Here is a 72,089-nt window from a genome sequence, read left to right as displayed (position 1 = left end):
TCCAGGGTGTGTCCAGCCCGTCTCACCCAGTCCCGATCGGCCAGACCCCAGCAGCAAGCTAACCTACCAGTCGGAGCGTCTGCCCCTTGGTGGTCAGTGTGCATCATAGCAACTGGTCGAACGGCTGAACAATCAGACACTTAGCATATTAGGCTTTTATTATATAGGACAGGCAGTGGGTCATAGTTTGTACCCTGATTTAGACTATAAAGATGGGAAGAATAATTTTAGAGATACAAGAGACAAACCTGCCGATATACTGGAGATGAGGGATAAAGGAAAGAGCAAAATAAAAAATGATGCTATTAAATTTAAGCAATTAGAAGATGATAGCGCCACTTAATGAGATGGAAGAAAACTAGGCAAAGAGGTTTAAGGCTCCAAAGATGAAAACCAAAAGCTACCTCCTGAATATATGAAATCATCAAAGGGTACAGGTGAAAGGTGTTGAGAGAGAAATGTAGATATCATCAGGATAGGTGTGGTTTTAAAAGCCATGGGATACTAACAAACTTTGTAGAAAGAATGATGGAATTAGATCACATCTGTCAACAGAGAACACTGCTGAGGTTATTGCCTACATTCATTATGGAAGAAACTGAACTTATCAAATTCAGTTCAAAGTTTAAGAAAATATAAACAGGAATGATGCAGTAGAGAAGAGAAAATAATTCAGAAAAAGAGAAGGGCAAACTGAAGGAGCCAGTGCTTGACAAGGAGACAGGAACTAGCCATTGACAGACACAGGAACTCCTCTTCACTGTAAAGAACAGAAGTAGGAAGGCTGGGTCCAGACCTGGGTCTGGTGGTGAGAACTTGCAGCAGCTCTTCTCTGGCTTTTTTCTGTTTTCAACGAGAGGCAGAGAGAGAAGTTTGGAGAAAGAGATTGTAAAAAAACAGAGAGCTGGAAAGGGAATTTCTAAGTCAATAAAATAGGATTTTTGAGCATGAATGTTTATTTGAAGCTTGTGATCATGAATTTAAAGTAACACATTAGCTTAGATGTGTCATGTTTTCCAGCAATATTCAGATGTGCAGAAACAAAGAAGGTGGGTGTCAGATCCAACCAGTGTTGAGGCTTTGTTAGGCAAGTGCAATGGAGGGAGAGGGAAGGAAGGATATGATGGACCATGCGGATAAGGAGGGAAGTCAAGACAGGAGAGTGGAATAGGAGAGTGGAAGGATATTGATAGTGAAAACGCAATGGAGGTCAACAGATTGCTGAAATAAGGTACTGGAGTAAGTGAATGAGAAGAACAGGAGGTAGTGCTCTCAACAAGAAATGTTGGGACTGGGTGATAAGACCCATGATGCTACCAAGGGAGTAGATGGCTAAAGGGAGGTAGAGGCAAGGACTACTGACCACCTGATCAAGAAACAGTAAGACAGAGCATTTGCTGGTCATCCTTGTGGATGCAGAATTCACCCAGAATGAGGAGAGAGGTAGGAGGGGAAAGACAATGAGCCAAAGCCAAAGTTGTCAGTGAATGTTATGCCCAGGAAATCAGCAGAAAGAGGGGTGGCAGAACTGGGTGACAGTCCTGAAAAAAAAACTGTAGCTCCTGAGAAAAGAGAATTCAAGTGGTTTGAAAGTGGCATGGGGAAGCAAGGATACCTACTACTGCCGGGCTGAAGGTATAAAAAGAGAGCTGGGAAAAACCACCTCTGTTTGATGCTTCAGGGAGAACATTAACAAGGAGTCACCTGGTTCCGTTTCATAAAAGGAAGTCAATACACTTCTGACAAAGCTACCAAGAGAAAAGGGTCTGGCATTTACAAAGTGTTACTGGAAGGATTTGATAAGGAAGAGAAGTGAAGGTCTATATCAGATTTAGAATACCAACAACAGCATGAAGATAAGAATCCTGGTACTAATAATGGCCTGGGGGTCCTGATCCATCTGTGACTAAAATATTCTGACTATAAAACAATAAGAAGAGACACACTCTAATTTGGCTGTTTCTCTCCTTTTATGAAAATAAAACCATCAGGCTAGAAACTATACTACATCCATGTGAGTCTGGTTAAAGTAATTCCTTCAAAAGAATTTTGTGCTTATTCCAATATAGTGTTCTAACTACATTTGGGACTTCTATTTTATAATGGCTTTTAGAATCAAGTATGAGCCAAAAGAAAAAAAAAATTATTTTACATACCCAAATTGTGTTACCCAGTTGGTTTACCCACTATGTTAAGCAGTTTGGGCTCCAAAACTTTTTAGTATTTCCAAAAATCAAAATAACCAATAGAAATTATAATACAGCACTACTGAAGCAATTAAAAAACAACATATCAAAAACAGCTCCAGAGACAGAGAAGCATCAATCAGACCTTCAAACCTCAGAGGGAAGGTAGGGGAGGGTGGAGGTAAGGGGAGAGATCAACCAAAGGACTTGTATGCATGCACATAGCAGTCCTAGGCGCCCCCCACCCCAGGGGTTAGCGGGCATTGTTGTTTTTTTGTGTGGGGGGGGGGGGGGGGGACAATGGCAATGGGGGATATGTAATACCTTAATCAATAAAGAAAAAGAAAAAAAAAAAACATAGCATGAGTTCCAAAGGCCTCCCAGGAAGACCGCACTGAGAGGAAGTGAATTTATTCGAAGTCTATGTTCTAGTATTTTTGGTAAAAAAAATCTCCTTCCTCACCTTACTCAATAATTTTACATTCACCCTGGAAAAGAATACAATTTAGGAAAATAATTACAGTAAAAGGAGTTATTGACCTTACCAGCAGCAGATGCTTAATAATGCTGATAAAAACCAAAGGTTTTCCAAACACTGTTCGGGAAATGAATGGAGGAAGTAAAACCACTCTTGTATGCTCTAATATCAGACATGCACTCATTAGATATTTAATGGTCACTTCCCCCTGATGAAGAAGAGGAATCATGCTATGCACCAAGGGCATGGAATGAGACACAGTCCCTTTCCTCAGAGTGCTCAGCGGCCTATCACACCAGCAAGTTAGCCATCATGATAGTACATAATAGACTTTTTTTTCTCCCATGAGAAATAGAGAAACCATCTCTAATTATAAAACAAACACCAATAGGAAAAGGGAGTTTTTCATTACAGGATTACTAAAATACAGCTACTTTTTAAAGTACTACACCATACCACTTGTCTCACTGAAAGGTAACAGGAAAGCATTCCCCACCGATTTTAGATAAGTCACATAGAATAAATTATGCATAACTATGTCATATTATGCTATTAACTATGGATAAGTAGTCAATTCATAGAATAAACTATGAGTAAGCTCTACTCATAAAATCAGGAGATTGAGAGGCTTCATTAGGGCCAATAAAGTAGTGTCTCCTCTCCTGTTCAGTTCATGGTTAACTAGGTTTGGGGGGGAAAGGCACAATAAAAGTTTCAAAAACTTGCCCTGGCTGTGGTTAGAGCATCGACCCAGGGACAGAAGGGTGACGAGTTCAATTCCTGGTCAAGGACACATACTTCAGTTGCAGGTTCCCTAGCCCCAGTAGAGGCCCAATCAATGTGTCTCTCTCACATTAATTTTTTTTTTTCTCTCTCTCTCTCCCCCTCCTTCCTCCCTTTCACTCTCTCTAGAAATCGATGGGAAAAATATCCGTGGGTAAGGATTAAAAAATAAATAAATAAATAAATAAATAATAAAAAACTGTAAGCTTAAGAAACCAGGAAAACTAGTGGTATAATTTTTTTTAAATATATTTTATTGATTTTTTACAGATAGGAAGGGAGAGGGATAGAGAGTTAGAAACATCGATGAGAAACACCGATCAGCTGCCTCCTGCACACCCCCCACGGGGGATGTGCCCGCAACCAAGGTACATGCCCTTGACCGGAATCGAACCTGGGACCCTTCAGTCCGCAGACCGACGCTCTATCCACTGAGCCAAACTGGTTAGGGCGGTATAATTTTTTTTAACTTTAAAAAAAAAAAAAAAACTTTTTTAAAACTAGAAGGCTGCATGTGATATACTGGAAATCTGAGATTCTGTATCAGAGAGCAAGCACAAAAAGGTAATTCTCAACCAAATCCACATTTTCAAGTTCTAAAGATAAGTCACAGATAATCTTACCATTGCGGAAAACTTTATTGAAATCAAATCCTTGGCTTGCTAAAAAGTCAATGCTTGAGCTCTGAAACAAGAGTAAACAAGACATACATTTCAGTATTTTAATGTCAGGTATGTAAACAGAAGTGGAGAAGTAACTCAGGTGAGTAAACATAGGCAACCAGGCAAGGAAACAACATGTCAAGTCAGAAGACAAGGGATTTCTACTCCCAGGCTGCCAAATAATCCATTAATTGACTTAAACTATCCAGGCTCTGCTCCTTTATAACTTACTAGTGGCCCGGTGCACAGATTCATGCACATTGAAAGGAAATTAATTAGAAGAAATATTTTAATATCACTATTCACCCTTTCTCTATAATAGAAGTCACCACAGCTCAGCATTAAACCAGATTCAGGGCCATCAGTGCCCCAGCAACAACATAACCCATGGCCAAAGGTAGAATCGCACGACCCCACAAGGAATCGGGCTCCCTCCTCTCTGGTTCCGGTGTGTCACCAGAGAACCATTGTTGCTAAGTCACCACAGTTCGACAGCTCCTGCATTGAGCACCTGCTCCCTGGTGGTCAGTGTGTGTCATATGTACCGGCCGGTTGGACGCTCGGACAGTCACTTAGCCTTTTATAAAAAACAAATATATAAAACAAATATTCCTTGTTTCACAATATTTAAGAAAACTACTTGGTGAACATATATACACGCCAATAGGCAGAAAACTCCTGATCACTGTACTGACTAGGAGACTATAAGTAGAAATAAAATATATTTATACTATCTCACCCCAGGTTCAACTTTAAGGTAGCTCAAATGTGCAGGTTATAAGACATCACTATCCACTTCAAATTACCATTGGGATTCTGAAAACCCAAAATCTTGATTGGATGTTCTTTACATTCAAGATCAAAATAGATAAAAATTCCCAGTAACAAGATATTCAACAAACATCTGAAACCTAGGGTGAGTTGAAATATTAAATAAAAACATTAAATAATATTACACAATGTACATAAGAATGGCAGAAATCACAAAGTTCTTACTCAAACTGATTGAAGAGTAGGAATCATTACTGTAGCTACTCTTATTTTACTCTTGTCTCAAGTCTGAATTGAAAGGGCAATGCAATTGAATCATTTTAATCTGATCCCTCACAGAACTACCTTTCCTGAACTATACTTTGACATTATACCATCAGTCCAGACTGTCTTACTGTCCCATTAAACGCATTACAGTATTTACTTGAGTGATATGGTTAAAGACTAGGTTTTCTACACTAATGATTTCTTTATGATAATGGAAGAAGAAATGTTCTGAGGTCTCTAGTTTGAGAAAAGCCAAAATTCTCTTGATTCTGGTTTGTTTAGATCCTATGGCCATAAATTGTGTGTTTCCCCTTTTCTTAGCTGGTAGGAAGCTCAGAGACAAAGAGTGGAAACATTCTTTGTCACAAATTCTGTGTCCTAATCATACCATAGTAATCATATCTGCATTTTTCTTTTCTTCCAATTTTTCACTTACTTTTTTTAAATCTTGTTAAAATGTAAAGAATACATGTATCTTTATCAGCCAACACAAATTCTTTTTCAAATTTGGTAGATTATAAAAAGACAATCTTACCTACCCGCCCCCCAACACACACACTTAGGTACATGTACATCATTTTCCATCATGTGCAAGTTTTCTATGGTTTAAAACAAGCAATCTCTCTCTCTCTCTCTCTCTCTCTCACACACACACACACACACACACACACACACAAGCAATCTTTCCCCTGACATTTTCCTGTTCTGAACCAAGACCCAATGATTTCTGACTTGGGCCACAAGCCTCCTTCTGTCTCCCATGCCTGTATAGTCTTGTAATTCTGTCCACCTATATATTCCATCACCGACAGAAACACCAAAAGATGGACTATGAAAAGGCATTCTTGTCCCTCATCACTAGACTCTAAAAGATCTTAACTTCCTTCTCTTTAAAAATCCTGAGTTACCTCGCACCGGGGAGGCAGGATAGGAACGGCCCACAGAGCTACCACCACCCTTCGTGCCTTCTTCCCTGACATCATGCTCCAGTTCCTGGTTGGATTTCCTTTTGGTAAAGTGGTTGAAACATACTAGATATGGCTCAGAATTATGACATGCCAAACCTGGATAAAAAACTTGATTAAAAAGGACATGGATGCCAAGAAGAAACCCCCTAGTTCATGAGACCAACTCCAGTACTGACTCCAGGAAATCCTGACTCTACTCTTCTCCAGGGCCTCCTTTACATCTGAACCAAAGCTTCTGTCTCCAGTCTCAGCCTTTGCTTCGAGCACAAATGGGGCCACAAGTTAAGAACTGTCCTTACTTTCCCAACATCCTCACCTCTTCCCTTCCTCCTTTAGCAGCCTGGGAGGTCCTAAGATTAGAATTATGGTACTAGATTAGTAAATATGACCTTTACTTAAAAAAAATTCCAGCCCTAACCTGTTTGGCTCAGTGGATAGAGGGTCAGCCTGCGGACTGAAGGGTCCCAGGTTCGATTCTGGTCAAGGGCATGTACCTGGGTTGCGGGCACATCCTTAGCAGGGAGTGTGCAGGAGGCAGCTGATCAATGTTTCTCTCTCATCGATGTTTCTAACTCTCTATCCCTCTCCCTTCCTCTCTATAAAAAATCAATAAAATATATTTTTAAAAAATTCCAGAGTCACCCTGGCCAGTGTGGCTCAGTTGTTTGGAGAGTTGTCCCGTACACCAATGCTTCTCTCTCTTCTCTCTCTCTCACTCTCTCCCTCCCTTCCTCTAAGAATATTTTTTTTTTAAAAAGATGCAGTCAAAGATGCACCTATTCCATTTCTGAAGCTATATATTTTCCACCCAAACAACACCCTTTAAGTTGCACAATGATGTAAATGTACCTAATGCCACTATATTTAAAACCACTTAAAATGGACCTGGCTGGCGTGGCTCAGTGGTTGAGTGTCAACCTATGAACCAGGAGGTCAACAGTTCTATTCCCAGTCACATACCTGGGGTTTCAGGCTTGATCCCCAGTGGGGGCCTGCAGGAGGCATCAGATCAATGATTCTCTCTCATCATTGATGTTTCTCTCTCTCTCTCTCTCCCTCTCCCTTCCTCTTTGAAATCAATAAAAATATATTATAAAAAAAAACCACTATGGTTTATTTGATAATTTAACAAAACAGATTACAAGCCCTAGCCAGTATGGCTCAGCTGATTTAGTGTCATCCCTGTGCACCAAAAGGTTGCTGGTCCAATTCCTGGTCAGGGCACATGCCTGGGTTTCAGGCTCATCCACGTTAGGGGGCGTGCAGGAGGCAGGCAATCAATGTTTTGCTCTCACATTAATGTTTCTCTTTCCCTCTCCCTTACTCTCTCACTAAAAATCAATTTTCAAAAAAATTTTCTAATCTTCACCCCAGGATATTTTTCCATTGATTTTTTAAAGAGAGTGGAAGAGAGAGGGAAAGACAGAAATATCCATGTGAGAGAAACACATCCACTGGTTGCCTCCTGCATGCGCCTCATGGGCCCAAGCCAGGGAGGAGCATACAACTGAGGTACATGCCCTTGACCAGAATCAAACCTGGGACCCTTCGGTCCACAGGCTGGGGCTCTATCCACTGAGCCAAACCAGCTAGGGCTTAAAAAAAATTTTTTTAAACCGGTTACACAACTAAAATTACCTTCACCTTTTCTCTTCATCCCCAGGCATACCTGAGATTAACTCTCAATTTTACTTGCTTATATCCTGCCTTATTATAGAAAGAATTTGACATGACTCAGTCACTCAGAAGCCTACCCTTCAGGCTTTCTTAATGCATTACTACTTACACACAGGAGAAAGGAAAGTTGAGAAGACACAAATGAACTTACGTTGCTACTGGAAGAGAAGCCAGGGCACAGGATTGTAAAGGGGAAAAGATTAACACTTATCTTTAATCACATATTTACACACTATCCCACTTATTCACATTCTCCTTATCCATTATAACAGATTAAGAGGAAAGAAAAAGGAAACTGATATTTAGTAAGTGTCTACCAGCTCAGCTACCACAACCATAAAAGGGATGTTCTAAGGGAGAATCTCCCATATGCTTACCTTGGCTCATAAGTAAGCCCTCTCCTCCTCAGGAGGAAACAATGGTTTTTTCCACCCTCCCTTTCTAATTGATGAACTTGGAAAAAGGAACTAAGGGTCTCTAGTTTAGCTCCTTCTGGCCCCTCCTTCCAGAAAATAAAACTCTACCCTTGGAGATGGGTGCAAAAAGAATGAGGTGGGTAAGTTCAATTCAGGTGTAAGATATCAAAAATCCCAAAAAGAGCCACATTATAAAGGCAAGTTCTCAAACCCATTATCTGGCTACACTTGGAACACTTCATGCAGTTCTCAAAGTTTTGAGAACTTTATGTAATTCTCAACGTCTTACTAATAATAAAGGTCATGTTCTGATTTCCATCTGCCTGTCACTTGCATCTTACTCCTTAATTCATTCCAAAGTAAAGGGTAAGACAGCAGTATAATTAATTTGGAACCCTAAAATTGAAGGTCAAATACAGTGTACAGATGATATCTTGTGGAACTGTGCACCTGAAACCTGTGTATAATTTTGTTAACCAATGTCACACCAATCTATATATATATAAAGCCAGTGACTGGAAAACCATAAAGACCAGAACGACCAGTCACTATGACACCCACTGCAGCCAGCTAACTGGCCCAATCTGGGGGTGGGGCTGGCCAGCCAACTTCCCACAGCCCCTCCCCCCAGCCAGCGCTGCCCCTGATCGGCCCCCCCACCCCAATAGGGGGCGGGGCCAGCCAGCCAACCTCCTGCAGCCCCTCCCCTGGCCAGCCTCGCCCCGATGGGCCCCCACCACCTTGATCAGCCCATAGCCCCTCCCCCTGGCCAGCCCCACCCCTGATCGCTCCCACAACCCCAATAGGGGACGGGGCCAGCCGCCCAACCACCTGCGGCCTTTCCCCCAGGCCAGCCCCACCCCTGATGGGTCCCCACCACCCCGATCGGCCCATGGCCCCTCCCTCCAACCAGCTCCACCCCCCGATGACACCCCACAGCAATTAGGGATGGGGCTGGACGGCCAACCTCCCACCGCCCCTCCCCTGGCTGCTGACCCCTGATCGCCCCCCCCACCCCATTCGGGGGCAAGGCTGGCTGGCCCCCAATAGGCCCCCTCACCCCAATCGTGGGTGGGGCCTGCCAGCCAATCACCCGCAGCCCCTCCCCCTAGCTGGCCCGGCCGTGATCCACCCCGACTGGGGCCGGGCTGGCAGACACCACCCATGCTTGAATTTGTGCACTGGGCCTCTAGTAAATTCAATAAAAAGGAAAAATTAAAACATTAAATAAATAAATAAAACTGAAGGTCAGAGATGAAATAGTTTGCCTAAAGCCAAAGTTAGTGGCAGAACCAAATTTTAAAAAGAATTCTGATTCCACATATTCCCACAGACTCATCAGCAATTCATAACAGAAAAAAAAACCTCAATTATGTTACTAACCTGACAAACAAATTTGACATCTGGTGAGGATCTATTGAAGGGTTTCGGGAAAACATAGAAGTTAAATGACTTTATTATATACCTGGGAAAACAAGATATACAAGGAGATTTAGGGGGTTACATTATGCCAAAACAAAAGCATTCCCACCACTTGTTAAAAAAACCTACTTTGAATGTATGCAGTCATACTTAAAAGCGCAAAGGCCAAATTGAAACAGCAAAAAGTCCATGGAATGCTGGAAAAGGGAAATAAAACATCTGTCAAAACAATGCTGTATATTTTATGTAAGCAACAATATTCTCAATCAGGTGGGCTTTCTAATTATTCAATTTGACTTTGGCAGAATACTTCGGATTAGAACAGATTACAGATTATGTATTAGAAGCATTATTAATTTATATACATCTCTTAATGTTCTTCCCAATTAGGTACCTATCCACCATCCAGAGCATCATATTAGGCCTATTTCCAAATTACTAAAATCACCACATCATACTTCCTATAAATCAAATTAACACTGAAAATACTAAACCTTCTCCCAACATGTTTTCCAGCAAACAATTATTTTTGCTGTTGTTTTAAACAACACTAAAGTATCGTTTCATAGCTCGGGTTGAGAAGTCAATGTGCAAGTTTAATGATTGTATTTCTCTGTAATTCAATGTAAGGAGGACCAACATGGGGGAGGGGCGTTTCTAGCACATCCACTTACCTTTTTGAGCTTCTGGTACCTCTCTTCCGGAGTGTCAAAACCATTTGTTAATGTGGTGACTGAAGGTCCATCACTGATTCCTAGATTTTAAGAAATAAAAGCTTTTAACTTATTAGTAAATACTAATGTAAAAATGTCAGTCAACTATTCAATGGCTCTGTAATTTTATATTCTCATGTATTACAAAGTGCTCCTTACTTCACTTTTTCAAAATTAGCATTCATTTCACTGGCCACCAAGCTAAACTCTATAACACATTTAGAAATGTGAATATTTCTATTTCAGAATCGGCAGTTCCGGTGTCTAAAATAGGTTTCAAAACACAGGAATGATTTAAGAAAACAATATCTATGATTAAGTTTTGCTGCTTTCAAAAGTTTAATGCATAATCAGATATCAACAAATTCTGATGTCTATTATTGTTAGAGTCCCAGTCTTGGCCAACAGTTTGAAGTAACATCTATACAACAAAGGTATTTTCCAAGTCAAGAGAAAATTATTTCTAGTGAAAACTCTTAGCTTCCCAGAGAATTGAGTCCAACTAGAAAAGGCATGTATGTATAATTAAAGCCAAGGATCTACAGGATGTCCCCCAAAAATGTATAGACACTTTGAGATTACAAAGTCAGTATTTATTAGCATACAGTTCATTTTCAAAATTTCAAAGAATCAATAGAAATGAATGTGTATACATTTTGGGGGGACACCCTGTATTTACTCCCAGCATGGATTCCTTTAGAAAGAGCTGAAGAGTTTTTTAAACATGTAAAATCAGAGTGAAAATGGATATCTGAAACAAAGAAAGTCTGCTGTTCATATTAACTTTAACAATTTAAAAATTTATCTCTAAAAAAAAAAATTAATCTCTGATCCAAAAAGAAAAAATCCTTGCAAGTGTACGTGTTGGTAAAGTATTATACACATACACACCCACGCCAAGGTAGACAATGAACACTTCCACAAATGCTTAAAGCCTGACCCAGAAGTCAGTCACAGAGGACAAACATTGTATGATTCCATTTATAGGCAGTGCCCCGAGTAGTCAAATTCATAGAGACAGAAACAGTGGTTGCCAGAGCAGGGGAGGAGGGAGGACGTGGGAGTTGTTCAAAGGGTATAGCAGTCCAGTTTGGGAAGGTGAAAAAGTTCAGGAGATGGTTGCACAAAAATGTGAATGGACTTAATGCCACTGAACTATTTTTAAATGGCTAAAATGGTCAATTTTATGTATGTATTTACCTAAAACACACACCCACACACAAAAAAAGAGCCTGACCCTAACCCTGAAGCAGCACCAAAACCATATTCTACCCCCAACCCTCAGAGCCCCAACCATCAAAAACCCGCTCCCCTGCCTTTGAAACGCGTAAGAGGAAATGCTGAGGCTCGTGGAACTTCTCCAAGGCGACTAACAGGGGGAAGGGCCGGAGGGCAGAAGGCAGGGCAGGGTGTCAGGAGGAGCCCCGGCCCCGCGCTGCAGGTGGCTGGCCGCGAGCCTGCAAGGAGGGATACCTGAAAACTCCCCATCGATGGCAAAGAAGTCCGCCTCCTCTATGGCCTGGTACACTTTGTGAAGATGACTCTTAAAATCTGCGGAGAAACCGAGAAACTCAGAACCGGGGGCTTGGCTTTCTGCCCACACACGCCTAAGGGGAGAGGGGAGGAGGGCCCAGGAGCTCCTAAGGCCTGGGGCCCGAGGACCAGTGTACTGGGCGGGGTGGGGGGGGCGGGGATGCAGGGAACCTAGAGCGTCCAGGCCCTAAGGGGTGCATGGGCACTGAGGGTGTACGGACCAGGGAGGAGCAAGGGCCTGAGGGGGGCACGGGCCAGGGAGGGACAAGCGCCCGAAAGGCACGCAGGCTTAGGGGGGGCACACTCGGGCGAGGCTGCCTCAACCCCAGGCCCCACCAAGCAGATTGGCGGGCCGTGATCCCGGCCTAGAAGGCCGAATGAGGGGGGACCGTGGGGGACGCGGGGGAGGTTCACGGCCGACACCGCACTGCTCCTGATTATCTCCATTCCGTAGGGTGGCCGGAAGCCGGGCCGCCCGGGCCGCCTCGGCCGTTCTACTCGCGGAGTTCCGCAGCGACGGCAGCGGGCGGCTGAGGTACCAGCTACAGAGATCTCAGCGGCGATTTCCGGGAACAGCGCGCGGCGGCGCGCAGTCACGTGCGCCAGCGTCACGGTAGGGGCGGGGCCAAGGCGGGGCTTCCCTCACTCCTTCCAGGGACAGAGGAGGGGCGTGGCTATCGAAGTCCCTAGCCATAGGCGATCTAACTTAGGAGGCCAGGTCGTGGGGCGTTCTGTTTGGAAGAAATATGCATGCCCTGACATCCAATCAAGGAACAAGTATTTCCTGGGTTCCTATTATATTCCAGGCACTCTGGAAGGAATGCGGATACAGTGATGAACAGAAGACAAGGTCGCTGGCCCCACTGGAGCTTAACTTGGGGGAAGAGGGGAAAGTCAAGCAGGAATCAAACTTGCCACTTGGAAGCATGATAATCTTTTGAAGAGAAAGAGCAGGATGATATAATAATAATAATAATAATAATAATAATAATAATAATGTGAGAGTGTTATTTAAAAAGGTAATGAGGGCCCAGCCAGTGTTGCTCAGTGATTGAGTTTGGACGTATGAACAGAAGTTCCCGGTTCTATTCCAGTGAGGGCACATGCCTGGGTTGTGGTCTGGATCCCCAGGAGAAGGCCTGCAGGGGGCAGCAGATCAGTGATTCTTTCTCATCACTGATGTTTCCATCTCTCTCTCCCTTCCTTTCTGAAATCAATAGAAATACATTTTTAGCGGCCTGGGAACTGAAGGGCCTGGGACTGGAGGGTCCCGGGTGCCATTCCAGTCAAGGGCACATGCCCGGGTTGGGGGCTCAATCCCCAGTAAAGGGCCTGGGGGAGGCAGCTGATCTATAATACTTTCTCAACATCGATGTTTCTATCTCTTCCTCTCCCTTCCTCTCTGAAACCAATAAAAATCTATTTTAGAAATATATACATATTTTTTTAAATTAAAAACATTTGTGTATCAAAGGACACTATCCAACAAGGTGAAATGGCAACCCATGCATGGAATGGGAGAAAATATTTGCAAATCATATATCTAATAAAGGGTTAATATCCGTAACATATAAAGAATTCCTACAACTCAGCAACTCAAAAACAAACAATCCTATTACAAAATGTACAAAGGACTTGAATAAATATTTATCCAAAGAAGATATACAAATGGCCAACAAGCACATGAAAAGATGATCAATGTCACTAATGCAAATCAAAATCACAATGAATTGCCCTAGCCATTTTGGCTCAGTGGATAAAGCGTCGGCCTGTGGACTGGGGGGTCCCGGGTTCGATTCCGGCCAAGGGCACATGCCTGGGTTGCGGGCTTGATCCCTAGTAGGGGGCATGCAGGAGGCGGCTGGTCGATGATTCTCTCTCATCATTGATGTTTCTATCTCTCTATCCCTCTCTCTTCATCTCTGAAATCAATAAAAATATGTTTTTAAAAAAAATCACAATGAGTTACCATTTCATATCCATTTTTTGAGAAATTAGAACTTCCTGCACTGCTGGTGGGAATGTAAAATAGTGCAGCCACTATGGTCGTTCTTAAAAAATTAAAAATAGAATTATATGATGCAGCAATTCCACTTCTGGGTATACACCAACAGAATTGAAAGCAGAGGTTTTTGAACTTCGCAAAAAAATACCCTATGTAAAGTACACTGCGGACTTGTAATATTATTCTAATTTCTGTGTAAATCTAATTTGCTCCAGACTCAGAAACAGCAGCCAGGCTGGAGGGAACACACATACAGGAACCTCAGCCTCGGGGTGTTACGCACTGTCCCTTCGGGGTCCCTGAAGAGGAAGGGGCGGGGCCGATGTTGCTACGCATGCGTCGAGCTCCTCGGCGGGGAGTGGCCGCTCTAGGCAGCGGGGAGGTCGCAGGGTGGGGGAGCTGGGAAACAAGTGCGACCTTTCCTCTATGGTCGGAGCCCCGGGCACCTTCCCTGGCGCCTTAGGTTACTTCCGGAAGTGAAGCTGCCACCTCCTCTACTTCCGCGGGGTCCAGCCTGGGGCAGCGGACGGGTGGGCCCCGGCTTGAGCGCAGTGGTAAGCAGCCGCGCGGCGGGTGATAGCGAGAGGGCGACCCAGGCTCGAATTCGGGGCGGGGTGTACAGAACGGGCGTGAGGTTCGAGGTCCGAGGAGGCGCGCGGGGCTTTCTTGATCCAGGCCCGAGTTCTGAGCAACCTCAGCCCTGGCCTTGAGGTGTAAACCCCCCTCTTGGCCAACTTCCCCCATCCCTTCCCGGGAGCCCTACGTCGGCACGGCGGGTCGGCGGGCCTCGCTGGTGTCCCCTCGAGGGTCAGCACAGCCTGTCGCTCCGGCATCTCCCCAGGGCGAGAAGGAGGGGGTGTCGCTTCCACGATGAAAGGGGACGACTGGCGTCCCCGAGGAGCACCTGCCGCAGCCTGCGACAATGCGATCAGAATTTATTAGGCTCCTGATAAATGCCAGGCTGGGCTTCAGGTCTAATTGGCGAGGCACTACCTGCCACAAAACGGAACGATTGCTCCCGTTTTAAAACGGGATAACGGGCGCGCAGAAAGGCGAAAGTGAAATCGCACATTCACACTGGGGATGGGCTAGACTAGAACCAGCTCTGTGGTTCCGTACTTACGGGCAGAAATCTGAACTTGTGCAAAAGGGAATTTTATTTTTTTAAAAAATAGGCAAATGAGATTCAGGCTGTGTGTCTAACGGAATCTTTGGCAGGCAGGGCCTGTCAGTGCCCCAGGCGGCTGCCCTCCTACTTTGGTGAAGAGAAGTGAGTCAATAGCTGTTGTGCCCTCAAATGTCGCCGTTGGGTCCTCCTCACCGAAGCCCATTGGTTAGTCCATTGGGGGTTGCCTTTATGTCACACTCTGAAAGGCCAATAGGAAGGAGGTTTACTCCCCCTTCCAGCCCCCCAAGGCACACCCGAGTCCTTTCCGAGCGCACGTGCGTAGTGAATTGTTTGGTTTGTTTATGTTATGGCTGTTTTGTTTCCTGCCTATCTCCATAAACTTGATAAAATACTGTTTCTCCAGTTCTATATTCTTTCTTTCCTCTTTTTTTTTTTTAAAAAAAGCTCTAGTGCTTGGTGCTGGCACTACTTATATAGCTGGCACTCAGTAAGGACAACTATTAATTTTAATACCTATAGACCATACAGTAGTTTCTATGGTTAGAAGTTATCACTTAAGCCTCCTTCAGAGTATATATATATATTTTTAAATATATTTATTTTATTTCAGAGAGGCAGGGAAAGGGAGAGAGATAGAAACATCAATGATGAGAGAATCATTGATTGGCTGCCTCCTGCACATCCCCCACGGGGGATCTAGCCCGCAACCTGGGCACGTGCCCTTGACTGGAATCGAACTCGGGACCCCTCAGTTCGCAGGCTGACACTCTATCCATTGAGCCAAACAAGCCAGGGCCGGAGTATATATTATTATCCTGAACTTATAAATGGGAACTTAGAGGCTCAGGGAGAATAAATGAGACCTGCTTTGAAACCCAGGTCTCTCATTCTGGAGACTATACTGACTGAACTATACCAGCTTCTCCAGGGAAATTACAGTCTTTGAGATGAGGAAACATGCACAGATAAAAGTTACTGGTATATTAATGCACAGAGGCAGGAAGGGTTAATGGGGGAGGGGGGAATATAGTCATTAAAGACGTTCAAATAAAAAGTTAATTTGGGTCTTGTCAGCTGGACACTTGGCTTAGATGGTGTGGAGCTGTGTTACAGATGGAGGGAACAGTATGATATGGAAAAATGAGCAAGGAGCAGAAATTAATATGTGGGACTAGAGTATGAATAGGTGCATAGTAGGGGATAATCACAATAATAATAATAGTTAACACTTAAATTGCACTATGGGCCAGGCACTATTCTCAGAGCTGTGTACATGCTAATTCATTTAATCAACAACCCTATCAGGAAGATACTAGAATATCCCCATTTTACAGATGAGGAAACAGGAACAAAGGCTAAGCGATTTGCCTGAGGTCACACAACAAATAATTGGTGGAACTGGCTTGAGGAAAGGAAGGGCTTGGTCAGAATTGTGTTTCAGGAGGATGGTTTGGGCAGTGGTGAGTGGAGGGACTAGAGAGAGGAGCACATGAGATTAGTAGTGTTACTGAAACTGTTCTGTTCATACCTTACCCATATGTTGTCTGAAACATATATTTAGGGCATATAAATGTTTTTTGTACAGACCTACATCAGAGTAAACTCGGGCCGATTGTAACTGCGTATTACCAAATATTTGTTTGTAATCCACCCTTTTGGTGGATGGAACAAAACCAAAAGACAGAGCCATCTTATATTTTGGCGGGAAATTCACCCGCACTCCAAGTGTAAATAGAAGCACAATAAAAGGCGATGTTCCTGTACAGAACAGCTGTGTAGTTACCAAACTTCTGTGTGCATACGAATCTCTCCTGAGGGGCTTGTTTAACATGTGCATTCCTGAGCCTCCCTCTCAGATATTCTTTGGTGATATCTTCTTCCCCTCTGAAAGGCCAATAGGAAGGAGGTTTACTCCCTCTTCCAGCCCCCCAAGGCACACCCCAGAGTCCTTTCCGAGCGCACATGCGTAGTGAATTGTTTGGTTTGAGCACTCTGGAAGTTGTTATGGATATTAACCAGCATTTACTATCATCAAACTTCCCAGGTGATTCTGATGGAGGATCTAGGAAATTACTGTGTTAGGGAGTCAATTTTTGTTGATTTGATTTTCATTTACAAATTTCTGGAGCCCAGCTTTGTGCCTGCAACTCAGGGGTGATGATGGAATTCTGTCAGTTGGTTTCTGACCTCAGGATTTGGTCAAAGAGGCAAAGACTACTCAAACAGTAATGTGCAAAAAGTGTAAGAGCAAGCTAAACCTGAAAAGGACATGTCAGTTTTTAATATGTGAATCATAATAGAATCGCTTATAAACAAGAGTTATAAGTATAGTTTACTGGTACTTACCAGTAGTTTTTTGATAACTTTCTGAGTTATTGTATTTCTACAGCATTTAATACAGGATAGGTCATTGAATATATGCTGTGTAACAGAAAAGAAAGAGGACAGTCTCTAGAGAGAGCCAGGACACCCTTCTCAATGTGCTCTTTCTTCTTGCTCAACACCACTAATAGGCAGTAAATCACGGGTGCAAAAGTTCAGGCAGCAAGTCAACATCCAGTGAGCTACTAGCCACCTTTGTCCTAGTGATTTCTGACCTCATCCAGAAAGAAGATCTATTTGGAGCCAGAGAAACACAAGGTTCTGTATGCTAAGAGCCTGGAAATGCTTCTCTTGTAAAGGCTTCTCTTAAGGAAAGCCAATTTTTGCCACCTGCCAGAAGTGCACGTAAGTCTCTTTTATTGCCATTGCTGACTCTTGCCCTGCTTACATTTGGGCACTTTTTTTTTTTTAATTTCATAGTCACTAGAAATGCGTAGTCACTCTTTGAACATTTACTAATGTCTGTAGTATTTGGGTAGTGTTTATAGTGATGTCCCCAGAGGTGGACTTGGGTGCCAGAAATGGGGTGCTCCCAACCACCCTCACCCCTATTTCTATTGTGAATGTTTGCTTATTTATCTCCTAGACAGCATACTCACTTTAGGAGTCACATGTGAGAGTTCATGTTTCAAAATGCAGTGTTCTTAGATTCTAGTTTGTTTTCACTAGTTTGGACTTCTCAGCTTTGCAATAGCAGCTCTCTGATGTGGCCTTGATAATAAAGCAGCAACTCGGTCCTTTGAACTAATAACTGTTATTGATTACATTATTGGGATAATGTAGTGTTATGAGGACAAACTTTTAAGTCAGACCAGGATTTGGGCCTCCATTTTCTTGTCTATAAAATAGAGATGATAGTAATAATTATCCCTTGGGATTCTTATGCCTTTCACATTTAAGGGCTCGGTAAATGTTAGCAATTGTCAATATTCTCTGATGTCAGGTAATGTGTATTGAGAAGAAATGGTCTAATTAGAGGCCCATATAAAGCCAAAATATTTTTATTCTTGTAGTGAACAGCTCTGCTAAGAAATGATTGAGATCATAATTTTCAGGCTAGAATCCCTATAAATTTGCCCTTCAAAGAATTATTCCTAAAGCATTAGGTATGTACTCTAATCACAACAAGTGTCTTGTTGAATGAAGAGGTAGAATTATAATTATATACCACTGAACAAACCAGTTTGAAGATTATGATCTCTTAGAGTAGAGGTCGGCAAACTCATTAGTCGACAAAGCCAAATATCAACAGAACAACGATTGAAATTTCTTTTGAGAGCCAAATTTGTTAAACTTAAACTATATAGGTAGGTACATTGTTATTAACTTAATTAGGGTACTCCTAAGGCTTAGGAAGAGCCACACTCAAGGGGCCAAAGAGCCGCATGTGGCTCATGAGGCGCAGTTTGCCAACCACAGTCTTAGAGAATTAATAATCATTACATAATGAATCTTTATAAGCTAAGGTGTAAAAATTCTTAACTTGAACTCAGAATTAATGCATTCTTTTGTTATAAACTCAATAAAATGTATTAATTGAGTGCCTGTTGGGTGACTAAAGAATCAAACAGGTAACAGCATAGTAATCATGAGATAGTAGCCCTCTGGATACTGACCAGATCAGATAACTTTGCTTCCAAAGGAGGAATAGCCAAGTTCATTCCAGGTTCTTTCATTACATAGAATTAATTACTGGGAGATTGTTTGTATCTCAGCCCCCTTTTTTCATAGATTTTTTTCCGATAGCTATACATGCCAATTAGGTATTTCTTTGGAAAACCATAAAAAAAGGTTATGGTGATAGATATCTTAAAATTGCCCATTATTGGAGACTGTGATCATTTTTTCTATCAAAACCAATAGACCAAACCCATGAACATCTTAGAAAAGGTTAACTATACAGTTTGTTCATATATGTGATATTCATGCCATATTTCACATATTAATACTTTTTAAGATTGTATGTCATTTGTTAACACTGAAATTTTAGAGATGGTATGTTCTTCAGGAAGTAATATGTCTCCAGGTGTTTTAAAAGTTACATTGGTGAGCTGTTAGAATGAGTTGATTATATGGCATGGACATGAGAACAACTTTAGGGATTCCTCAGTTGTATGAGTTGGGAAGTGTTATCCAGCTGGAATATGATATGGAAGAAGAGACCACATTTAGTAAACACTTCCTAAGTGCAAGAACTAACATGCATCCTATGAGGTGGGCAGTAGTAACCCCGTTCCTTGCATATGCTAATGTTAGACTTGGAGAGAATAAATTATTTCTCCATGATCTCATGGTTCTTAAATAGTGGAACTGGGTCTCACAACCTATCTCCAGATTTTATTATATATACATAAATATATATTTTTATTTTTTTTTAAATTTCAGAGAGAAAGGGAAAGGGAGAGAAATAGAAACATCAATGATGAGAGAGAATCATTGGTCGGCGGCCTCCTGCATGCCCCCTACTGAGGATCGGAGCCTGCTACTGTGGCATGTGCCCTGACCCGGAATCCAACTGTGAACTCCTGGTTCATAGTTCAACGCTCAACCACTGAACCACAACAGCCAGGTCCTATCTTCAGATTTTAAAACTAAGGTGCATCACACAGTCTCTCAGAATCAGGAAGTAAATAATACCTCCAAAAATTAAAATAAGTGTCTTTAAAGGCCTTGTATAAAATATTTGATTCATAGAAGAGCCCACAAACTCTCACTCCATTCATTTTGACCTAGGTCTCTGGGGATATGATGACAATAAAGCCTACTTAGAATTTTTAGACTTAATCCCTGCCTTCGAGTTCCTCCAGAGCCTTTCACACACTGCGTCTGCTTAGTAGGGTTATCTATCCTCTGAGTCTAAAGCAGAATAGAAGCAGTAATTTTAAAAATTATTGCCCTGGCCAGTGTGGTTCATAGTTGGAGCGTTGGCCTGCACACTGAAGGGTCATGGGTTTGATTCCTGGTCAGGGGCATGTACCTCGGTTGCAGGTTCAGTCCCCAGCCCAGTTGGGGCATGTGGAAGACAATCAATGTGTCTCTCTCACGTCGATGTTTCTCTCTCTTCCTCACTGCCTTCCACTCTCTCTAAAAATCAATGGGAAAATATCCTCAGGTGAGGATTAACAACAACTACAAAACATTTTGTCGATGCCCTGGCTTAGTTGGTTGAGCATCTCCCATGCAACAAAAGATCACAGGTTCACTAAATTCCCAGTCAGGGCATATACCTAGGATGCCAGCTCCCTCCACAGTAGGGGGCGTGCAGGAGGCAGCTGTTTGATGTTTCTCTCTCCCTCTCCCTTCCTCTCTGAAATCAATAAAAAAATCTATTTTAAAAAATTTAAACTTGTCTTTGAAGTTTGGTGGACTTTTCCAAATTCAGGCATTCTTTCCATTAGTTTTGAACTAGGTAGTTAACACTTGTAATTTCATGTGATAACTAAACATAAATCAAAGCGTATCCATGTGAACGGGGCACTCGAGGTGGGAATGGGATGACTGTCTTGCCACAATCCTAACCGTAGGCCCACCCGTCTCCCTGAGGCCTTTGAGACAAGGGGAAAAGACCAGGAGGCTACAGGGATGTTCTAACACATACTTGTGAAGCAACTCAGAAAAAGCCAGGAACCTCGCAGCTCCAACCTGCTGCTGAGTGTGCTGAGAACAGCTATAAGCATCCTCATGAACACTGGGCCTTCTCAAAGAAGCATTTAATCACAACCAGCGGAGGAGGGTGTGTTTAGTCAGAACCCACAGCTGGGAACTTTAGTGTCTCAGCTCGATTTTATCACTGAAGAGGCACTTTCATCCTTTAGAAGTACTGCTTTTTTTTTTTTTTAATGGCAATAACCCTAATACATACAGGTAGAAACAGCAGAAAAGATCTACTGAATTTGGTTAAGATGTGTATTTTTTCTGTTAACTTTCACTTTTTGAATTTAGGGTAAAATGAAACTAGCCAAATTCCTAAGGTGTAGTCCAAAGTGCATGCAGTTTTTAGTTTGTTGAAGACAATTATCAAACAGTGGCCACCTCAATTTTTCAAAATATGAGTTATGAAATACACTTTGATGTCAGTGGGTGATTTGTTTTCTCTCATGAAAAACAAACTTTCAGATCTGGTAAGCTAGGAACTACTGGGGCATTCTAGTTTTAAAAGGCTAATTTGTGAGAAATTAACTTCATATACAGTCATTTCTCTGCAAATGACTGAAATTCATACACTTGGCCTCACTCTTTTTTTTTTTTAATCCTCGCCTGAGGCAATTTTTCATTGATTTATAGAGAGAGTAGAAGGGAGGGGTGAGACAGAAATATTGATGTAAGAGAGACACATCGATTGGTTGCCTCCCACACACACCCCAACTAGGGCTGGGGATCGAATCTGCAACCAAGGTATGTGCCCTTAACCAGAATCGAACCTGGGACCCTTCAATCCATGGGCCAATGCTCTGTCCACTGACCCAAATTGACCAGGGCATTTGGCCTCACTTTTAACTCCCAACTTCTGTTTGTGTCTCCAGTTGCTCACTAGACAGTTGTACATCACCTCAAACTCAACTTTTCTAAAATCCAACTAACCTTTCCAAGATGGCCCCATCTGTTTACAGTGACCTATTTCTATCAGATGTACTGTTCTTCTTCCCCAGTTCTGAAACCTAGCCAGCATCTTGGATTTTTCTTTCTCTCTAGGCACCAAAGTCCACAAATAATAATAATAATTATTATTATTATTATTATTATTAGAAATACTACTATTCTGTTTTTATTGATTTTAGAGAAAAGAGAGAAACATCGATTTGTTCCACTTATTCATGCATTCATCAGTTGCCTCTTGTATGTGTTCTTACCAGAGATCAAACTCATAACTTTGATGTATCGGGACAACACTCTAACCAACAGAGCTACCCAACCAGAGCCCATAAATTATTTTCTTAACATCTTCTAGATAGATTGATCCCTTTCTTTTACTACCTTTGCCATTTTCATTTTTGTCACCTTAGTTCCAGCAGTGATAACAGTTCATTTGTAACTTGTTCCAACCTAATCCTTCTTGATGAGATTTATTATCCTAATGCACAGCTATCTGATCTCATTGCCTCTGAAACCTTTATGTGCTCCCATTGGCTCACCTGTCTTTAACCAGGCACATAAAACCCTGTATCTGACCTGTAGCTCCTATATCACTCATTGCTCCCTATGAAAATACTGAGAGCAGCGCCCAAGTCAGGCCCATCTTTTCTGACCCCTTGCCCAGCCCTCAATGGAAGCCTTGTATCTTTCCTTTGACACTGAGTCCAGATGTGAATATGAATGTACCTAAAGGGCCTTCCCAATGTCCAAGCTCATAGGAAAAGTTCAATAAATAGCAGTGTTTCAGTTATTTCCTGGGATGATACTATCCACATGGTAGTTGTTTAATAACTATTAACCAAGTAAAGAAACTACTCAAAATGATTTCTTTTTCCAAAAACCTATATATAAGATCTCTCACTTCTTTAGCAATTTGAAGAGACTGTACAAAGTAAAGCACTTAGAAAATTTTTCAAGGTTCCTAAATAGCCCTGGCCAGGGTGCTTAGTGGTTAGACCATCAGCCTGTGCATCAAAGGGTCTCAGGTTCAATTCCTGGTCAAAGGCACGTATCTGGGTTGCAGGTTCACTCTCTGCTACCCCTGCCCCCAGCCTTCCCTGTCCTCACATTGATTTTTTTTCTCTCTCCCCATCTCACCCTCCTTTCTGCTATCTCTAAAATAAAAAATAAATCAATAGAAAATATATCCTCAGGTGAGGATTAATAACAACAAAAAGTGTTCCTAAACATACAAGTAATGAGCAAATGTGATTATCAGAAATAATTTAGAATTTGTCATTAAGAACATTTATTTAGATTCTTTTCTTCCAAATAGAACGTTTTGTTTTGTTTTTAATATATTTTATTGATTTTTTACAGAGAGGAAGGGAGAGGGATAGAGAGTTAGAAACATCGATGAGAGAGAAACACCGATCGAACCTGGGACCGCTTGATTCCCAGGCCAACTCTCTATCCACTGAGCCAAACTGGTCAGGGCTCAAATAGAACAGTTTTTAATAGACCTATACAAAAAATTATTTCCCTCTTTGCTACCATCAATTGTAAATAACTATTATTTATTTAAATTAACACTAAGCTTCGCCGGAACTGGTTTGGCTCAGTGGATAGAGCGTCGGCCTGCGGACTGAGGGGTCCCAGGTTCGATTCCGGTCAAGGGCATATACCTGGGTTGCGGACACATCACCAGTAGGGGATGTGCAGGAGGCAGCTGATCGATGTTTCTCTCTCATCGATGTTTCTAACTCTCTATCTCTCCCTTCCTCTCTGTGAAAAATCAATAAAATATATTTAAAAAAAAAAATTAACACTAAGCTTAAAATTTAGTTCTGTTAGTATTCTGAGTTGAAAATCTCCCATTAGTGTTTGGCCAAAAGAAATATAATACAGTATACTTTTTATAATTTTATATATATATATTTTACAATTATTATAATGTCAGACATTTTCATTAAGAACAACTCCATAAGTACAAAGAAAAACCAAACAATCATGACCCTCTCCACTCAACACACCCACTACTAATACTTCATTGTATTTTCTTCTAGTCTTTGTTTATAGATTTGCTAATTTAAATTATAGTGTTATCATGTTCTATGTAAAAATGTTCACCTTATAAAGGGTGATAAAATTCCCTTATCACTGCATTTGAAAATCAGGTAAATTGCCATATGCCCAGCTCTGTACTAGGCACTTTACTTGCATTCTCTTATTTCATCCTTAAAACCTCCTAATGAATAGCTGAAACAAATATAATATTGAATGTCAACTGTAATTGAAAAATGCCTTTTTTAAAAAAAGATTGATTCAGTGATACAGAGTGACCCATATTCTCAGGTTAATATGGACTCTTCAACTGGTGATAAAAATTCTTGGAATCTTAAAAATAAACAAACAAACAAAAAAACTCCTGATGAGGTAAATCTATTACCACCCCCATTTATACTTGAGAAAGCTGAGACTCAAAGAGGTCGAGACCCACAACTGGTAAAGGGCAGAGGTGGGGTAAGAACCAAGGCAGCCCAATCCTGGGACCTGTGTTCTTTTTTTCTTTTCTTTTTTTCAATATGTTTTTATTGATTTCAGAGAGAGGAAGGGAGAGGGAGAGACAGATAAAACATCAATGAGAGAGAAACATCATCGGCTGCCTCCTTCATGTCCCCTACTGGGGACCAAGCCTGCAACCCTGAATTGAATTTGGCAACCTCCTGGGGCATGGGTCAACGCTCAGTCACTGAGCAACACTGGCCAGACTTGGGACTTGTGTTCGTACCTACTGTGCCTGCAAAGTGTAAACTGAACTCAGTGTGATCAGTGTGACTGATTTACATTTTTTCTTTCACAATAGCGACATTGAGAAACTCACCCACTAGTGCCTACACTGTGATAATACCAGGAACACAATGAATAATCATTTTTTAGCCCCTGTTTAACCACACTCCTAGCCACTTTACTGTCATGGTCTCTAGTCCTCACAGTAAGTCTTAAAGGTTTTGTATTGTTACCACCATTTCATAGCTGACAAAAAGGCCCAGGGAGCTCAAGAAATTTTATGCACAGTCACAGAGCTAGTGAGTTGGAGAGTTGAGATTCTAACTCCATGGTATTCTCCATCATACTGCCTCTTAATAAAAAAGTCTCATGAGCCTTAGATGAGAATAAGAAGAGAATGGATCCTTTGCCATTTGCATATTAGTGATATTAGCATATTTCTCTGGCACCAAATTGGCCAGATCCAGAGGGCATGATATGCATGTTTGGGTTGATTTGGGGAAAAGGGTAATATTGAGCCATGGTGGGGTTGATCGGGCACAGAGCACCTCAAAAAAAAGGCTTCACTTACTTCTTGGAACTGCTCCTGTGGGAGCCTCTGAAATCAAATGGCTATGAAATAAATAATTACCTAAAGGAAAGGCAGATTTATTTGGACAAAATGTGTTATTTACATGAAATACATTTTGTTGTTGTTAATCTGCACTCCAGGATATTTTTCCATTGATTTTTAAGGAGAGCAGAAGAGAGAGGGAAAGAGAGAAACATCAATGTGAGAGAAACACATCAATTGATTGCCTCCTGCACGAGCCCCGATCAGGGCCCAGGCCAGGGAGGACCCTGCAACCAAGGTAGATGCCTTTGACCGGAATTGAACCCGGGAACTTTGGTCTGCAGGCCGACGCGCTATTCACTGAGCCAAACTGAAATACATCTATTATTGCCAACTCCAGACATTTCACCGGGCCAAGAAGCTGGTTTATTTTAAATCACACCCACTGAAAAGATTTTAATTGAGAAAACTGAGACTAGAGAAATTACATTTTCAGAAGAAATTAGTGAAAGAGTAGGATCTAGAATTCACACTGCCTCCCAAGTCTGTTGAACTTGCCACTACACTATTTTGCTTTACCTAATTTTCAAAAGTAAGACAGGCCAGGAAGAAATTCAATAATGTTTATCTGGTTTTTGGAATGTGAATTTTTAGAAATCAAATGTGTCACATTTAAAAATTAGCTTTAATTGAATGGCAGTAATCTCAAATACCTACTAAACTAATTGTCCTATTTCTGTTGCTGTCTCTCTCTTTTTCTAGATTTAACGATGCTTTACAGCAGTATTCTAAGTCTGAAATTTTCTATGCCTGTGAATCCCACAATTTGCTAAGAGATGGAGGAGTCTCAGCAACATGACCTGAACACGATGACCCTTGAGAAAGATGATCCCCTCGAGAGCACCAGCCCTCAGATTTCTGTTAGTGAATTTTCTTGCCACTGCTGTTACGACATCCTGATTAACCCCACCACCTTGAACTGTGGGCACAGCTTCTGCCGGCACTGCCTAGCTTTATGGTGGACCTCTTCAAAGAAAACAGAGTGTCCAGAATGCAGAGAAAAATGGGAAGGTTTCCCCAAAGTCAATATTCTCCTCAGGTATGCTCAGTCCATGTTGGTAGCACATACTGCTTGTTCGATATGGTTTCTCTTAATGGGGCAGCCATGTCTGAAAAACAGACACACAGAGCTGACCTCCACTGTGGTCATTCTGGATTTGCTGGAATGTAAATCAGGGAGCTCAAGGACCTGAAAATCCAAACTCCCTTCCTCATAGGTGACTGTGATTTGTTTATATTTGTTATAAATAAAAGAAATTCTCCTTATCAGACCATTGCTTGTAATCCTTTGCCATATAATACTTTTTTAAAAATATTTTTTTAGCCCTAACCGGTTTGGCTCAGTGGATAGAGCGTTGGCCTGGGGAATCAAGGGTCCCAGGTTCGATTCCGGTCAAGGGCATGTACCTTGGTTGCGGGCACATACCCAGTGGGGAGTGTGCAGGAGGCAGCTGATCGATGTTTCTAACTCTCTATCCCTCTCCCTTCCTCTCTGTAAAAAATCAATAAAATATATTTAAATATATATATATGTATATATATTTTTTAATTGATTTCAGAGAGGAAAGGAGAGGGGGAGAGAGATAGAAACATCAGTGATGAGAGAGAATTATTGATTGGCTGCCTCCTGCACACCCCCCACTAGGGATCAGTCCTGCAACCTGGGCATGTGCCCTGACCGTGAATCAAACTGTGACCTGCTTCACAGGTCATCGCTCAACCACTGAGGCACACCAGCCAGGCCATATAATACTTTTTATTGATGTGTATTCAATGAAAACACTCTAGGTCTAATGGGGAAAATGCTATCTATATATATAAAAGCCTAAGTGACTGGCCGACCAGCCAGTAGCTATAACGCGCACTGACCACCAGGGGGCAGGATCTGCTGAGCAAATTTACAGAGTGCCCTCTCGCACTCCAGAACCCCTCGGGGAATGTCGGACTACCAGTTTCGGTCCGATCCCCATAGGCCAGGCCAAGGGACCCCACCGCTGCACAAATCTGTGCACCAGGCCTCTAGTAACTATAATTCTGAATAACTGGTTTGATGCTGACTTTCATAGTCTTTGACTAACCTCTGTGCCAGCTAACACATTAATTGAAGTAGGTTCTATTGCATACATAGCATCACACAATAAATGGCAATACACCTTTCAGTTATCAGGTTATTCCACTCATAATGTTCGTAATGTTTAAAGTTCTTTGGGGATGTTGCTTATTATGAGGTCTTTGAGACTAAATTCCTTGTCTCTTCTTCTGTTGTTGTTTTGGTATTAATAGAGTACCAAAAAGTTCCATGAAAACATTAATTCAACTTTCTCTTTTTCACAGGAGGTGTATTTACAAACACTTTGGTCTTGATGGTTAATCTTTTCTCTTACTACTCAACTTCACTTTTTTCTTTTCTTTTTTTTTTTAAATATATTTTTTATTGATTTTTCACAGAGAGGAAGGGAGACGGCTAGAGAGTCAGAAACATCAATGAGAGAGAAACATCGATCAGCTGCCTCTTGCATACCCCCGACTGGGGATGTGCCCGCAACCAAGGTACATGCCCTTGGCCGGAATCAAACCCGGGACCCTTCAGCCTGCAGGGCGATGCTCTATCCACTGAGCCAAACCGGTCAGGGTGACATTTTTCTTTTTTTACAAATTAATTTTTTTTTTTTTTGAGAAAGAGATAGAGAAACACTGATTTGTTCCATTTCTTTATGCTTTCATTGGTTGACTGTATGTGCCCTGACCAGGAATCAAACCTTGGTGTATTGGGACAATGCTCTAATCATCTGAGCTATCCGGCCAGGGCACGAATTAATTTTTAATAACCTAAGCAATACATACATACATTCATTTGTTTACATTCTTTTTAAAATATTAGAGCATTACTGATAAAGCTAAAAATCCCTTTGACCCCCTCTCCATCTTATAATCCTTCCTTCCTTTGTCCCAGAGTAACTTCAGTTATGACTTAGTTGTGATTTCTTTCAGACTTTAAAATATATATATATATATATATGCCAATAAGAAATGCAAACACTTTCTCATATCAGTGGTATTCTATCTGTATAGTTCTAAAGTTTACTGTTTTCAGCCCTGACCGGTTTGGCTCAGTGGATAGAGCGTCAGCCTGCAGACTGAAGGGTCCCAGGTTCGATTCTGGTCAAGGGCATGTACCTTGGTTGCGGGCACATCCCCAGTAAGGGGTGTGCAAGAGGCAACTGATCGATGTTTCTCTCTCATCCATGTTTCTAACTCTCTATCCCTCTCCCTTCCTCTCTGTAAAAAAAAAAAATCAATTAAAGTTTACTGTTTTCATTCAACACTATGTATGTCTTAAATTTATCCATCTTGATAAACAGTGATATCCAGTAAATTCATTTTTAAAGCTATGTAGTGTTCCATTGTATGAATATACTGTGTTTTATTTAGCTGTTTTCCTAATATGTCCCCTAAAAATGGGTCATTTCCCATTTTTTTACTGTTTCAAAAGTACTAGAGTACTTGCATATTATTAAATGTTGACAGTATTGTTTTGGCTTTTAGACATTGTAAGTATATTTAGCAAAACAACTCTGTTGTGATTTTTTTCTGTTCTCCATAGGGATGCCATTGAAAAGTTATTTCCTGATGCCGTTAGGATGCGATTGGAAGACGTTCAGCAGAATAATGACATAGTCCAGAGCCTTGCAGCCTTTCAAAAATATGGGAATGATCAGATTTCTTTAGCTCCCAACGCAGGCCGAGTGAATCAGCAGAGAGGAGGGGGATTCTTTTCAGGAGTGCTCTCAGCTTTAACTGGTGTGGCAGTAAGTTGATAACTTTTTCACTGTCCCCACCTCCCAGGGTTTCTACTGAAGTCAGTTCTGTTTAAATAACCTAAATGATTGATGACATAGCTGTTTGTGGTAATTCAGTGCATTCACTGAAATCTGCTGGGTTGTATGAGTCTTTGAGGATGTTGCTTACTCAAGTCGACAACATAATAGTCAGAGCCCAGTAAATGTTAGCTTTCTCTCATTTCATCTTCCTCCCATTTTAGAGATGAGGAAATACGTGTCAGAACTGGAATATGAGACCATGTCTGCCTTGATAGTGTCCTGAGCACAGCCTTTTACTAACTCCCAATGTAAAGACTATTTCCTTTATTTAAGTTCCATGCTACAGAAATCTATATGTTATAAATTTTTCAATAGAAAAAGCACATGAGTTAGTCATGTTGGCCGGGTTGATGGAGTCATGGGTTCGGTGTTCCCAGGCACCCTGTGAAGAGTCCCTCCCGCTCCTGTCTCTGTTCCCCTACGACCCAACAATCAGCAGAGAGTTGAGCCTGCCAAGAGTTGTGCTCCCCCGCTTTCTGGCACTGGCCTTGCCCTGCTTCTGTGTACAGACTTGGCATAATTCCCTGCTAGCTCAGCCTCTTCCCTTCCCTGCCCCACATTCACATATTTAGAAACTGGCACCCCTAACTTTTCTGTGTCTTAAAGTCCTTGTCACTTTTCCCCAGGTGGTCCTGCTCGTGTATCACTGGAGCAGCTGGTCCACAAGGCTGTGGCCAAATGGACAGCGGAAGAAGTTGTCCTCTGGCTGGAGCAGCTGGGCCCTTGGGCCTGGGCCCTTGGGCCTCTCTCTACAGAGACAGGTTTTTAGCCGAAAGAGTAAATGGAAGGTGAGGAGCAAATTTTTTAAAACAGCTTTATTGAGACATATTTACATACCAGAAAATTCACCATTTAAAGTGTATAGTCAGTGGGTTGGGTTTTTTTGTTGTTTTGTTTTGTTTTATATCGTATTGATTTTTTACAGAGAGTAAGGGAGAGGGATAGAAAGCTAGAAACATCAATCAGCTGCCTCCTGCACCCTCCCCACCCCGCCCCACCGGGGATATGCCCACAACCAAGGTACATGCCCTTGACCGGAATCGAACCTGGGACCCCTCAGTCTGCAGGCCAACGCTCTATCCACCGAGCCAAACCGGTTAGGGCAGTCAGTGGTTTTTAATGTATTCACAGATATGATAATGTTCTAGTTTTAGAACATTTTCATCACCCCCAAAAAGAAAGCTCAATCCTTGTATCCCCCATCACTCTGCCCTATGTACCACCATTCTACTTTCTGTCTCTGTGTATTTGCCTATTCAGAGTATTTCATATAAATGGAATTATACAATATGTGGCCTTTTATGTCTGGCTTTTTCATATCATGTTTTAAGGGTCCATCCAAGTTGTAGCATTCATTTTTATGGCTGAATAATATTCCATTATGTGACTATACCACATTTTATTTATCCATTCTGTAGTTTATGGAGATTTGGGTTGATTCCAGTTTGGGCCTATTATGAACAATTCCACTGTGATCATTTGTGTACAAGTTTTTGTGTGGACATATATTTCAGTACTCTGGGAGTGCAATTGCTGGGTCATAAGTGTGTGTTTAACTTTTTGAGGAACTGTCAAACTGTTTTAAACTGAAAATACGGTGCACTAAATAGATCTGTGTCTATATTTACATATTTGTGTACATGTACATATAGACACATGCATGTATATATGGTAGAGCAGCGGTTGCCAACTGGTGGTCCTCAGACCACTGATGGTCTGTGAGGTCCGAAAGGTTGGCAACCTCTGTGCTAGAGTCTATTTAATTGATCTCTACCAAAAAATATTTGGATTATTTTTTTCCTTTTATAGACAGTTTCACACACACTGTAGCAAGTACCTGGAGGAACGCATTAGTATGAGGAACTGATAAGTTGCTCTGAGGAGGCCTGCTTCTGCCCATCAACAAGCCCCTGCCCTTCCAGAGCACTGTCCATCTTTGCTGGGATCCCTCCCTTCCTTGGAGGGACTGTGTAGGGATGTTACTTAGAACACCATGCAGTGCTGAGAGGAGCTGCTTGTTTCAAACTTGGAGTCCACTCACTGCCAGGCTGCCTGACTGTCCCACTTCCCACCCCAGTCACTTTCCTCCCTGAACTGAACTTCTAATATTTGACTCTCTTTTGTGTAAACAGAATGCTCCCACTGTAATTGTCTGGGGGATTTTTTGTGTAAAAGTTAGTGTGCTCCCTCCCCCAGCCCAGAATTGTGGTTTTAAAAAACATTCTAGTTAATACAACATATCTTTGCATAACTGCCTTTCTTCCAGAGGACAGATTCCTAAAACTGGAATTGCTGGATCAAAGGGAGTAAATCTTTGCTACTTAAATATTAGCAAATTGCCCACAAAGGACATCAGTGCACAGTCCTCCAACAGTGGTGTGGGGCTCACCTGCCAGTGCGCAAGGGAGTTTCTAACAGTGAATCACTGTGCAGGTGGATTTGTGTTTTCTGATGAAAGGGGATAGATAAGACATCTACAATTATTTTTATTAAATCACTACCCCGAAACAACTACTTCTAATGTCATAATGTTTTATTGGCTTTCTTCCCAACTTTTTTTCTATGCACACACAATTTTAAAAAACAGAGCAAGCCCTGGCCAGTGTGGCTCAGTTGGTTGGAGCGTCCGTCATCCCATACACCAGAAAGTGTCAGATTCGATTCCAGGTCAAGGCACATATCCAGGTTGTGGGTTTGATCCCCAGTTGAGGCACCTACAGGAGGCAACCAATCAGTGTTTCTCTCTCACATTGATGTCTCTCTGTTTCTCTCCCCCCCCCCCAATCAAATAAATAAATAAATAAATAAATAAATAAATAAATAAAATTGTCCCACTTTTGATGTTTAGAAAAAAGGAAAAATAAAAAACAGTAATATGTGAGAGATCAGAGTGCATAGCTGAAAGATCAAAGGTTAGGAGCAAAGCAGGCCTGGGTGTGGCTTGGGTAGGTCACTTTATTTCTCTGAGCCAGTTTTCTCATCCACAAAATGGGCATAAGGCCACTTACCCTACAGAATTGTTAAATGGATCAGTGATGATTTATGAAAGTATTTTCTTTTTCTTTTTTTTTTCTTAAAAATATATTTTATTGATTTTTACAGAGAGGAAGGGAGAGAGATAGAGAGTTAGAAACATTGATGAGAGAAACATCGATCAGCTGCCTCCTGCACACTCCCCACTGGGTATGTGCCTGCAACCAAGGTACATGCCCTTGACCGGAATCGAACCTGGCACCCTTGAGTCCACAGGCCGACGCTCTATCCACTGAGCCAAACCGGCCAGAGCTATGAAAGTATTTTCACATAGTCATTGGCAAATAGTAAGCAGTCAATTGTTTGCTGTTATTAATGGTATTTTACATATTAGGTGTCTTACCTTACCTCAAGGCTAAAGTATTTGTGTTGATAAGATGGAACTCTGTGGAAAGTTTCCTTCCAGTACACAACCTCAAAAAAAATTCTCCTGTCACCTTCTCCACCACAGATTGCTTTTAACTTTAACAGAGGAAGAATTTTCAAGGGCACCATATATCATAGAAAACAGCAGCCACAGAAGAGCCATCCTCATGGAATTGGAGCGTGTCAAAGCACTAGGCGTGAAGCCCCCCCAAAATCTCTGGGAATATAAGGTGAATTCTTTATTTTTTTTAATTGAAAAAAGTATAGAAAACAACATAAATCACCTGCATGCCCACTGCTTAAAACATCACAGATATGATTGAAGCCCTGCCTCCCACCCTCTCTATAGGTCCCACACTCCTACAGCAAAGCACTAGGAGCATTGTTCTATACGCTTTTAACCTTAACCTAAGAGGCGTGAACTGAGCCTGTCCTTCTGCAAGTGGTGTTTATCTCTGTGGCTCCCGTTCATTCGTTTTCTTTGTGGGCAGTTTTCCATTGCACAAGTTTGTGACAATGTATGCATTTTCCTGTTGGTGTACACTGAGATTATTCTCATTTCTGTATTAACTGTATATGTTTATGTGGTATTAACAATTCATGGGCGTGGGGTGGGGGAGTTCATGAAAAATGTCTTTTATGGGCTTCTTAAGGGGTAATAATGAAAAAATGTTGGGAAACAATACTTTAGAATAAAGTATTTCCATATATGTCTATGTCTCACCTAAGTTAGGACACAAAGTTATTTTTAGAAGTTAGATTTTTCTAGAAACTATTAGTATGGGAAATTTCAAACATACCCAAAAGCAGGATAAAAAAAACTGCCATCTGTCCATACCAGGGCCATGTTTATTTCAATAATACCCCCACCTAAAGATTATTTTGAAAATCTGAGAAGATTTATGCCTTAAGGAGCCCTTTAAAGACTTGACTTGGGGAGTTGAATACACAATACAATATACAGATGATGTAGTATAGAATTGTACGCCTGAAACCTATATAATTTTATTAACCATTATCACTCCAATAAATTCAATTATAAAAGGGGGGAAAAAGAATAAAACAAGATGAAGCCTGAAAAAAAATAACTAAAATACCACCATTGTACCCCCTAAAATAATTCTCTATATATTATCACTTGTCAGTATTCAAATATCCCACATCATTTTTTTCCCCAGTAGATTTGTTCCAAACAGGGTCCAAACAAAGTCCACTTTTGGTTGTTATGTCTCCTAAGTCTCTTAGTCTATAGGTCCTCCTCCTCGTTTTTGTTACCCTGTATTTGTTGAAGAAACCAAATAACTTGTCCTGTAGTTTTCCCACATCTTGAATTTTGCTGGTTGTCTTTCTGTGTTGTCACCCAATAGGTTCCTTTGTCCCTTACATATCCTGTACTCTAGTAGTTTGATCTAGAACAGCAGTGCTCAACCTGTGGGTCACGACCCCTTTAGGGGTCTAACGACCCTTTCACAGGGGTCGCCTAAGACCATCAGAAAACACATATATAATTACATATTGTTTTTGTGATTAATCACTATGCTTTAATTATGTTCAATTTGTAACAGTGAAATTGGGGGTCACCACAACATGAGGAACTGTATTAAAGGGTCGCGGCATTAGGAAGGTTGAGAACCACTGATCTAGAGCTTGCTTTGGTTTCAGTTTCATATTTGGCAAGACTACCTCATAGGTAATGGTGTTTTCTTCCATTAAGAGGCATATATATATATATATATATATATATATATATATATATATATATATATATATATATATATATAAATGCAAAATGACCGGACAGCGGAACGACCGGTTGCTATGACATGCTTTGACCACCAGGGGGCAGACCCTTGAAGCAGAAGCTGCCCACAGGCCCTGATTGCCTGATTGGGGCCTGCCAGCCAACCTCTCAGTCTCTCCCCCCTAGCCAGCAGGCTCCGATCACCCGATGGGGAACGGGGAACCAGGGGTGGGTGGCGGTGGACGTGGGTGGCTCCAGGCCAAGGTGGGTGCAAGTGAGCGGGGCCCGGATCACCCTACCAGTTGCCCCACACACAGACTGGTAGCGGGGGGAGGGACCGGATGCTGGCAGCTGCAGAAGATCGGCCCTGATCGCAGGCCAGGCCTAGGGACCCTACCCATGCACAAATTTCGTGCATCAGGCCTCTAGTAATGTTTATAATGTTCAGTTGTCTCTTTTTTTTTTTTTTTTTTTTAATATATTTTATTGATTTTTTTACAGAGAGGAAGGGAGAGAGATAGAGGGTTAGAAACATCGATGAGAGAGAGACATCGATCAGCTGCCTCCTGCACATCTCCTACTGGGGATGTGCCCGCAACCCAGGTACATGCCCTTGACCGGAATCGAACCTGGGACCTTTCAGTCCGCAGGCCGACGCTCTATCCACTGAGCCAAACCGGTTTTGGCACAGTTGTCTCTTTTCTATGGTTACAGCCACTGTGACCATTGATTGTTTAGATTCATTGTTCATTAAGGGTTGCAAAATGGCGATACTGTAATTCTCTCATTTCTTTTTTTTTAGTCCTCATTAAGGATATCATTTTATTGATTTTTTTTTTTTTGAGAGAGAGAGAGGGAGAGAGATAGATTCGTTGCCCCGACTGGGACTGAACCAGCAACCTACGTATGTGCCCTAACCAGGAATCAAACTGAAACCTTTTGTTGTATGGGACGAAGTACCAACCAACTGAGCCACCTGGCCAGAGCTCATTTTTCTTCATTTGTTAGCTGAAATACATCTGAAAAAAGGGGGGGGGCGGGATTTCCTTCAACAACCATTTTGATTACCCTAATAACAGTTTAGACCAGAAAGTCAGATTAAGTGTTTGATTCTTTCCCTTTATTTAGCTGTTTCAGAAGTCTGATTTGACTCCCTGTTAATCTCCAAGGTGACCAATTTCTCTCTTTAGGAACATTAACTGAAGACTAACATTCTTGATATGTTTGAATACATTTCAGTAATTATTCTAATTGATGCTCATATTGTTCCATCTTTTTTGAGGAGGAGGCTCCTCAAATTATTTTCTGAGTTTGTTTTTTAAATTTAACTTTTGAATTGAAGAATAATGTGCTTGCTAGTGAATCCTTTCAACATGACCTCATTAGTCTTTGATACTTTTCCTTTCTCAAAGACAAGATGTTCAAGTTACTCTTGTACCTTTCTGTACCCAAATCTGGAATCAGCCATTTCACAAGTTGTTCCTTTTTAAAGTAATCTTTTACTATAGAAAACTTTATGTATAAACAAAAATAGAAGGAAGAATTTATTCATATGCAAATTCAACATGTATTGACTCATGGGCATTCTTATTTCATCTGTCCCTCTTCACACCCTCCCCACACCCCTAATCCTGAGAATTTATTAAAGCACTAGAGGCCCAGTGCATGAATTTATACACAGGTAGAGTCCCTTGACCTAGCTGGCAATCAGGGCCTCTTGGTGGGGGATGAGGAGGTCGAGGGAGGTTGGCTGTGGGAGCGCACTGACCACCAGGGGACCTCTCCTGCATTGACATCTGCCCCCTGGTGGTCAGTGCACGTCATAATGACTGGTCGACTGAGCGTTAATATGCTTATTTGCCATCCTTACATTTTCTTTGGTGATGTGTCCATTCATATCTTTTGCCCGTTTTGTTTGATTCTTAGTAGCATAAAGTAAGTTGAATTATTTTAGTTACTTTTACAATCAGGAAAAATATGAGTACACTTCATTGTAGCAAAGTTTACAAAAGTAAATAAAATGAAAATAAATTGCCATAATCCTACCTGAGTTTCAGACAGTTAGCATTGCATTTTGCTCTGTTTTATTCTAGAAAATTTTCTGTGCATAGTTTAAACCAGCCGTGGGCAAACTACGGCCCGCGGGCCGGATCCGGCCCGTTTGAAATGAATAAAACTAAAAAAAAAAAAAAAAAAACCGTACCCTTTTATGTAATGATGATTACTTTGAATTTATATTAGTTCACACAAACACTCCCTCCATGCTTTTGTTCCGGCCCTCCGGTCCAGTTTAAGAACCCATTGTGGCCCTCGAGTCAAAAAGTTTGCCCACCCCTGGTTTAAACAGTTCTTTTGTGTGTATTCATTCCGCAAATGTTTATTGACAAGTGGTGTGACCCAGGTGCTCCACTAGGAAAAGGATCTCAGCCCTGAACAAGGCCTTGCTTTCATGGTGCAGATACCATTGAGATCAGAATGCTACACATCTTTGAATATTTTTTTCACCTAACATTGTTCATGAGCATTCTCCAAAACTTTTCATATTCATTTTTCAATGGTTAAATATCTACTGAACTTTATTACTTAGGTTGCATATCTTATTTTTTCTCTGTCATACACAATGCAATGCTAAGCATTTTGTACATAAGACCTTCTTCACTTCAGAATATGTTTAAGTAGTGCCTACTAATAAATTGGTTAAATGAAAACATTTTTAAGAGTGATGCACTTTGCCCTGGCTGGTTTGGCTCAGTGGATACATCATCGGCCTGAGGACTGAAGGGTCCCAGGTTTGGTTCCCGTCAAGGGTACTTGCCCGGATTGCCGGCTCAATCCCTGTAGGGGGCGTGTGGGAGGCAGCCGATCCATGATTCTCTCTAATCATTGATGTTTCTCTCTCCCTCTTCCTTCCTCTCTGAAATCAATAAAAAAAAAAAATTTTTTTTTAAAAAGAGTGATGCACTTTGGCCCTTGCTCTTTGGCTCAGTAGATAGAGGGACAGCCTGTGGACTGAAGGGTCTCAGGTTCAATTCCGGTTAGGGGCACATGCCCAGGTTGTGAGCTTATTTTCCAGTAGGGGACGTACAAGAGGCAGCTGACCAATGATTCTCTCTCATCATTGATGTTTCTATCTCTCTCTCTGTTTCCCTTCCTCTCTGAAATCAATAAAATATATATTTTTTTAAAAAGAGTGATACATTTTGCAGAATTGCTTTCTAAAAAGGTTGTGTTCTACTAGTAGTGCCTCGGAGTATGCTTCTCATCCCCTCTCCCTTCCCTAGCTGTGGAGAGAGGTTGGATCTTTATATAACTAAGCCTCTTCTCTCCATTCATTGTTTATGCAAACCACGCAAAAAATGGCTGATGGCAAGGGGCGTGAGGTTGCAGACAGAGCATAGGTGGGGACTGGCTGCCAGGCTGTAACATGACCTTGTGCTCACTGTCTTCTGCAGGCTGTGAACCCAGGCAGGTCCCTGTTCCTGCTGTATGCCCTCAGGAGTTCCCCCAGACTTGGTCTGCTGTACCTCTACCTGTTTGACTACACAGACACCTTCCTACCCTTCATCCACACCATCTGTCCTCTGCAAGAAGACAGCTCTGAGGAAGACATCTTCACCAAACTTCTGGTAGGTCTGCAGTGCCTTGAATGAAATTATTCTACCATTTCTCAGTGTGGTGCAGAACTGGAGACATGGCTGTAGCTTGTCATGAAGAGTAAACAACTCCGGCTTTCATTTGGATTTTGCAAGGAGATCCTCTGCAAGAGAAAATAAAGAAGGGACTTTTGCCCTGGCTGGTTTGGCTAAGTGGTGGGAGCATAAGCTCACGAGAACCAAAGGGTCGTGGGCTCAGTTCCCAGTCAAGGGCACCTACGTTGCAGGCTTGATTCAGGGTCAGGGTGCATGCAGGAACAACCAATAGATGTGTCTCTCTCAGATCGATGTTTTCTTTCTCTCCTCCACCTCCCTCCCCTCCACTCTCTAAAAAATTAATGGAAAAAATACCTTTGGGTGAGGATTTTTAAAAAAAAGGATCTTTTCCACCCCAAGAAGCCTATTTTGTTTCCCATATTGCATAGCAAGAGGGGCTATCCTCTGGATTTGAAATGTTTAGCGGGGAAAACCAGCATTTCTTTTATACAACATAGGATAGGTCCAGATTGCCTGAGGGTTAGATTTGTGAGTCTGCTAGCTTGGTAATCTGTCTTTCAATAGGATCCCCAAAGGATGAATGATTACTTGTGTTACCACAGACAGGGATAGTATTTGTCCTATTGGCCATAACAGTAAGCCAGCATCCAGCTCACTGATGGGAGTCCTCTTGTAACCTGAAATGGTTGCCCATCATGGCTCTTGTTTCTTCAGTTTGACCCATGGATCCTTCAGAGTTATTGGTGGATCCCATTGACTAGGTGATTTCTTCTGTCTAGTTGGTTTTTTGAGGGTATATTGTCCTTTGCATTGCTGTTCTTGGGGAAATCCCTCTGATCTGTTTACATCAAAAAGTCACATGGATATAGGAATTGTCATTTATGATCCACACCCATAAATGTTGAAATAGAATTCCTAAATCTCCTAATATCCTTTTTAAAACATTTTAGGCAAGTATCCTACCTGACTTCAGCCTTGGATATCGTTCAAAGCCTGCTGATGAGCCCCTTTGCACAATGTTTCTCTACCCACTTTCCAGCTGTTACCTGCCCTTGCTGGACTGGAGCTTAGAAACCCATCTGACCTTTCCATTTTAACAAGCCCCAGCAACCCCTGCCTGTGCATCGGGCTAACTTGTTTCTTGGAATACTCATTGCATAGTCTTGCTGAACTTCTATTAACTTCTGGATGCCTATGAATTATTTAAATACTTTTGTTAATTATCTGCTAATATCTGTAATCAAACTTTTTATTTTCCCAAAAATTATTTTTCCAAGGTTTGTGTTAAATTTTTCCATGACTTGTTAACTTTCTACCACAGCTAAGATGTTGAATTTAGGAAATGAGGTACACATGCAGTGATGATGAAATTATAAAACTGGTTAATTTCAATTTATATCAACCCCATCTTTTATAACTCATGATTAGAATTTTTTTTGCTTCTGAACTTCTAGAATTATGTAACAAGCATCTCAGTTCAACCTCTTTGGTAATATTTAGCCAATGTAAGATTAATTATTACAAGGTGAGTTGATGGAAATTTCATTTTAGATGGTTTGAGGGGGTGTGTGTATGTGTGTGTGTGTGTGTTTGTTTTAATAAATGTAAAGCTCAATGGAATAACCACAATATTATATTTTGTATAAAAGTCAATCTTCATAATTTTTTGTATCCTTTTTTATTTGTGTGTTATTTTTAAAGGATCTTAGAGAGCCCACATGGAAGCAGTGGAGAGAATTCCTTGTCAAATACTCCTTCCTTCCGTACCAGCTGATTGCTGAATTTGCTTGGGACTGGCTGGAAGTCCATTATTGGACGTCTCGGTTTCTCATCGTCAATGCCATGTTACTGTCGGTTCTGGAATTATTCTCTTTTTGGAGGATCTGGTCAAGAAGTGAACTGAAGTAAGTGTGTTTTTATATTGGATATGGTTGGAGCAATGGGGACTGGAAAAGATGTCTAAAGTATTACTTAGACACAAAGACTCCTAGTGTTCTGGTTTTGAAACACTTACTTAAGCAGCAAATAGGAAAAGTTACTTTGTGGTAGCAGGGTGGAGAGGTTTTCATGGTGCTTATTGTTAAAGTGTTTCTCCATATATCTTATCCCATACCTTACCATATAATTCCTGGGAGTGGAGGCTGTACATGAAAGATTTTAATAACAAGGGGATAAACAAGTGGGAAAAAGAAGGTGCTTTATTAAAAACAAAAAACAAAAAAACAGCATTATCGTAAAGCTTAAGGAGATCTGGTGAGAAATCCTGTGGGCATGAGTTCTAATCCTGCTCTGCTGCCACTGGAACAGTAATAAGGGCTTTGGATTAATGCCTAAAATGAGAATTGGAGACGGTCACTGACTTAGTACTCTTGGTTGCAAGTGAAGTGACAGAAACCAATCTAAATTGGCTTTCCTAAAAAGCAAAATACTTAGTTAAGGCTTCCCACATAGCTGAATGCAGAGACCTAAATGCTACCATCCGAACTGACGGTCTCCCTTTTGCAACTCTGCTCTTTCCTGTTCAGCCTTAGGCAGCTCTCTTTAAGTGGGGGCCTTGGGTCATTCCAGGCATAGATGGGACAGCTTAGCACAGGGGTGGGCAAACTTTTTGACTCGAGGGCCACAATGGGTTCTTAAACTGGACCGGAGGGCCGGAACAAAAGCATGGATGGAGTGTTTGTGTGAACTAATATAAATTCAAAGTAAACATCATTACATAAAAGGGTACGGTCTTTTTTTTTTTTTTAGTTTTATTCATTTCAAACGGGCCGGATCCGGGGCCGTAGTTTGCCCACGGCTGGCTTAGCACCTTGTGGAAGGAGAGCACTTCTTTCCCTATAGTACTCATGAGTCTCAGGGCTCACGTGCCTTTACTCTGATTGGCCTAGCCTGGGTCACATGCTCACCTGAACCCATCACTTGGTGCAGGGGTATGTGGGGCTCTCCTTGTCCAGGCTCAGAGTATGTACTCATCCCCCCACCAGGGGCTTCAGCCCCACCCAGACCACATGGAAAAGAATACGGGAGGGAGGCACCCCAAAGGAAAACGTAGGTGTTGTTAGAAGAAAGGGAATGGCTGCTTGGCAGGCAGAAGTAACATTACCACAGTATCCTTGAAGTCTAAAATATCCTATATAACTCACAAGGTCTTGGCTTCATCAATCAGGAGCAGCCTTATAAATAATTCTGAGAACCTGACAAGAATCTCCCTCATTTATTTCAATTCAGTGAACTCCGTTCTTCATGTACAGTTAATTGAGCCCCTCCTCTGCCCCGGCTTTCTTCTCGGCACTGCAGATCTTTTGGTAATGAAGACAGTCTTTACTCTGAAGGTCTACAGCCTCGCAGAGAAAATATGTATATTAAGTATAGACAAATGAGACACAGCGATGAAGCAAGTGGAGTTGGGGCTGAAATGGGGTGCCTCACCTGGTGTAGATAGTGCCCTGGGGAAGCACCATCTAGGCTGTGTCCTGGGAGGTGAAGATGGATTAGTCAGGCAACGCTGTGTCTCAGGCAGTGGGGACAGAAAGTAAGGTCTCTGCAGCCAAGCCACCTGACTCTGCACTGGGAGACAGCCAAAGTCTGAGCACTGTGGTGTTGTCTTTAGAATTGCCAGCACTCTTCCACCTCTCAAATGCTTCTCTTCTTTTTCAGGACTGTGCCTCAGAGGATGTGGAGCCATTTTTGGAAAGTATCAACACAGGGGCTTTTTGTGGCCATGTTCTGGCCCCTCATTCCTCAGTTTGTTTGCAACTGTTTATTTTACTGGGCCCTGTACTTTAACCCAATTATTAACATTGATCTTGTGGTCAAGGAAGTCCGACGGCTGGAAACCCAAGTTTTTTGAATGGCACTGCCCATTGCTCTGAGGGACTCCTCCAGCCTCCCTGACGTCTGAGCTTTGATGCTTGAGTGAAGAGGGGTTGGGAGCGCTCAACTTCCTATTTTCTTTCCCTACTAAACAAGGTGCTGCTTTCTCTGTCAAAGCCTACAACCAGGTCCTCTCTCCCTCTGCCTATGTCATTGTGGCAGCAGGGACTGACATCCCAAAGCTGGGCCGACACAGCAGCAGCACCTCCCACCTAGCCTCCTTGCTCACAGGAACTTGGGAGGCCCCGTCCACTACAGCTTGCAAGGAACCAGGGTCCTCAGAGGATGTGGTGTGGGCGACATCAGAAGGCTGCCACATCAGCAGTCCTAACCTCAGTGACTGACAAGGGCTCCCAGGGCAAGTTGGAGTTCTGAGACTCAGCCCAAGATCTGGCTTATTGGGGCCAGGCCTGTCCTCTAAGTCAAGTTTAGGAAAATGGGAGAAGACTTTGTCATAGGCATAGACAGTTGCACATAAAAAATACAGAGGAAAAACCAAAATCCAGTAGACAATTGTTTTATTGAAGAGTTGCTAAGAAGTTGAAGATGCAATTTGAGACTAGAATGATGGTTACACTCATCCTGTTTCTACTAATCATTGAAAGTTTGGATCCCTTTCTCTGAATGGGGGGATTGAGTGGGATGTCAGGCTGTGCTGCCTCAGTGCCACTTAGAATTGCCTTGGCCCTGGCCAGGTGGCTCTGTTGGAGCGTCATCCTGTACACCAGAAGGTTGCAGATTCGAGTCCCAGTCTGGGCCTGTACAGGAGGCAACCAATCAATGTTTTGCTCACATTGATGTTTCTCTCCCTTCTCTAAAATCAGTTTTAAAAAAAATTTTTTTAAAAGCATATCCTCGGGTGAGGATTTAAAAAATGGTTTTGTTTTGGGGTTTGCTTTGTTTTGAATAATTTAATCCAAAATCCAGGATAGTCCTTTTGTTTAATGAAGCATTTTATACATTGACCTCACACTGTATAATCTCTATCATCTTGTTCTGATGTATAAAACAGCAAGTGTAATTACACCAAGTGATGTAATTGTAAATATGAATGAGATGAACTATGCCTCTTACTTCATTCTAATGTGATCCATGATGGGCCTTGCATCCAAAGGGTTTCTTTGTGACTCCATGAAACATTCATTAATCCTTTGTATCTTTGAAGATTTCACTCAAACTTTGCATCTGAAAGTTTAAAAAATTACTTGAAATAAAAATAAAATATTTTTTATAAAGACAAAACTTCTGTAGAAAAAAATTGTTGAGAAAACATGATGAAGATCTGAATTGCTCAATACAACCTACTAGTCATGCTGAAGTCTCCCTGCCTGATGGGAACATTGAGCCAAGGAGTCGGCCTAAAGTATCTTAAGTGAAAGGAGAGAAAATGTTTTCTTCCTCCTGTGTTTGCTCATCAGGCCCCAGGATTGCCTGACTTTACCTGCTTAACACCCATGACTTGCCAGAGACACTGGCGGCACTGCAAGTTTGGGGACACTGCAGTATTTTCACATCCCTGGTCTCCTGCCTTGAGGGGTTACTATTCTTTCCAGATAAAGAGATGGAGACTGGGTGGCACTAGTGGAGCAGGACCCAGGCTGGACTACAGATTGCCAGACTCCTAGACCAGTGTCCCCCACCCACTCCCCATATTCTGCTTCAAAGAGGGTGCCGTCCACATCTGCTCAGGGGAGAGCAAAGGAGACCTGGCCTAGAGCAAATGGGCTGGGCTGGACTGTCACTAATTGTCAGCAGGTTTACATGCATCAACAGAGGGTGTCCATTTAAAATATTCAGACCCTTTGATGTAAGAATTCCATTTCTGCAAATCTGAGTTAAGGGACAATGAAAAGGTGGGCAGTGGGATTTGGCGGATTTATTCAAAGAATCCCCAACACATGAATAATTGCTCAAAATAGGAAATCACCAATACTCTAAAGTTAGCAATTTATAAACTGGTACATAATACCTATTTAAAATGGGATTTCCAGCCCTGGCCAGTTTTGTTCTGTGGTTAGAGCGTTGCCCTGCGACTGAAGGGTTGTGGGTTCGATTCTGGTCAAGGGCACATAACTCAGTTGCAAGCTTGATCCCCAACACATGCAGGAGGCAACCAATCAATGTGTCTTTCACATCGATGTTTCTCTGTGTCTCTCCCCCTCCCTTGCATTCTCTGAAAAATCAATGGGGAAAAAATATTTTCTTGGGTGAAATTAACAACAAAAATGGAGTTTCCAAATATGGAAAAAAGCTTATGAAAAACAAGAGTTTCAACTACATTTTAAAGAAGAATAGTTTGTTGATTTTTAGAGAGAGGAAGGGAGAGAGAAACAGCGATCAAGCCCACAACCTGGGGATGTGCTCTGACCAGGAATTGAACCAGCAATTTCCATGCATGGAATGATCCCCAACTAACTGAGCCACACCAGCCAGGACTCAACTACAGTTTTTTAAATTACAGAAAAGACTGATGGACAACCAACTAAAATGCTAAAAGTGGTTATTATGGTTTGTGGGAAATGGGATCATTTCTTTTCTCCTTTATATTTCTCTGTATTTGCCTTTTTAAAAAAGCAGTGAGTATATAATACTTTTGTAATCAGGAAATAAATTTTAACTAGTAAAGGTGGAGTAGGATGGTCCTGGTTGGTTGCTCAGTGGTTAGAGCATTGGTCTGTGACTAAAAGGTTCTGGGTTTGATTCCCAGTCAAGGGCATGTACCTTGTACCTTGGTTGCAAGTTCCCCAGCACAGGTAGGAGCCCATGCAGGAGACAGCCAATGAATGTGTCTCTCATGTCAATGTTTCTCTCTCCACCTCCTCCCTCACTTCCACTCTCTCTAGAAATCAATGGGGGGAAAAATATCCTCAGGTGAGGATTTTTTTTAAAAAGGTGGAGTAGGATGGGCAAGAATACTCTTTCTTGAGCTAACAATTACTAGACCTGAACTTCACAAGGGTGGATGGTGTCATGTGGTCATCTTATTTATTGCCTCAACCCAGGACTTAGAACAAGGCCAGCACTTAGCAGGTGTTTGTTCATCAAGAGCAGGTTAGAAGACAAGCTCAGCCTTTTCATAAAGGTCGAACCTCAAACATGGTACCAGACCCAATACAGTCATAAACACCGTCATGGTTTTGTAAATAGGCATGGGGTTTTGACCTTAGTCAAACTGGCAGCCAAACAGGCTCCAGCCCCAGGTTTGGAGAGGGAGGGAGAACAAACACAGGTTGCACCTTTAACACTTTAACTCAGTTCCCCTCTGAATATGAACTGAATATGGCTGTTGGTTAGTGAAAAAAAGAGTTTTATTTCCTTGTACGAAACATTTCAAGTCAAACTAGTCAGTCACATTTGAGCGGGTCGTGCCCACATAAGAAACGTGGATAGAAGAGGTACTTTAAATGGTACTCGGTTTGGGCTAAGCAGTAAGCAAGCTCCTGGTCACACTTGCACAAGAGTTCTTGACATTCATCCTCTGTCGGTCCTGGAAGAAATGGGGAAACTGAGGTTAGAGCAGGAGCTTGCAGAGACTTGAGGATAAACAGGAGGGAAACTGGTAACACTGTTGGCAGTAAGGGTCATAAATTGCATGTGAGTGACACTTGACAATTCACTATGTGATCTCCAGCCTCAGGGCAACTCCAGGAGGGAGGTGATACTGGCCCCATCTTGCTGAAAAGGAAATTGAAGTTGTCAGAGAAGTGTTTTGAGGTGCCGCATCCAAAGTCCGTTTGACCTTCTAGCTTCTCTTTCGTATCAATATTACACAATTTCATTTGAGGATCCATTGAGACTAGCAGTAGGGAACCATCCAGGCCTTTTTTTGGGGGGGGAATGCCTGCTCTGCTGCTTCCTAGCTGTGTGATCTTGCCTAAATGAGTCAAGTCCTCATTTAAATGGGGCATTATCCACTTGGCAGGATTACTGGGAAGCCTGGGTGAGGAAGCCTGCCCAGGAGAGACTTGGCACTGAACCTGCACTCAATCAACGTTGCATGTAGTAGATATGTGCCTATAGACACATCACTTCACCCTCCCTAGGCTGTTTCCTCAAGTGCAACACGGGGATACTAATAGCACCTACTCCTAAGGGCTGTTGGAAGAATGGGAAGAGACCAAATCAGTAAAATGCAGGGGATACGGGAGGCACTAGTAAGCTGAAGCTGACCTGCTAAAGTTGCCAGCTAATCTGACCATTCAATATAAAAGAATATCCCCACCCTGCATCCCTGCTTTTTTATTGAGGAAAAATTCCCATATCAAAATTTACCATTTGAAAGTGCACAAATCAGTGGGGCTTAGTGCATTCATAATATTGGGCAACCATCACCTCTATCTAGTTCCAAAACATTTCTATCACCCCAAAGAGATCTTGTACACATTAAGATGTTGCTCCCCAATGCCCCTCTCCTGAGTCTTCGACCATTAATCAGCCTTCTGTCCCTATAGATTTGCCTATTCTGGATATTTCATACACTTGGAATCATATAGCACGTGATCTTTTGTGTCTGTCTTCTTGCACTTAGCTCCTTGCATCACATTTTCAAGGTTCATCCATGTTGTAGCAGGTAAGGACTTCACCTGCTTTATTTTCTGACACAGCAGTTATAAAAGCACTTGGCACAGAGACAATTTCCCATTCTCCTCCTTTTAGACTTCTCTGTCTCTTTTATTTTTTATGTTTTTATTAATTTCAGAGAGAGAGAGAAACATCAATGATGAAAGAGAATCATTAATTGGCCTCTTCCTGCACACCCATTACCAGGGATCGAGCCCAAAACCCCGGCATATGCCCTGACCGGGAACAAACCATGACCTCCTGATTCATGGGTCAACGTTCAACCACTGAGCCACACCAGCTGGGCTACACTTCTCTGTCTTACCTAAAACCTAACATAGGGGCTGGCACAGAGTAAATTCTCAATAATATTTGTTGAGAGAATATGAAAAAGCCACACATCATTTCCAATTCTCACACAAACACTGCATCTAATTTTTACTATTTCCATTTTATGGATGTGTAAAGTGAGGCTCAGTGGAATTCAGTAACTTGTCCAAGGACACAGAGCTGGGAAGGGGTGGACCAGGACTCCAGCCCAGGATCTCCTGATCCAGTGCCGGAAGCCGGTCCATCCTTGTTGCTTGACACAGTCGCTGCAGGGAAGAAACATCTGCACAGCATATGTTTCAAGGGACCTGGCATACTGTTCTTAATATGTTTGCTCCCCTTCTTAGCGCTATGTGTTCTAACCAGGGCCACCTCCCCAAGAAAGGTTGTTTCCCCAGGTGGGGATTTTTCCCTGGAGTTAGGAATTAACAGGACTAAGGAAGGGAATGAATCAGTAAAACCCCCTAGTGTTACAAAATACCATGTACTACTTATGAAGAACTTGGACTAAGACTGTTGGCAGTAAATTTGGGACTTGTTGGGCCCACATCCCCAGGGGTCTGCCCACCAGGGAAAGCACCAAAGCCTATACCCCTGGAGACCCACCGACACAGGGCAGTCCCAGGGAAGGCAAGCAGCGGAGCTGGGAGGACATAACCTTTACTGGGTAGGATAATCTTCTTCAGTCACTTCCTTGTAGCTTATCAGTAGAGCAGAATAGTGACCTTAGAATAGCCCTTATAATGGATCACAGAGATTAACCTAGACAAGATTAAACTCAACAGAACTAGATAGAGACAGGATTTTTGGCAAAGGTCAGATAAGAAACTACAGACATGAAACCAGGAACTGTAGAAGGCCAAGGGAGGACCCAAAACATACCATTATGTCATGCTTATAAATACAGTTGTAACAGGACAATAAAGGGAGAATAAAGAGAGAATCCTGCTATGCTGATCAACTGAACGCTGTCTCCGTGTCATTCCTTCTTCACCGACTCCATCCACACCTTTGGGAACCCCTGGACCTGCTGGGGCTGGACCCCAACAATCCAGCACCTGTACCTCCCTTCTGTTCCCACCCTCACCTCTGAGCAAGAAAGATTCTTTCAAAAGCAAGACTTGGTCTCACTACTCCATAGCCTCAGGAACCTAACAGCATCATGTTATTCCAGAATAATAAAAATTTAAAAGGAAAAATAGCTCCCACGGGTTAAGTTTAAAATAAAGGCCTACCAGTAAATATTATTATATGCTTAACATTTTAAAAATATATTTAAGTCAGGCCCATAAATGGAAAATGGGCCACACCTGTAATTAAATAAACAACTATGTTCAGAATATCTCCAAACAGAATAAGAGAATATTTTTAGTCAAAAATGTATAATAGGTATTTTGGTTCTCTTCATTTGGTTCAGGGAGGGCAGGACTGTAAACAGGCACAGACTCCCATCGACAAATATTTTACAAATTCCATTTTAACATGGTTAGGGGCAAGTCGAAGGGAAGAAGGGGAAGATCTTTAAGATTTCCAACTCAACCCCCATTTCACCTCCTCCCCGCCCACACCGGAAGGGGCAGTTTGGGGACAGGGAATGTGCCCAGGAGTAGGCACATCACCACCACGTCAGGCAAGTCACTGCTTTCCCTGTGCTTCAGTGTCTCCGACTCTGTATGAGAGGGCTGGACGAGATGACGTCTGGGGCACTTTCAGTCCTAAACACTAATATTATTTCTCAATATTAAGTCAGCCTTGTTCTTATGCCAGCTCCTAAGTCATACTGAGGAGATATGGCTGAGGATCTGTGCCTATCTAAGACCATCCTTCTCGTAACTCTTAGTTGCCTCCTTTCCTCCGGAACAGACCACGCTGCAGGAGCTAGGGTTCCAGTGGAAAGTCACACCAGAACCTCAGTTTTCTCTAGTGGGAGGTAGTGGGTCAGAGAGAGGTTCAGATCAGGATGAGAGAGGGAGGAGAGGAGATGGGAGAGAGTAGTAACCTCTGTCCAATCTGTTTACCACATTATAAACCCTTTTTTCATCTTTGCTACACCCATCTTCCAGGTAAGGCAACTGAGGACCGGAGAGGTCATCCTTCTAGGGCCAAGAGATTTTCAACAAGGGAAAGAAGAGTTTCTTCCACAAACAGTACTGGGACAACTGGATAGTCCATGCAAAACAATGAAGTTAGACTCTATCACACACCATCTACAAAAATCAGCTCAAAGTGGATCAATGCAAGATTCAAATGATAAAACTATTAGAAGGAAACAGGGACATAAGTCTTCATGGCCTTGGATCTAGCAATGGATTCATAGATAGGACATCAAAGACATGATCAAGAAAAGACAAAATAGCCCTGGCAGGGTTGTCCAGTGGTTAGAGCGTTGGTCCACAGAACAAAGGGTCTGGGTTCCATTCCTGGTCAATGACATGTACCTTGGTTGCAGGTTTAATCCTGCATGTGGATTAAACCCTTTCACTCTCTTTAAAAATTAACAGGGAAAATATCAGATAAGGACTTAAAAAGAAAGACAAAACAGAAAAATTGGGCTTTATCAAAATTACATTTTTTTAAATCCTCACCTCAGGATATTTTTCCCATTGATTTTTAGAGAAAATGAAAGGGAGGGAGGGAGGGAGGAGAAGGAGAGAGAGAGAGAGAGAGAAACATCCATGTGAGACTCATCCACTGGTTGACTCCTGCCCATGCCCCTGACTGGGGTGGGGGACGGGGGAAGGGTGCAAATGCGCAACCCAGGTATGTGCCCTTGACTGGGAATCAAACCCAAGACCCTTCAGTCTGAGAGCCAATGCTCTAACCACTGAGAAAACCAGCCAGGGCCAAAATTACAACTTTTTAAAAAATATATATTTTTTTATTGATTTTAGAGAGGAAAGGAGAGGGAGAGAGAGATAGAAACATCAATGATTAGAGAGAATCATTGATTGGCTGCCTCCTGTACACCCCCCACTGGGGACTGAGCCTGCAATCCAGGCATGTGCCCTTGACTGGAATCGAACCAGGAACCCTTTAGTCTGCAGGCCAACACTTTATCCACTGAGCCAAACCAGCTAGGGCCAAAAATTACAAACGTTTTTGAACTAAAAACATTACCAAGAAAATGAGCCCTAGCTGGTTTTGCTCAGTGGCTAGAGCATCAGCCTAAGGATTGAAGGGTCCTGGGTTCAATTCCGACCAAGGGCACATACCTGGGTTGCGAGCTCAATCCCCAGTAGGGGACTGCAGGAGGCAGCCAATCAATGATTCTCATCATTGGTGTTTCTATCTCTCTCTCCCTCTCCCTTCCTCTCTGAAGTCAATAAAATATATTTTTTTAAAATATGAAAAGAGCCCTGGCCAGTGTGGTTCAGTGGTTGAGCGTCAACCCATGAATCAAGAAGTCACTGGTTCGGCCCTAACAGGTTTGGCTCAGTGGCTAGAGCGTCAGCCTGTGGACTGAAGGGTCCCAGGTTCGATTCCGCTCAGGGGCATGTGCCTTGGTTTCAGGCACATCCCCAGTGGGAGGTGTGCAGAAGGCAGCTGATCGATGTTTCTCTCTCATCGATGTTTCTGACTCTCTGTCCCTCTCCCTTCCTCTCTGTAAACAATCAATAAAATATATTTAAAAAAAAAAAAAGAAGAAGAAGAAGTCACTGGTTCGATTCCCAGTCAGGGCACCTGCCCAGATTTCGGGCTCGATCCCCAGTAGGGGGTGTGTGGAAGGCAGCTGATCGATGAGGTTTCTCTCTCATCCATGTTTCTCTCTCCCTCTCCCTTCCTCTCTCTCTAAAAATCAATAAAAACATTAACAAAAAACATTTTCAAGAAAATGAAAACAGCCCTGGCAGGTATGACTCAGTGATTAGAGGTCCAGGATTCGATTCCCAGTCAAGGACACATACCTGGGTTGCAGGTTCCTCCCTGCCCCAGGTTGCGGGGACGGCAACCGATGAGTATGTCTTTCTCACATTCTCTCTCTCTCTCTCTCTCTCTCTCTCTCTCTCTCTCTCTCTCTCCTGTCTCTGTTTCTCCCCTTCCCTTGCCTCCCTCCCTTCCACTCTCTCTCTCTGAAAAGCAATGGAAAAAAATATCCTTGGCTGATGATTAACAAGAAAAAGAAAAAGATAGAAAATGAAAAGATAACCTATAGAATGGGAGAAAAATATTTGTAAATCACATATCTGATAGGGGTGCAGTGCCCAGAATATATTAAAAACTCTTATAACTCAACAACAAAAAGACAAATAATAACCCAATTAAAAATTAGCAAAAGACCTGAATAGTCATTTCTCCAAAGATATAAAAATGGCCATCAAGCACATGAGAAGATGCTCAACATCATTAGGGAAAAGCTAATAAAAACCACAATGAGATATACTAACCACTCACTTGTAAGTATCATCTCCAAGAAAGTAATCTGCCCATCCGTCCTCCACCCACATTTTTAAATTTTGTTTCATTACATGTCAAAGTAATTTGCATAGATCCCATCAGTCTGTATATTCCTTTTCTTTTTAACTTTTAATTCACAAATAATTCATGAAGGTAATCTTTTTAAAAAAATGGAAACATGACAGAGAACATAAAATTGCCTCCTATCATCACTCCCCTCAACCTGGTTCTGTCCCTAGAAATGACCACAGCCATCCTCAGTTTGGAGTGTGTCTTTACATTTTTCTGAGCTTTGCAAGCGTCCACATGTAGCTGTGGAAAGTAGTATGGTACTATTTGCAAGTTTTTCTTTTTAACACAATGAACATGTCATTCTGCAGTTTGCTTTTTCACTCAACATCTTTCCATGTCAGCATATGGTTCTACCTTCTCCCTTCTCCAGGCTGCAGTCTTCCACAGTGAGGATACATCATGGGTGTATATACCCAGGCCCCATCTGATGGACAGTTAGGTAGTTTATTTCTGGTGTCATTTCTCTCTTTTTCCATTTTTGTCCAGACAGAAAAGAAATGGGTTTCTTTGGCCCTTGCTGGTTTGGCTCAGTGGATAGAGCGTTGGCCTGTAGACTGAAGGGTCCTGGGTTCGATTCTGGTCAAGGGCACATGCCTGGGTTGTGGGCTCAATCCCCAGTAGGGGGCGTGCAAGAGGCAGCCGATCAATGATTCTTTCTCATCATGGATGTTTCTCTCTCTCCCTCTCCCTTCCTCTCTGAAATCAATAAAACTATATATTTTTAAAACGTTTATAAAAAGAAAGAAATGTTGTTGTTGTTTTGTTTATTTGTTTAAGTGTTCAGTATTAGAGATCATTTATATTAGATCAGTCCAAAGGGTGGTCTATGGGGAGCTGGAAGCAGTGGTAAGTTATTACAAGCAGATGCCCCAGGAACTCTGGGGAAGGTTGGTGTGGGTGTTGCTGGGAACTCACCACATTCAATGCGCTGATTGTTGCATGTCCAAGGGTAGGGCTGCAGCTTGGGTAGGCAGCCAGCCTCCTCACTGGCATGCCGGTAGCAGCAATCGTGACGGTGACAGCACCTGTGGATGGCAAACAGGCAGACCAGCAGGTGAGTGAAGGCTGCTCTCCTGGCCATCTTTCCGTGCCAGGACTATGGGTGAGCATCGTCTGGTCCAAACTTTGTTCCTGAGAATCCTACCTTGGGAAATACGTCTACTGACCTCAGTGTGTCCTGCCCTGCCTCCATCGCCAGCCATGCTTGAGCCTGGCCCCTGCCTGCCTCACTCCCGTGGTCTCTGAGCTCCAGCAGAACCACTCTCCTCTCTGTTGCTAGAACGAGCCTGCCTCCCGCCTTTGCCCTCTGCCTAGGACAACTGCATGCCCACTCTTCCTCCTTTAGGTCTCAGCCTAAGTGCCAGCTCCCACCCCCAGAATGTCATCAGGCCCCCTGCTTCCCAGGCTATGAGTGTCTCCTTGTTACACCCTCTCATAAAACCAGGTTCCCTCCCTCCAGGGCAGGTTTATAATGAGACCCTCATTAGCAAGAAGGTTAACACCTGTCCTCTTCACTGACCAGAGCTCTTAGACAGTGGTTCTCAACCTTGGCTGCACAGTAGAATCACCTGGGAATCCTTTTAAAATCCTGATTTCTGGGCCTCATCCTCCGGAAATTCTGTTTCTTTGTTATGGGCCACAACATTAGCCTCAATTTCCTCATTTCTGAAGTGGGATTGTTGTGAGGACTCAAAGGGGTTCTCAAAACAGTTTCTGGTGCACTCGAAGTCTGATCAGTTTTGTGTTTTGTTTTGTGGTTTGTTTTTTTTCGGCCAAAGAAATCATCCCATAGCCCAGCGGTTCTCAACCTGTGGGTCGCGACCCCTTTGGGGGTCGAACGACCCTTTCACAGGGGTCGCCTAAGACCATCGGAAAACACATACATAATTACATATTGTTTTTGTGATTAATCACTATGCTTTAATTATGTTTAATTTGTAACAGTGAAATTGGGGGTCACCACAACATGAGGAACTGTATTAAAGGGTCGCGGCATTAGGAAGGTTGAGAACCGCTGCATAGCCAGAGCGAGGGGGCAGCTGGCAATGTTACCCAGGAGGACCTCTGCCTCCAAGGTAGTAAAACGTGCTATTGCCTCATAGGCCTTAACTACCCCCAGAAGGTGGGAGACCTTCTAGCCTGGCCCACGCATAAACTCACCGGTCCATGGCATCCCGGGGCTTGCCTCGGCCACCCAGGCCACAATAGCAGCCGTATCTAATATAGGCCAGGGGGCCTCGGGGGCCAACACAGTGCACGGTCCCTGCCAGTTCTATGAGCCCACGTCGGTGCACATGTGACTTCAAGGAGCCTGTGGGAAAACAAAGGTTAGAGGCTGCCGGTCAGGTCTTCCCTGGCCCTGGGAAAGGTCACTGGCCTGAAAAGAGCCTGGATGGCTGCCTGGGTTTGAATCCTGCTCCTCCTAGTCCCTGGCTGGGTGACCTTGAACAACTTACTCAAACTCTCTGTGCCTTGCTTTCTTCGTCTGTAAAATTAGGGGGGTAAGTGCACCTCGCTTCATAGAATGAAATGAGATCATGTATGTAAAGCACCTGGCACACAGCAAGCTCTAGCTATTATCACCAGTATCTTCAAGGCAGCCATGAAAGAGAAAACAAGACACAGAGCCACAGCCTCTGAAAGATCTCACTGCTGGGCCCTCTTCCTGGAATGCCCTGATTCCCAGTCTCCTGCCCTTGTCAATTTCCGACACGGTCAGAGTCCAAGTTGTGCATCAAATGTCTGTCCCATTGCCCTAAAGGGTTTGGCTCAGTGGATAGAGCGTCGGCCTGCGGACTAAAGGGCCCCGGGTTCGATTCCAGTCAAGGGCATGTGCCTTGGTTGCGGGCACATCCCCAGTAGGGGTGTGCAGAAGGCAGCTGATCGATGTTTCTAACTCTCTATTCCTATCCCTTCTTCTCTATAAAAAATCAATAAAATATATTTTAAAAAATGTCTGTCCCATTGCCGGTGATGAGCACTGGACAAACAGGGTCCCTGCCACCAATGAGGGCTCCTCTGTGCAGGCTTCCCTGTCCCTGGTTCTCTCCACCACCAACACCACCACTTCCATCTAGACCAGAGGTTCTCAACCTGTGGGTCACGACCCCTTTGGGGGTCGAACGACCCTTTCACAGGGGTCGCCTAAGACCATCGGAAAACACATATATAATTACATATTGTTTACAGTAGCAAAATTACAGTTATGAAGTAGCAACGAAAATAATTTTATGGTTGGGGGTCACCACAACATGAGAAACTGTATTAAAGGGTCGTGGCATCAGGAAGGTTGAGAACCACTGATCTAGACTCTGGTTCAGGGCCCTTTCCATCTCCTCTTACTTTCACTGCCTAGCCACAGCTTCCTCCCACACAGGGAGGCCCTGTGGCCCCAGCCCAGTTATGGCTCTGACACAGAGCAGTGCACAGTAGGTGCAATGGGAACCCCTGCCTTTCACAGCCACACAGCCAACAAGAACCTGGCTGATTGGGGGCTCTGACCCAGGCTTCTGCCTCCCAATCCAGTGCTCAGTCCTCCTTACCCAGTAACAGCAGGGGAAGGAGACCTGCCAGGGTGACAGAGCCGAGGGGCACCAACGAGGGGGCCACTGCTCAGGGTCAGGCATCTCCAAACTCTCTGTAACGTGGGCATCAGAGAACACACTCCCTGTGAGTGTGTGCCAGTGCACCCCTTAGACCAGCCGTGGGCAAACTACGGCCCGCGGGCCGGATCCGGCCCGTTGGAAACTAATAAAACTAAAAAAAAAAAAAAAAAAAGACCGTACCCTTTTATATAATGATGTTTACTTTGAATTTATATTAGTTCACACAAACACTCCATCCATGCTTTTGTTCCGGCCCTCCGGTCCAGTTTAAGAACCCATTGTGGCCCTCGAGTCAAAAAGTTTGCCCACCCCTGGCTTAGACTAAGACTAAGAGAGGCAAAAGGACCCATCCCGGGTCACAGGGCTGGTGAGTCTCAGAGCAGGCGCCCAGGCCCAGACCTGCCTGATTCCTGGGAGTCTGCTCTCCACGGCTCTGGGACTGCCGAGCCAGAGATTTATGCATTACATCTAGTCATCGTGTCTCTGTTCTAGAACAAGTTGTTACTACAGTGACTCTTTCTAAGAGTACAGGCCAGAATTACATCCAGCTCGCTCTCTCGGGATTTGCCAAGTGCTGCCCACACCTCTGCCTGAAACCACCCTTCAGAGAAGGCTCAGGGGCCTCACTGCAGCCCAGAGACCCTGCGGGAGCCTGCCTCTCCCTCCTCTCCCGTGTCCTCTCTGAATGCCCACCACAGACATCCTGCTCATCATTTCCTGTTCCTCCAGTTACATTCCCCATCACATACATCCTGTGCTGCAAATGCCCTCACCCCATCCTCACCCAGCTCACCTGTCACCTCCTAGAGTCTGCCTCACCCTCAGGTCGACCACAGGAGCCCTGTCACACTGTGCTGCTATCTGCTTCCGGGAGTGACTCTCTAGCCTGGGAGCTCTTCGAGGGCAGATCTCTGCCACAGGCAGCTCCAGATGCCCTGGCACACAGCTGGCTTCCATAAAAGGTCCCCTGACCTCTGGCTCCACCAAGCCCCAGTCTAAGCATATATGACAGGGCCCCAGTCTTAATCCTATACCCCACAGCTGTCCCCAGAAGTCCCCCTCCCTGACCTAACCACACTCCGGCATCTCAGCGTCCTGGGGACAGCCCTATGGAGAACCCAAGCATGGGGCAGAGGCCCAGCACTGGGTTTGGAACCAAGGAAAACACTCCCTCTTAGGTGAGGCAGGTCACTCTGCGGTCTGTTTGCTCTGTCTGCCCACAGCAGCCTTGCTAGGAGTGCCAAGGCTGTCTGGGCTTCCTATATTCCTATGGGCCTGAGGGTGTGTGTGTGTGTGTGTGTGTGTTCTCCTTGGGGTATCTTTGCTTGTGTCTATGTGTGAGTCTGTCCATGAGCCCTACACCTAAGTGCCCAGGTGAGGCTGGGGGTGTGTATGTATATGATGTGGTGTCTGTATATCTCCCTGTGAGTGTGTGCCTGTGCACCCCAGAAATGGGCAGTCACTGAGGGGACCGCTCCCAGTGTGGTGCCTAGGGAGGGGTAAGAAGGCAACCACATGTTCTTCCCCCACCCCAGATAGGGCAGACCCTTCTTCCCCTGCTCCTCCAGCCTCTGGTGTCCCCTTGGTAGTCCCACTTCAGACCCCAAGGACAGGTAGATGGGGAGGGTCTGGTCGCTGAAGAGGGTTACAGTGATGGAGGGGGTGTCTGGGGAGGACACGAGACCCTGGGAAGGGCTGGCCTAGTTTTGGGTCCCTGGGAGGAGTGGAGGAGTGGAAGCTCTTGGGGAGGACAGGGGACAAGGCTCTTAGAAACCTGGTAAGAAATGTGTCAGTGAGCCAGAGAAAGGAGGGATTGGGGCAGTAGGGCTCCGGGGACCTTGGAAAGGGCTGGTAAGTTGGAGTTCTTGCAGAGGGGTGGGAGCAGGGCTGGGGCGGAGGGAGGGCTGAAGGAGTCCCAGGAACTCCTTGGTCCTCCAGGGGCGCACTCCACACTCACCTGCGCAGGGCAGGAGTCCGGGTACCAGGAGCAGCAGAAGCGGCAGCATTACTGGCTGGCACAGGGGCAGCTGACCCATAGGAAGGAGGCAGGTGTGGGACGATCTGGCTGACCAGTGTATATAGTCACCAAACTGGGGCCCAAACCCCCTCCCCCACGCCCCGCCCAGCCCCGCCCCTGCCCTCACCTTACCGCAGGGCCGGAAGGAGCCCGGCAAGGGCAGGCCCCTGGGGCGGCAAGAGAAGTCCCTCCCGGACCTCGGCATCTTGGTCATGGAATGGGCGCTGGAGGCCAAAAGAGAGAATCTGGCCCAGGAAGTCTCCAATTAGGGTCTGGGGAGAATTAGGGAGGAAAGGAGTTTAGCACAGGTCGACCCACCAAGTAAATGCTCAAAAAGGGAGCTCTATTCATATTATGATTACCTGCAGCCCCCTTCCAGCACTCACCTGGGCATCGAAAAGAAGAGTTGGAGGAGGGGGAGAGACAAATTATTTTAAACACTTTAAATGTAGGAAACTTGGCGCTCCATATACCTCCAGAAATCAGCTCTCTGCACCGCGCCCCCCTCCCTCCCCCGCCTCCCCACCACCCTTGGGAAACTGAAGGGGTCAAAGATTTGCCCTAAGTGGGTTCTGGTGAAAGAGCTGAACTGGTGTAGGAGGGGAGCTGGCCTCACACCCCATGCCCTTTCTGCCTCAGGCTTCTCATCTGGTCAAGGGTAGCAAAGCCACAGTGAGGCAGTGAAGACAGATACCTGCTCAGCATTGAAAGGAAGTGACAATGTGGCACACATCTGTTCCCTTTGTCCCTACCAGTGTCATCAATTTCTGACGATTTCTAGTCATAACTGATAGATCCTCCCTTCCCCCAACTGGTGGGCGAAGTATGATGTAACCTGCAGCCCAGAAATACCTGAGTGACTAACCAGGTACCTTATATGGACTATACATTGGACCACCAATCCACACCTGCCAAATACCCTCAGCCCTTGTCCTATATGGACAATGCAGTAAGCCACCAATCAGTGTGCGCTGAGTACACTAAAGCCCCCCACCCCTTCCCATTCCGCCCCTCGAAAGGCGTGCCCACCCCTGCACGTGCTGCTGTCCTCCCCTTGCCAGACAGCCCGGCAGGTCCTTCTCCTCTAATAAAGCCTGTAGTCCTGGTTTTCGGCCTCTGTCTGATCTTTCAATAACTACTTCTGAGAGTGGAACTCCTAGACTCCTCCCATCTCCACAGCCAAGATCTCGTAAACATAATGGCAACTAATAATGGTCCTGTTCAGACAGGCCAATGAATGGAACAGGGAAACTGAGACAGATAGCTGAACAAAGAGGCACAGTAATTTATAGCAGATACAGAAGGTCACCTCCCTAGAGATAACAAGGTCTAGGCTCATTTGTATTTCAGCTCCAGGCCCAGAAAAGCAGCAAAACCAGGTGGGTGACACCAGGACCAGCGGCAGTGACTAAGGGCACCCTGACATTGACAAATCAGTGAAGACCATGACCCTGAAGGAGCACACCGGACGAATATTCTGCTGAAACCCTCTAAAATTCCTGCTTGCAAGAGAGATCAAATCATCAAGACAAAGGAGCCCTCACTCTCCCTCCCAGGACCATGCCCACCTCTTCCCACAACTTCTTTCCCCACAGGCGTGCCTCTAAGGGGCGTCTCCAGGCTTGCAATCAGGGCAGCAAATATATCAGCAGTTAGTCCCAGGCAAAACTCCTGAACCTGTCCCCAAGGCCCCCTTTACTCTGACTTTTTAATGAGCCAAAAGCAGACAAGCCTCGGCTCATTTCCTTGTTTCATGGTTCCCCAGATTGAATAAACGTCCTCTAAAATTCACCTGGACTCCTATTGTGAAGCTTTTCCTGCTCAAAGTCGGGAACCCACACACTACCGGCTGGCCCTAGGCAAAGCCCCAGCCAAAGCCGTTTCCAGTAACAATGTCTCACTAGCTATACTGTGGTAAGAATCCCCACGTTTCAGAATTTTAGAGAGAGGGGTGGGAGGGGGAGAGAGAAACATTTATTGATGTGAGAGAGACACATCAAGTGGTTGCCTCCCACATGTGCCCCGTTTGTGATCAAGCCTGCAACCCAGGTATGTGCCTTTGACCTGGAATCCAACCCAAGAACCTTCGGTGCATGGGCCGATGCTCTTAAAACCGGCCAGGGCCAGACACATGATCTTAGCACAGCCTCAGACCCCTCTGGTGTCCCCATTTCACAGGAAAAAAATCGAGGCTCAGAGAAGTTAAGAACCAAGAATTGTGGGTGCCCAGATTCAAATTCGTTTCTACATGTGGCCAAATCTCCGTCTGCCTCCTTCTGAGGCAGGATAGTAAGAAGCTAGGAAAATTCCTGGGCAAATGAAATATGGAAACTGAGATGGATAAATGACCAAGCAGCTTGCAACCATCTAGTAATCCTATCTTCCCTAAACCGAAGACACTTAAGAGTAAATGGCTTACACTTCTCCCAAACCAGAGGCTAATTAGTTTAAATCACCCCACTAAGGGAGCTGGAGAGCAGAAATCCAATTAGTGCCATTTGTGCCAAGGACAGATGAAATTAAGGGAATAAATCTCATTTTGGCACATCAGCATAAAAATGATGAATATTCTATTGAGATCCTCTCCTACGACCTCCCCTCAACTCCCAGCCTTTAAAAATCCTCAAAATGAAGTCCCAGCAAGAGCTCCATCCTGGGGAGCACACCCAAGCCTTTTCCTTCCCGCTATCTCCCCCCACAGGCATGCATCTCCTAAACTCTAAGGGACCCCACGAAACTTGCAACCAGGGCAGCAATGGTCAGTGACAGCTTGTCCTGGGCTAACCCCCTGAACCTGTTTCTAAGACCCCCTGTTCTTAGACTTACCAAAGAGCTAAAGCAACCCGGCCAGGGCTTCTTTCTTTCTTCCCTCCTTTCTTTCTTCCCTCCTTTCTTTCTTCCCTCCTTTCTTTCTTTCTTTCTTTCTTTCTTTCTTTCTTTCTTTCTTTCTTTCTTTCTTTCTTTCTTTCTTTTTCTTAAATTTCTTTATTGATTAAGTTATTACATATGTGAACTCATCTCCACATTACCCCCGACCCGCCCCCCCCACACTCATGCCCTTACCCCCCTGTGTCTGTATCCATTGCTTAGGCCTATATGTTTGCATATAAGTCCTTTTGTGAAGTAGCAGTCATCTCAGTTAGAAAATAATAGTTTAACTTTCACCCTGCTGTTTGGCTTTCTGTGCCTATTTGCTTTGTTTACAATAGAAAGGGTATTTTGATTTTCTGGATTATATAAATTCATCCCATTCAATTGAATGCCTTATTGATTGTAATGTGAATATCCCATTGATTGTGATCTTACTGGTTTTAGAAAGCAAATTCCTCTGTACCTGGGAACCAGGACAGCACAATTATCCCAAGACCTGAGGGTTCTAGATAATGTGTTCCTGTCAACCCAGGGGTCCCAGATAATGTGTTTCTGTCAACTCAGTGATCCGGAGACCCAAAACTATAATTAACATGCTTAACTCTGCTTCTGTAAACTGCTTTTTTTTCGAGCCAGGTTCCTCATTCCAAACCCTGGGATGTAATCAATACCTTTGCGATTTTTGCCTATATAAATCTGGTGTTGCGGCCATCTAATCACTTCGAGATTTGGGAGAGCGAAATGCCCCCTCGAGTCCCGGACTGTAGTAAATGTGACTCTTTAATTCGACTTCTTGAGGCGTCCTTCTGTGATTGGTGGGGTACATTATAACATTTGCTTGATCTTTCCCCCTTACCCCCACCCTCTCCTACCTTCCCTCTGAGGTTTGACGGTCTGATCAATGCTTCTCTGTCACTGGATCTGTTTTTGTTCATCAGTTTATGTTGTTCATTATATTCCATAAATGAGTGAGATCATGTGATACTTATTTTTCTCATTGGCTTATTTCACTTAGCATAATGCTCTCCAGTTCCATCCATGCTGTTACAAATGGTAAGAACTCCTTCTTTTTTACCACAGTGTAGTATTCCATTGTGTAGATGTACCACAGTTTTTTAATCCACTCATCTACTCATTGCTTTCTTATGACATTTCTAGAGAGCCAAAGCCACCCCACCTAGGCTCTCTCCTGTAGCTTCTTCTATCTTAGGCCCTTCCTTGTATCACTGTCCCCGGTTTTAATAAATGTACCCTCAAAATCACCTGGACCAATGTTGTGAAATCTTTCCTGCACGTAGTCAAGAACCCACACACTTACCAGCTGCCCCTAGGCCAGTCCCCTTCCCGTAACACTTCTATGAAAACCTAAGGCATCAGGCCATTCATCTGCCACTCTGTCATTCTCTCCACTGGAGTGAGCTCCTCCAGGCAAGGCGTGGTCTCTCCTCTTGAACCCCTACCACGGGCCGCCTGCACACAAGTGTTCAATGAGGGCTTGTCCACACAGATTATGGGTCTCAGACTCTCCAAAACATGGGGTAAAAAACATTGTCTTTCTTCTAAGGATCTCCTATGAGCAATGGGGGATAAAATATCCCACATAAATATATGGAGGAAGACGTTTGCTTTCAAGGAATTTCCCAATCGATGTGCACAGAGGAAACCTCATTTACACTGGTAAGTCCATTATAATTAAAAAGTTAGGAAATCTGTTCTCAGTATTAGAACTTTTGCACCAAAAATCGACCACTTTAACTGGTTAGCCTCAATCTCTGCAAAACTCATTCATACAGAACAATTTGTTCCTAATTATGTTAGATAACTGGGGCATTGGGTCCATTACCAAACATATTAATGTCCTATACTCTCTCCTCAATTATCATATTAAAAATGTAAATTATAAGTCATGTCCAAAAGGGCCTCAGTTGAGTGTGCTGAGAGATGAGGGGTGTGAACGAAAGGAGCCACATGCTGACCTGACAAGCTCAGGGGAGGCCTGCATGGCAGTCTTGCAAACTCAGACCTAAAGTAACCACAAAGGATGGTCTGAAATTAAACTTTAACTAAAAGCAGTTATGGTGGGCAGTTACGTCCTAGGCCAGTATCTTCACTGACAAGGTCAACCTTTACCTTAATTGAGCCTATCTGTCTTTTTGCATCTATGATAACACACCCTTGAAATGTCTGGGTAACTTGTAACTTCCCTTTTTCTGGAGCCCCTGGGGCACAACCAAATGTGCTGGCGCCAGGACAGATACCACAAATTCCTTCATTATCATGTTAATTGATCCTGCACCCACCTAAGTATATGTCCATCATTTTACTTTTTATCTAATTCCAGGGGTTTCCCTGCTTTGCTTTATCCCTCCTCCTTAATCTATCACCAATGAATTTCATGTAACCCACCTATGTCCCTCCTTTGATTGCAAATGTATAAATGCAAATGTAACCCCGCCATTCTCCGGAGCATTATCTCAATTCGTTGAGGTTCTGCTTCCTGGCATATGTCAACAGTTTGGCTCAAATAAACTCACAAAAATTCTTTACAGGTTTCAATGGTTTTTATGTTGACAGGGGTTATGACAGAAGGTGAATAGAATCAAAAATAGGTTCACTGCCTAAGGGAGAGTTATGCATATGAATTAACTATGTTCTATTGTTGGTCTCAGTTTAGTCACATCTTCAGATTTCATTCTGGTCTACTGACTAAAGGTTGCTACAAAGGTTTGATGAGTAAAAGGATTTCTTCCTCTTTATGACAAAAGTGGGTATTCCTCTATGGCTAGAAGGTAAAATAACTACCCTTACAGCCAGAAGCCAGTCCATCCTTGCTGCTTGACACAGTCGCTGCAGGGAAGAAACATCTGCACAGCATATGTTTCAAGGGACCTGGCGTATATGGCATACTGTTCTTAATATGTTTGCTCCCCTTCTTGGCGCTATGTGTTTTAACCAAGGTCACCTCTCCGAGAAAGGTTGTTTCCCCAGGTAGGGATTTTTCCCTGAAGTTAGGGAGGGAATAAAACCCCTTAACTCGCCGAAACCGGTTTGGCTCAGTGGATAGAGCGTCGGCCTGCGGACTGAAAGGTCCCAGGTTCGATTCCGGCCAAGGGCATGTACCTGGGTTGCGGGCACATCCCCAGTAGGAGATGTGCAGGAGGCGGCTGATCCATGTTTCTCTCTCATCGATGTTTCTGACTCTCTATCTCTCTCCCTTCCTCTCTGTAAAAAATCAATAAAATATATTTAAAAAAAAAAAAACAAAAAACAACCCTTAACTAAGTGCCAGGCGGGTAGTTAATCACTTTAACTACGAAGTGTCATTCCTTCTTCGCCGACTCCGTCCACACCTTTGGGAACCCCTGGACCCGCTGGGGCTGGACCCCAACAACTTACCAGGAAGCTTGTGAATCTGGGTGCCTTTTCTAGCTCATGAGACCACATACAACAGAACAGTGAATCCCAATATAGACTAGCACACCCTTTGACCTAGTAACCTGTTTCTAGAAATAGCTCTAAGAAAATAAAATACGCAAAAAAAAGAAAAGAAAATATTCAGACAAGATGTATACACAAAGTTGATCCTTAACAAAGAGCAAAAACAACTAGGAAGCAACCTAAATATTCAACAATAAAAATATAGTTAAATTATGAGATTTTTCATATGCTAGAATTGTGCTAGGGGCAGGGGCCTGGCAGAGAAGAATTGCTGAGTGGGCTGAGGGGCAGGGACCATGGCAGAGAAAAATTGCTAATTATCTCGCTAGAAAAGCAATGTGTTATGATTAAACCCAGCCAGGTGTGACCCTGCTCGTAAATTTTATGTAAACTTTTTACCCTGCCAGTACCAGGAATGGCTAATGAACCGCTTTGCAGTTTGTTTTTTCTTTTTTTAAAAAATACTTTGTAGTGTTGCAGATAAAAGGCTTTGCTGTACCCTCAGTCGCTGCTGCAGTACGAGGCTCCTACGAGAGGAGGGACGTGCTGTAGTCAGCTGGCCAGCTTAATAAAGGCTCTTAAATTTAAATTCTGAGTTGGTGGTCTATCTCGCTGATTGAACCCATAACAGAATATCCATCATTCTAATATAGTATTTTTGAATAATATTTAATGGCCATTTAAAAATACTCTAAAAAGTAGAAACTTACAGTATAATCCTACCTTTATAGTTACAGACCACACAACTGAAAGAGAGCTGTACATAAGTATATCTATATGCACATACCCACTCCAATATATACATGGGCTCTCTGGAGGGGACAGGCGGGAGAGGGAGGAAGAAAGACAGGAAAAAATGAATGAAATGCATCAAAATGGAGCATTGGTTATCTTCTGGTGGTGGAGTTGCATGATTTTTATCGTTGTCTCTTAATTTTCCAAATGTCTATTAAAACCTAAACTTTTGTGATTCAGATAAAAAAATTAAAATGAAAACAAAACTAGACTTTAATTAAATAAAGCTTGTCTACTGAAAAAAGTTATCTTGATATTATTCTAAAAACACAGAGACACAGACATAAGGATAACAATACTCATCAGTTTTTGGTTTCCCTTTTGTGGTTTTTAAAAGACTTTGTATTCCTGTGGTTACCAGGGGCTGCAGGGAGGGAGAAGAGGGTGTTGTTTAATGAGTATGGAGTAAGTACATATGCATTTACCCTTTTTTTTTTTTTTTTTTGCTTTTGTTAATTGTCACCTGAGGATATTTTTTTTCCCATTGATTTTAGAGAGCTGGAAGAAAGGGAGGGGAAGAGAGAGAGAGAGAGAGAGAGAGAGAGAGAGAGAGAGAGAGAGACATCAATGTGAGAGAGACACATTGATTGGTTGCCTCCAGCAGCACCCTGACCCAGGGCCAGGGCAAAAACCTGCAACCCAGGTATGTGCCCATGACCAGGAATCGAACCCGCCACCCTTTGGTGCTCTGCCAATGCTCATATGCATTTACCTTTTGATCCAGCAATACAATTCTAAGAATCTAACTCAAACATATTGGCAAAAACATGAAATGGCATATGCCCAAAGCTATTCTATTTAACACTGATAACAGTAAAGTAATGGAAACAACAGAAATGCCTATCCATGGGGAAATGGTACAGCTTCACCATTTTAATAACTGTTCATTAGAAATGGTACAATTTTAGCGAGGAAGAATTTTGCATATAGCTATGAGTGACCTCCAGAACATACTGTCAAGTGAAAAAAAAGCAAGGTGTAAAATAGTATGTACGGTAGGCCCTGTTTTGTTTTTTTTTAAGGGAGGGAGGATATAAATGAATATACATATAACTTTTTCTGTATATAAAAGTAACAACTGAAAGATAAACCAAAAACTAATAAAAATGGTTACCTAGACCTGGATGGTGTTGTTCAATGGTTAGAGTGTCAGCCTGTACATCAAAAGGTTGCTGGTTTGATTCCAGGTCAAGGGCAAGTACCTGGGTTGCAGGTTCAATCCCTGGCTACCGTAGGGGAGGCAACCAATCAATGTGTCTCTGTCATCTCTCTCTCTCTCTCCCTCCCTCTTTCTCTCTCTCTCTCTCTCTCTCTCCCTCTTTCCCTCCCTCCTTTTTTCCCTCCCTCACTTCCACTCTCTCTCTAAAACACAATGGAAAAAATATCCTCAGGTGAGGATTAACAACAATAACAAGAATGGTTGCCTAGGTTACTTATAGAGAATAAGAGAACAGACTGAGGAAAGGGTAGTAGATAGACTTCTCTTAATGTATTTTATTTTATTAGTTTTGATTACAGATTCATGTGAAAGTTTTACATACTTTGAAAATTAAATTAAAAGAACAATATCTCTAAAGATAAAAACAAACTGAAACAAGTGAATCTATCTGGTATACACATTTTAAAATAAAGTGAATACAGCAAATTAGGAATAGAGGAAACTTCTTCATCTTGATGAAGAATAAAGACAAAACACCTACATCAAGCATAGTTAATGATGAGAAACTAGAAGCTTTCCTGCTAACATCACGAATAAGGCAAAGGTGTCCTCTCTCGCCACTCTTTTTCAACATTATGCTGAAAGTCCTAGCTAATTGCTATAGACTGAATGTTTGTGTTCTTCCAAATTCATATGCTGAAACCTAACCACCAAGGTGACGGTATTTGTGAGGCAATTAGGTCCTGAGGGTAAAGCCCTCATAAATGCAATTAGTGCCCTTATAAGAGACCCCAAGGTGCTCCCTCACCCCCTTCCTCCATGTGAGGACACAGAGAAGACAGCCATCTACGAACCAGGGAGTGAGCCTCACCAAATACTAAATCTGCTGGAACCTTGATCTTAGATTCCCCAGCCTCTAGAACAGTGGTTCTCAACCTTCCTAATGCCGTGACCCTTTAGTACAGTTCATCATGTGGTGACCCCCAATTTCATTGTTACAAATTGAACATAATTAAAGCAGAGTGATTAATCACAAAATAATATGTAAATTTCTATGTGTTTTCCGATGGTCTTAGGCGACCCCCAAAGGGGTCGAGACCCACAGGTTGAGAACCGCTGCTCTAGAACTGTGAGAAAAAAATTTCTGTTGTTTGCCTAGCTGGTCTGGCTCAGTGGATAGAGCATTGGCCTGCGAACTGAAAGGTCCCAGGTTCAATTCTGGTCAAGGGCACATGCCCAGGTTGTGGGCTCGATCCCCAGTGAGGGGCATGCAGGAGGCAGCCGATCAATGATTCTCTGTCATCATTAATGTTTCTTTCTCTCTCTCTCTCCCTTCCTCTCTGAAATCAATAAAAATATATTTAAAAAAAGAAGTATGTGTCAAAAAAAAAGAAGTATGTGTCTATCATTTAAAAACATTTTTTCTGTTGTTTATAAGCCACCCAGTCCATGGTAATTTGTTATTGCAGCCCAAAGAGACTAAGACACTAATACAATATGACAAGAAAAGGAAAGAACAAGTATATTGGTTATGAATAAAACTGCCTTTGTTTATAGATGACATGATTGTCTATGTAGAAAATCCTGGAACTAATAAGCAATTATAACAAGGTTGCAGTAGACAAGATTAATATACAAAAGTCAATTGCTTTCCTGTAAACAGCAATGAACAAGTGGATTTGACATTAACAACACAATACCATTTACATTACAACTCCCCAAATGAAATACGTAGGCATAAATCTTACAAACTATGTACAAGATCTGTATGAGGAAAACTACAAAAACTGATTAACAAATCCAGGAAGTACTAAGTAAATGGAGAATTATTCCATGTTCATGGACAGGAATACTCAATAGTACCAAGATGTTCCACTTTGATATTTGGATTCAATGCAATCCCAATCAAAATCCCAGCACGTTCTTTTTGGGAGATTGACAAAATAGTGCTAAAGTTTATGTGGAGAAGCAAAAGACTCAAAATAGCCAACAACAATATTGGAAAAAAAAAAAAAACAATATTGGAGAAAAAGAACAAAGCCAGAGAACTGACACTACTCAACGTTAAGACTTACTCTAAAGCTACAGTAATCCAGGCATTGTGGTATTGGTGAAAGGCTAGCCAAATAGACCAATGGAACAAAATAGACAACCCAGATATTAGTCCCACACAATTTTAGTCAACTGATCCTTGGCAAAAGAACAAATGCAATACAATGGAACAAAGGCAGTGTTTTCAACAAGTGATACTGGAAAAATTGGAATACATATGAAAAAAAGTAAAAAAGAATCTAGAAATAGACTGTACCCTTCACACACAAAAAATAACTGAAATCGCCCTAACCAGTTTGGCTCAGTGGATAGAGCGTCGGCCTGTGGACTCAAGGGTCCCAGGTTCAATTCCGGTCAAGGGCATGTACCTTGGTTGCAGGCACATCCCCAGTAGGGAGTGTGCAGGAGGCAGTTGATCGATGCTTCTCTCTCATCGATGTTTCTAACTCTCTATCCCTCTCCCTTTCTCTCTGTAAAAAATCAATAAAATATATTTTAAAAAAATAACTGAAAGGGATCAGAAACCTAAATATAAAAAAAAAATTATAAAGCTCCTAGAAGATAACATGAAAATCTAGATGATCTTGGTTATGGTGATGGTGATGACTGTGTTTGTTTGTTTGTTTTTGGTTAATCCTCAGCCAAGGATATTTTCCATTGATTTTTACAGAGAGTGGAAAGGAAGGGGAGAGACAGAGAGGGAGAAACATCTATGTGAGACATATTGATAAGTTGCCCCTCGCAACACCCCAACCGGGGCTGGGGATCAAGCCTGCAACCGGGGTACATGTGCCCAACTGGAATCGAACCCGGGGTCCTTCAGTCCTCAGGGTTTGTATACCATCACCCAAGACAAACTGGCCAGGGCGGTGATGACTTTTTATTTTTTAATTAATTTTTTTTCAGTGATGATGAAACAGGATTCATGAATGAAATAATTGATAAACCAGACTTCATTAGAATTAAAAACATCTATGTGAATAACACTGTCAAGAAAATGAGAAAACTAGCCACAGACTTGGGAAAAAATATTTGCAAATGATCCAAACTTGTTAAAGAACAATAAGAAAGCAACTTTATTAAAATACAAACAAAAGAGCTCTACAAACACTTCACCAAGGATGATAAACAGATGGCAAAGAAGCACATGAAAAGCTGTTCCTCATCATGTGTCATCAAGAAAATGCAGCCCTAGCCCTAGCCAGTTTGGCTCAGTGGATAGAGCGTCAGCCTGCGGACTGAAGGGTCCTGGTTCGATTCTGGTAAAGGACAGGTACCTTGGTTGCAGGCTTGATCCCCAGCCCTGGTCAGGGCACATGCAGGAGGCACCCAATTGATGTGTCTCTCTCATATCAATGTTTCTCTCTGTGTGTCTCTCCCCTTTCCTTCCACTCTCTCTAAAATCAATTGGTGGGGGGAAGAGAGGGAGAGTGCAAATTTAAACAATACGAAACCACTACACACCTATTAGAATGTCCAAATCTAGACACTGACCACACCAAATGTTGGTGAGGACGTGCAGTGACAGGGATTCTCACACACTGTCAGCAGGGATGCAAAATGGTATAGTCTCTTTGACAGTTTGGTGATTGTTTACAAAACAATACATACTTTTACCATATGATTTGGCAATCACTCTCCTTGGTATTGCCCCAAAAGGAGCTGAAAAGCTTCTGTGCACACGAAAACCTGCATATGATGTTTATAGCAGCTTTAACTATAACTGCCAAAACTTGGAGGCAAGGTGAATGAATACTGTGGTACATACAGACAATGGAATATTATTTGGTGCTAAAATGAAATGAGTTTTCAAGCTATGAAAGAACATGGAGGAACCATAAATGCATATTACTAAGTGAAAAAAGTCATTCTACATCTGTATGATTTCAACAATATGATATTCTGGAACAGGCAAAGTGATGGAAACAACAAAATGATCCATGGTTGTGGAATGAGAGAGATGAATAGGCAGAGCACAGAGCAGTTTTCAGACAATGAAAATGCTCTATATCAGCAGTTCTCAACCTGTGGGTCGCGACTCCTTTGGGGGTCGAACGACCCTTTCACAGGGGTCGCCTAAGACCATCGGAAAACACATATATAATTACATATTGTTTTTGTGATTAATCACTATGCTTTATTTTTTTAAAAAAATATATTTTATTGATTTTTTACAGAGAGGAGAGGGATAGAGAGTTAGAAACATCAATCAGCTGCCTCCTGCACACTCCCCACTGGTTATGTGCCCGCTACCAAGGTACATGCCCTTGACCGGAATTGAACCCGGGACCCTTGAGTCCGAAGGCCAATGCTCTATTCACTGAGCCAAACCGGTTATGGTGACTATGCTTTAATTATGTTCAATTTATAACAATAAAATCGGGGGTCACCACAACATGAGGAACTGTATTAAAGGGTCACGGCATTAGGAAGGTTGAGAACCACTGCTCTATATGATATTATAATGATAGCCTAATATCACCACACCTTTATCTAAACCCATAAAATGCACAACACCAAGTAAACCCTATGGCAAACTATGGACTTTGAGTGATTATGATGTGTCAATATAGGTCCATCCTTGGTAAAAAATGTACCATCCTGGTGAGTGATGTTGATAATAGGAGAAGCAGGGGCAGGAGGTATATGGGAAATCTCTGTACCTCCCTCTTAACTCTATTGTAAACCTAAAACTGCTTTCAAAAAAATAAAGTCTTTTATAAAAAAAATTCTACTTCAGCCCGGTTGGTGTGACTCAGTGGTTTGAGCGTCAATCTATGAACCAGGAGGTCACAGTTCAATTCCCAGTCAGGGCATATGCCTGGGTTGTGGGCTCGATTGCTGGTGAGGGGCATGCAGGAGGCAGCCAATCTATATTCTCTCTCATTATTGATGTTTCTTTCTCTTTCTCACTCTCCCTTCCTCTCTGAAATCAATAATAAAAATATATTAAAAAAAAAAAAACCCAGCTCTTCATTGCTTTAAAAATTTTTTTTCCATTTAAAACTCCACTCTCATAAAGGATGTAAGGTCCTTCCTCCTCCCCATTTTGCAGGGCAGACCCAAAGTGGAGGGGGTGGGACATCATCTCTTTCTTCATTCCCTCTCCTTCCCTTTCCTAAGCCAGTGGTCTTCATGGAGAGGTGCATCAACCACAGGGAGTAAAAAAAATCCATTGGGGTGTGCGAGAAAAGATGAAAACTTCTACTTACATTTATTTTTATTTAAAGAGGAAAAATAGCCCTAACTAGTTTGGCTCAGTGGATAGAGCATCGGCCTGCAGACTGAAAGGTCCCAGGTTCGATTCCGGTCAAGGGCATGTACCTTGGTTGCGCGCACATCCCCATTGGGGGGTGTGCAGGAGGCGGCTGATCCATGTTTCTCTCTCATTGATGTTTCTGACTTTCTATCTCTCTCCCTTCCTCTCTGTAAAAAATCAATAAAACATTTTAAAAAAAATAAAAATAAATAAAAAGGAAAAATAAATAAAGCTTCCTGATAATGTAATGTAGACTGATGAGTGATGTCATGCACACATGTTCTATGAGTCAGGTCATCACGGAGATATATTAACAGAAGAGTGGAAGTACCACAACACAAAGGGGTTAAGAATGGCCTCCTCTCATATTTTTTCATTTAGTATTTTCTGTGTATTCCAATATCCAGTTATTGGATTTACAAAACATATTATAGTTCTAAATAAACTAACCTTCAGAAAATGGTGAGAAACCAGAAAAAAAGCAGGGCAGATGCTTCTTTCATTCTCACAAAGAGTTTTTCTCCAGCTACATTTGAGGTAAAAATAACAATTATATCTGAAAAAAATAGATCAAGAAAATGAAAAATTATCAATAAGGTTTCTTGAGTTAAGCATTTGTATCCACTACTGTTAACAAATGAATCTTATCCTAAGTAGGCATTAAGTCTTGAGGTTTTAATGATAGTATAAAGCCATGTGGTTGGCAAGATTTTTAAAAATATTATTTACTTCAACTTTATCTCAATCTTTCAAAATTTATACTTTTGTAATTTCTTTTTTTTAATATATTTTATTGATTTTTTACAGAGAGGAAGGGAGAGGGATAGAGAGTTAGAAACATCGATAAGAGAGAAACATTAATCAGCTGCCTCCTGCACACCCCCTACTGGGGATGTGCCCACAACCAAGGTACATGCCCCCGACTGGAATCGAACCTGGGACCCTTGAGTCCACAGGCTGACACTCTATCCACTGAGCCAAACCGGTCAGGGCTATACTTTTGTAATTTCTATTGCAAACCCACTACCTCCCCAGTGTCCATCTGAGCAGGGAAGACTCCCACATCTTTGCTACGCCAGAGAGTGGAGATACGGGCTGCTCCAGCATCAGCATTCTCTCTTGCCTTCTCATCAGTCCTTCTCTCTCTGCCTTAGCACACATCCATCCACCCAGTCTCTCCTTTTTACAGCCCCCTCCTCTGAGTCTTTCTATAAGAAGTTGCTTGGGCCTTACTTTATGGCACTGCCCACAAAGCTCCCACACCTGATATCTCTCCTTTACAGGTCATTTTATACAGACTGGGGAAGGGAATGATGGTCAGGGTAGTGGCTGAGTGTTCCATGACCTGAGAAGGACTCTGGCCCTAGCTAGCAGAACCTTAGTCACCAATGCTGGGGCATTAAGGCAAGTGCTGCTTAACATCCTGTTAAACTAGTGGGGCTGCATTTAAGGAGAATGCCCTTTGAAAGAACAATGTCTCTTCAAAAAACTAGGAATTTGCATTAGGGAAATAATTGGATATATACAATAAGACTTACATCCAACAATGTTCTGCATCCACAATTGGAAAAAACTAGGAGAACGAAATATTTAACAACAGGGGATTAAATTATTATATGACCATT

At 42.9% G+C, this 72,089-nt stretch overlaps 3 protein-coding genes and 1 pseudogene across 5 annotated transcripts in view; 2 read left to right on the top strand and 2 right to left on the bottom strand.

The window, feature by feature from the left end:
* Window positions 1–12,449, bottom strand: part of LOC102427204 (poly(A)-specific ribonuclease PARN) — a 63,524-nt gene extending 51,075 nt beyond the window's left edge. For all 3 annotated transcript variants that reach the window (XM_023746285.1, XM_023746287.1, XM_023746286.1), the window contains exons 1-6: window positions 12,305–12,449; window positions 11,817–11,894; window positions 10,305–10,384; window positions 9,760–9,827; window positions 9,592–9,673; window positions 4,071–4,131 (exon numbers count right to left, since the gene is read on the bottom strand). In XM_023746285.1, the coding sequence (XP_023602053.1) occupies window positions 4,071–4,131; window positions 9,592–9,673; window positions 9,760–9,827; window positions 10,305–10,384; window positions 11,817–11,894; window positions 12,305–12,323 (388 nt within the window). In that variant the 5' untranslated portion in view covers window positions 12,324–12,449. The remainder of the gene's footprint in view (window positions 1–4,070; window positions 4,132–9,591; window positions 9,674–9,759; window positions 9,828–10,304; window positions 10,385–11,816; window positions 11,895–12,304) is intronic.
* On the top strand, window positions 6,129–6,470 carry LOC106694817 (annotated as a pseudogene).
* A 1,789-nt stretch (window positions 12,450–14,238) lies between the features above and the next one.
* LOC102425937 (bifunctional apoptosis regulator) lies at window positions 14,239–42,412 on the top strand. The gene is given in 10 exon segments (XM_006109831.3): window positions 14,239–14,435; window positions 26,070–26,406; window positions 28,972–29,176; window positions 29,875–29,899; window positions 29,902–29,975; window positions 29,978–30,036; window positions 32,733–32,877; window positions 37,841–38,014; window positions 39,740–39,942; window positions 41,696–42,412. Coding segments are annotated over 9 exon segments (1,341 nt in total). The 5' UTR covers window positions 14,239–14,435; window positions 26,070–26,143; the 3' UTR covers window positions 41,889–42,412.
* Window positions 42,413–44,080: 1,668 nt separating this feature from the next.
* Window positions 44,081–56,909, bottom strand: PLA2G10 (phospholipase A2 group X). Its single transcript, XM_006105217.3, has 4 exons — window positions 56,825–56,909; window positions 53,429–53,579; window positions 52,184–52,293; window positions 44,081–45,398 (listed from the first exon to the last, which is right to left on the bottom strand). Exons 1-4 carry the CDS (start codon window positions 56,907–56,909, stop codon window positions 45,256–45,258), a joined length of 489 nt encoding a protein of 162 aa, XP_006105279.1. The 3' UTR covers window positions 44,081–45,255.
* Window positions 56,910–72,089: the final 15,180 nt, after the last annotated feature.

Source organism: Myotis lucifugus, unplaced genomic scaffold (assembly GCF_000147115.1).
Source record: "Myotis lucifugus unplaced genomic scaffold, Myoluc2.0 scaffold_651, whole genome shotgun sequence".
In the NCBI taxonomy this organism is placed as follows: domain Eukaryota; kingdom Metazoa; phylum Chordata; class Mammalia; order Chiroptera; family Vespertilionidae; genus Myotis; species Myotis lucifugus.
The sequence above is the reverse complement of the archived record's forward strand: the minus strand, read 5'-3'. Positions and strand labels throughout refer to the sequence as shown.

Coding starts and splice junctions, on each gene's coding strand:
- PLA2G10 (XM_006105217.3), bottom strand. CDS start 56,909: ATGGGTCAGCTGCCCCTGTGCCAGCCAGTAATGCTGCCGCTTCTGCTG. Junction 53,580..56,824: donor CCTGCCCTGCGCAGGTGAGT/GTGGAGTGCGCC, acceptor GTTTTCCCACAG/GCTCCTTGAAGTCACATGTG. Junction 45,399..52,183: donor CAATCAGCGCATTGAATGTG/GTGAGTTCCCAG, acceptor CATTTCTTCCAG/GACCGACAGAGGATGAATGT.